This window comes from Taudactylus pleione, unplaced genomic scaffold, assembly GCF_031769625.1.
Source record: "Taudactylus pleione unplaced genomic scaffold, aTauple2 ptg000331l, whole genome shotgun sequence".
In the NCBI taxonomy this organism is placed as follows: domain Eukaryota; kingdom Metazoa; phylum Chordata; class Amphibia; order Anura; family Myobatrachidae; genus Taudactylus; species Taudactylus pleione.
Genome location: NW_028284732.1, coordinates 2,951,576 through 3,023,664, shown reverse-complemented (window position 1 = coordinate 3,023,664; position 72,089 = coordinate 2,951,576). Strand labels below are relative to the sequence as shown.

Below are 72,089 nucleotides of genomic sequence, written 5' to 3'. Positions count from 1 at the left end.
CCCTGTGTCTACAAGAAAAGGATATTCAGTACCAGCTACATCAACCATCAAGACCGGTTCTTCCCTAGTACTTCCCGTTAACCTGACTATCTGTAGACTACAGGTATGACCTGACCCCTAGCATTGGCTACCATTCTCCAATAAAGCATTTACGGCTACAATTGGAGCTGGTGCTTGCTGATCTCTGTGCATATCCCTTATGGGGATATCCAGGTTTCCCTTGGTGTGGGGTCCATACTCTTTTTACTGTGCAGTTTCTACTTAAGTGTCCTGTTTGTTTGCAATTAAAACATGTCCGTGATTCAGGTGAAAGCATGTGAAGTTTGAGCAGAGGGCAAAGGTGGTGAATATGGGTAAGGATAGGGAGGGTAAGGGTATTGTGGGGGAAAAGTGGGTGGATATCCTGGGACCTGTGGTTGCATTGGGTTAGTGGGATAGAGTTGTGTTTGTTGTTGAGTGGGGTTAGTGAGAGCAACTTGTTCTGGCATGAGTGTGTGTGCAAGTGCAAGCGTGTCTGTTGGCTGTGATGTTAACGTCATTCTCTCCAGAGCTTGTATACTGACAGCCATTAATTTTTTGCTCTGGGCCTCCCTCTTTTTTGAGATGTTTTTGTCATGTTCTATGGCAGACTCTATGAGGTTATCTATTGTAAGTCCCCGCCAGCCAGGCTGTGAGGTCTGAACCCGAGTTTTTAAATTCTCTTTTAACCCATCCATTAATATCGTGACTATCATTCCCCTGTGGTGAATGCTATCTTTAATCTCTTCTATCCCAGTGTACTGGGTGATAGCCTGCAGAGCCCGGTCGCAATATTCTTCTGCAGTTTCACTCTCTTTTTGTTTGATTGTGAAGATTTTGTTCCAGTTAACTACTACTGGAAAATATACACCCAATTGAGTCACAATGCGGGAAATGTTACCTTGGTTTACTTGGTCTGTTAAGGGAACGTCGCCATCCAATACACAGTCTGTGATAAATTTTGTCACGTCGGTATTGTGTGGCAGGCAGGCCCTTAACACCACACGCCAATCTTTATTAGTGGGCTCATGAGAACTACCCAAATTTCTCAAAAATCTTTGACATTTGGCTAGTTCCTTTTTGGGATTGGGGAAATCATTTATGATGGAATTCAGTTCTGCTCTTGTCCATGGACAATGCATTACTACTTCCCTCGTGGGCACTACACCGTTCGCATCTGCATATCCATTCGGAACAGTTATTGTCCGAATGGGATGCAGACCGGCAGCGTTGCTACCTCTGACCTGGTTACCTGGCTGGGGGTTTAATCTGCTGCTGCTACGTATGGTATTAACAACTTCCTCAATGGGTGCCGAGTTCCCTTGCTGTTACCGATGGAGATGGCGGCACCACCCGTGATTGTGGTGATGCAGCATCTATCATTTGCACAGCATGGGAAATAGCAGACATTACAATAGCCTCATCTTCTACATCATAAACATTTTCTTTATGGTTACTTAAGAGGGGGTACAAATTACTTGTTACATTTTTATTGGTATTTTTGGTAACCGTACTTGCACCTCCATCCACATAAGGTGGGGGAGGTGAGCGTGAACTGCTGGCAATACTCTCCACGACGCTACTTTGCCGCCCGTGCGCGCCAATTTGCGGCTCGCCCGTATTGCAACTCAGCGTCGCGGATGTATTTTCTGGCAATGCGTTCGCAACGCTAGTTTGCGTCGTTTGCACATTTTTAAGCCAAGCATCCCCTTCATGCTGCCATATTTTTACACATTCAAAATACTTAATCTTTTTCTCTCGGGGATCGCACCATACTGATGTGATCCTGGACATTATCTAACACATTTTTGTCAAAACTACCAATTCTGGGAAACGGTCTAACACTCTTTCTCGTCATATTAAACCATATATCACAATACCTTATTGCATAAGTACCGTACTTAGTATGCATAATACAACGGGCTGATCCAATCGGAGCCTCCATTAGCAGCACATCATTGCTTAACATTTCTACCGTTTGCGTGGCTCCCATTTTGAGACAACTCCTACGCTTTTCAATAAAAATTTAAACTGGTGAAAGACAATCAAGATACTTTCACTTACCTGTGAACGATTTAAGTCGGCGGCGCCCACACACCTGGATAAGATTTCGTAAGGCCACTTCCACACCTAGATACGTTTTGAAACAGGCAACTTCCAGACCCGGATAAGCTTTAGTAAGATAACTTCCAAACCTATGAGAGTTTATATGTCGGCCACTCTCATGCACCTCTATACAACAAAAACAACATGTACACCTGCTACTGTGTTTAGAACGGTAAAGCTGCTTACCGAGCGACTAGGCTAACCCTTGCACCTAGCCCTTAAGGATCATATGGTACCCTTAACTTTAGGGAATAAATTACCCCTACCAACAATACACACACTGTTACACACTTTTTCTCTGCGCAGAAAATAAACGTTTAACCCAGATATTGGTAGATAGAAAAAAATGTAAACCTCAATGGCTTTGTTCAAACACGTGGCAGCAGAACCGGAAGTGCGTATACGCTATTGTGCGATCGTCCGCATACACAATTATGCGACTACCACACAAGCGTATAATTACTTTTTTTTTTTTTAACTGCGTATGCAAAAATGCGTTTTAGCTGCGTACGCAAATACTGCAGCACCCCTCTAAACACAAGGTTCTATCAACAGAGGAAAAACAAACTTTTTTTCCTCTATTGTCCCTGGATTTTAATCAGCGCTTCCTCTACACAATAACCGGCAGTACGCTCTCAGCAACACTGTGGTAATGAAAGACTAATGCGTCTCCCAAAAGGCGCCTCCACCCTTTTGCTGAGAGGACTGACCGAGTGTTATCGTGTATCAGATAGTGTGATATCCCGGACGAGCCCCCACTGTTGAATTCGTCAATAAACCTTTTAATATATTCCTTCCTATAAACCTCTAAGATTCACCTGCCTAGAACCTCTAAGACAAAACCCTGCCTAAAACCTCTAAACAGAACGCTAATTGCGTACGCAGTTTAACCGCAAATAAAGACAGGAGTGGAATCTGTGTTTCCAACGCACAAGTATTATTCAGGTAAAAGTACAGTCAGTTACACGCAATCTGTACATACACAAGTTAGGCGTAAAAGGAAATAATACAGACCCAAGTAGAGGTTTAACATACGCTGCGCCTCTGGACCCAGAGATAGACTTCTGACTAGATATCCTCAGTTCACCCAAAATTCAGCATGAACTGGCAAACCAGTGTTCGGACACATGTATTTATTCCCCCCCAGACTGAAACAGGACAAAGGGGGAACTTCCTGCTGATCTCATTGGTTCCCAGAGGAGAAGCATATGTAACGACACATTTAACAGGTTGTTTCAAATAGACTTTCCCTGCCTCTAACAGCCGGAGTCTTTCTGGTAACGCCTCCTGTAACATTCCATCAACTAAACATTTTGTTGCTTGTAAGTTCTGCGATCCGTAACTTGAGTTTGCATGATGCAATCTCGCCACCGATAACACCGGGATTCTGTAAAAAGCGTACGCATCAGAACGAAACCAAACACACCTTGCTTATCATGTATAATACCTTAGATATCAAAAACCTCTATTTCTTAGCATTTAAACTAACTTAACCAACTTGAATCATACAATTTGATGCTAATGGAACCTTGTGTGCGAATATGTAGTGTGTGAGTATTCGGAGTTTGACATAAGGACGCTAGTTATTAATGGGTGAGATTTAAGTGCATAATTTCTCATACACGAAGTGAACATCCAGCAGTGTGGATGGCTGAGGGTTGTAGTTCTACATGCCCTCTGTCAGCAGGCCCCCAACTGTTGTGTGTTCAAAGGAATACAAAACCTCTTTTGTTCTCACAGACTCTTGTTCTCACAGACTCTTGTGTGAAATGCAAATGTATTACCACCTCAAGCTGTGGAGTTTGGGGCCATCCTGTCTAGGATTCAGACAAATCCAATTGTGTAGATATTATATTACAATTGCCACAACTATACTTTATCTGCATCCAGGGATTCCCAATTTGTATGTAAAAATACCCATTGTCTCTTCTTATTTACTTTTACTCAGAAAGCTTGTTTTTCCAGTTGCCCTTGGTAGGTTAACAAAAACATTGCCATCTGTTCTTAGCTCCTGAGTTATAACTTGAATTGACGCTGACCACAAAAATGGTGTCTTGCGATCTCATTTCCAAAATGGAGTCTTGCGGCCATTCGCAAGATGGCGTCGCCGCGATTAAATTTTAAACTGAACTTGTCTCAGCCAATTATTCAGCTTCGACAATAGATTTCCAATTGGATTCAAGTCAGGTGATTGGCTGGGCCATTCTAGCAGCTTTATTTTCTCTCTCTGAAACCAATTGAGTGTGTCCTTGGCTGTGTGTTTTGGATCATTGTCTTGCTGAAATGTCCACTCTCGTTTCACCTTCAGCATCCTGGTAGATGGCAGCAGATTTTTAGCAAGAATGTCTTGGTACATTTTTCCATTCATCCTTCCTTCAATCATATGAAGTATGCCAGTACCATATGCTGAAAAACAACCCCACACCATGATGTTCCCACCTCCAAACTTCACTGTAGGTATGGTGTTTTTGGGGTGATATGCAGTGCCATTTCTCCTCCAAAAATGGTATGTATTATGGTATCCAAAGAGTTAAATTTTGGTCTCATCTGACCAGACTATGGGCCTGATTCAGAGCCGGACGCTATTTGCGGTCGTTCGTCCAGAAAATAGGGGTGGCTATTCAAATGAACTGTTCGCTCTTTGCGGTCTGTTCACGCCTCTATGTCTGAACGAGCGAATAAAACTTGCAGTCGTTTTTTGAAAAAATAGGCCCCTGGCCGCTCGCATCCTACGTCATGTCCGCTATTTATTAGATTAATCGAGTACATCGACCAGGATATGAACTGCTCGCTATTCTTGGGGTTGGTTTTTGCTACCACAATTTTGCGAGCAGTTCTGGCTATAAAATAACCCAGTGACGTGGTCAATGACGCTGCTGTTTTAATTATGCACACCCATAAAACGCCCGTTTTGACCTTTAAGCACGCCTGCGTTCGGATCTCCACTCCTTATTTTCAAGCACCTTCCCCCGTTACCACCCACATACGCCTACTCCTGTCACTCAAATTATCAGGCATTCGCTATTTTGCGAGCACATGAATTTCGACCGCACTGACTGGTTCGCGCATGCGTATAACGATTCGTACGCATGTGCAGTTGGGCAAACATCGCACGGAGCGAACGAGCGGCCGCTTACGAGCGGCTCTGAATCAGGCCCTATATTCTCCCAGTATTTCACAGGCTTGTCCAAATGTTGTGCAGCAAACATTAAGTGAGCTTCAACATGCCTTTTCTTCAGCAATGGAGTCTTGCATGGTTACACTTCCAGATTATGGCCCCAACAGTGCTCACTGGAACATTCAGAAGTTTAGAAATCCTTCTGAAAACCACTGCCATCAGTATGTTTTGCAACAATAAGGTTGCAAAGGTCTTGAGAGAGCTCTTTGCTGTTACCCATCATGAGATGTTTCTTGTGTGACACCTTGGTAATGAGACACCTTTTACAGGCCATCAGTTGGGACTGAACCAGCTTATATTAATTTGCACTGACAAGGGGCAGGATTGTTTTCTAACTACTGATAGATTTCAGCTGGTGTCTTGGCTTTCCATGTCTTTTTCCCACCTCCCTTTCTTCATGTGTTCAATACTTTTTTCCTGTGTCATTTCACATTATTACACATAACTTAATTTATGGACATCTATGGTTTGATATCTTTGCATGTGTGGATTGCATGGATTGTTACTGATATTTGGTGAAAATTTCATCACAATAGCCCCATTACAAATATATTTACTGAGAAAAATGTTGATGTGTTCAATACTTATTTTACCCGCTGTATATATACACACGCTTCATGTAACAAACTATATTAATAAATTGACTCAATTTACTTTTTTTATTGACTTATGTGCACCAGCACATAAGAAATGCAGCCATATTTTGCATTGATTATATTTCTACCCATATATCTCTGACAGTACAGAAAATGTACACTAAGCACCTGTGGTACACAAAGACTGGTGGATATAGCTTAATAAACGGTTTTCTCAATGTATTGTGGACACCTGAAAAAGGTAAAGAAAGGATTTTGGTACTTATCAATAATTCCCTTTCTCCGATTCCATAGAGGACACTGGAGGCTAAAGACAGTGGAGTATAGACGTTTCTAAGTGGGAGCTAACACTTTAAATTTCAAGAAGTGTGACTAGCTCCTCCCCCTCTATACTCCCCTACGAGCCCCAGCCTTAGATATCTGTGCCCGAGGGGAGCTGAGAAAAAAGAAACGGAAGAGGAGGAGGCAAAGCAAGAACATAGAACATATGAAAAGGTTGAAATAACAGTAACACAACCAGAGACAAACCGTTCTCGAAGTCATAACATAAAATGACACCAACCCTGGCAGGAATGAACAGCGCAGGGTGGGTGTCCAGTGTCCCCTATGGAATCGGAGAAAGGGATTTATCGGTAAGTACCAAAATCCTGTTTTCTCCTTCATCCACTAGGGGATACTGGACAGTGGGGACGTCCCAGAGCTCCCTTTACAGACAGGAAAGTGCTGAGAACCCTGCAAAACAGACAGGCCATACTGAGCTGCAGAGGCCGAAAGCATGTCAAATCTATAAAAAAAAATAATAACGGTATGCCGGCCAGTCCAAGTAGCCGCTCGGCAAAGAAACTCCATGGAAACCCCGCGAGCAGCTGCCCACGAGGAACCGACTGTGCGAGAGGAATGCTCTGTAATAAAAAGGTGGAGGTTCCCTAGATGATGCTATATCCGCCTGTCTGAAGTACAGACAAATCCAACAGGCCAGCGCCTGTTTGGAGGCTGGCTAGCCAGGACGAACAGCATCCTACAAAACAAATAGTGTATAATAAAAGGTAATAATGAATGAACACCGGCGCACACTAAATGAACAGAAAAAACAGCTGCCAAAGTGTAAAACCTAAAGTTCCCACCCTGAACAATAAATACGTCAATATATAAAAGCAGGTAATACACAAAGGAGCCTTCCTTGAGGAACAGTGTTGTTCACTCCTAACGCGTTGGCAGCTGGGATTTACCTGCTCTAAGCCCTTGGGGACCTGAAACTGTGTACGGCTGTCCAAACCAGATGCTTGCAGGGAGAAGGACGTTTATCCGGAAATCTCCCATACACACTCTCTGGAAGCACCAAATCTGGTGCTAAACACGGTACGGTTCCAACTGTTATGTATTGGATGTTATTTCACTGTTATTTCACAAAAAGTGCTACATGTGATATATCTATTGAGGAATTTTATATGAAGACTTTTGGATAACATATTTTTATTTGGATATGTTATATTGTCTTTATATTAAATAACGTACTACACTATATTGCGTTTTTTTCTTTCCTTCCCCTTTTCTTATATATATCCTGGAGAATTATGGGGTTGTGAATTATTCAAAGGATCTATGGAGAAATGATTAACGGAACAGAAGACAACAAAGATCTGACTCATATCCCTGATATTAATTGACTTTTTAGCGTCTTTGTGTATTACCTGCTTCTATATAAAAACAAATAGAGTGTCTGTTTTACTTATGGCTGCAGTCCTGTCTACAGAAATACGAAGAGCCCTAACCACATCTAAGGGTCCAGAACAAAGGTGAATCTTGTGGAAGAACCGGTACCACAATCGGTTGCTGATGTGGAAAGCCGAAACTACCTTTAGAAGAAAGTCCATTGTTGTACGGAGTTCCGCTCTATCCTCGTGAAAAGCCAAGTCTGGAGGACGACAGGATAGAGCTCCTAGTTTTCCGACACCCTGCTGACTGAGGCCAATGCGAGAAGAAGTGTTACCTTCCACGAAAGGTATTTTAACTACACCGACTCCAGAGGTTCGAACAGAGGAGACTGTAAGAAGGAAAAGTACGAGATTCAAATCCCATGGAGCCGTAGGAGGAACAAAGGGTGGTTGAAACCAAATCACACCTTATAGATAATGCCTGTACCTTCGAGCTTCTTCTGGAAGAAAACAGTCAGAGCTGAAATCTGAACTTTCAGAGAACCCAATAGCAGACTGTTGAGAAACTTTCTTGCATAAAAAGCAGAAATATGGCTAGATTGAATTCAGTTGGAGGAACCCCTCTACGTTCACACCATGAAACATAAACTTCCAAAAATGGTGGTAGTGTTTAGAAGTAACTTCCTTCCGAGCTCTAAGCATAGTAGGGATCACCGTGGATGGGATCCCTTTACTTCCTAAGATGGCCCTTTCAACAGCCACGCCGTCAAACATAGCCGTTTTAAGTCTGGATAGACTGTAAGAGATCTTCTGTCAGAGGCAGTGGCCACGGGTCATTGATCAGCAGAGTTGAAGGTTGGAATACCAAGCTCCGTGAGGCCAATATGGAGCTACCAATAGAACCATGGCCATCTCCCTTTTGACGCGTTGTAGAATCCGAGGGAGAAGAGGAAGCGGAGGGAACAGGTAGACAATATTGGAATTGCCACGGCGTTGACAGTGCATACACTGCCAAAGCCTCCGAGTCTCTCGTCCGAGAGCAGTAGAGAGGCAGTTGATGATTTTGTCTTGATGCTATGATGTCAATCTGTGGAAGACCGCACCGTTGGACCAGCTGTTGAAAAACCTGCGGATGTAGTGCCTATTCCCCTCGATGCATCCTGCCAGCTGAGGTAGTCTGCTTACCAATTTTCTACTTCTGGAATGTAGATTGCCATTGCAAACTTATCCGCCCAGGTTAGAATCCGGCTTATTCTTTCATAGCTGCTCAACTTCTGGTGCCACCGTTCATGTACGCCATTGTTGTGGCGATGTCCGACTAAACCCTGACTGCTCGGCCCCACAGCAGGTGATCTGCTGTCTGAATAGCATAGAGCACTGCCCGCAATTCCAATATGTTTATGGGCAGCCTCGCTTCCTGTGATGTCCAGCGGCCTTGGAAGTGATCTTTAATGACAGCCCCCCATACTCTAAGACTCACTTCTGTGGTGAGAAGAGTCCAATCCCAAACTCCAAATCTCTTCTCTCCAGTAGGTGTACTGAATTCAACCACCAGAGAAGAGATATCCGAGTTCTGGAATTTAACCTTACCCATAGCTGAAGGAAAAGATGGGATTCCATCCACTAAGAGAGAGGAGGTAAAGCTGATACGTCCTGGAGTGAAATCGTCTGTAAGGAAAAGCCTCGAATGCCGTAACTATCTTCCTTAGGAAGCAAATGCAAACATGCACTGAGACTAGACGACGTTGAAAGACCGTCCTCGCCATCTCCTGAATGGAAGTAACTTTTTTGAGGGAGGAACACTCACTGACATAAGGTGTCCCTGATCATACCCAGAAATTGTAGCATCTGTGACGGTTGTAAATGAGACTTGGGAGAAATTCAGAATCCACCCATGACGAATGAGACTGATGTGAGTCACTGTGATGTTTTGCAGTAATTGGTCCCTGGAATGGGCCTTCAGCAGAAGATCGTCCAGGTTAGGGATGATAGTGATCCCCTGTATCTGAAGGAGAGTCCTCATCACAGCCATGACCTTTGTGAATACCCTGGGGACTGAATGATAAGCCGAAGGGTAAGGCCTGACTCTGGAAATGAGAGTTCCAAAATACGAAACTCAAAAGCCTAGAAAGGCAACTAGATAGGGATTCTTGAGATCCAGAGATATTGTGAGATTGCCGTCCTCTAATCCTGCACTCCCCGAGGGAAGGGACTCTATCTTGAACTTGAAAATCCTTAGGAATAGATTGAGATTCGTCAAATTCGGAGTAGGTCTGACCGGACCGGCTTCGGACCAACAAAGAGACTAGAGTAAAACTTTTTCCGGGCTGATGTGTGGGAAGCTGGACACCACTCTCGTGGATAGAAGCTAGTGTATAGTTTGTTGTAAAAACAATACTCTTGTCGTGGCAAACCTGTGCTAAAAAAACCAAGGTAGAGGAGGAGACTAAAAAGTCAAGCTTGTATCTTGAGTGATGAGAACCCTGACCCAAGCGTCCATACTACTCTGAAGTTCAGAAAACGCGCTCCCACTCTGGGGACCCTCAGGTGAGAGGAAAGCCCATCATGCACTAGGCTTAGTAGTATACTTAACCTCATGATGAGTAGATGTTTTTGCGACTCTGCCCCGACCTCTGGAACCATGGGAAGTTGATGGTCCCATGAACAACCCGGAGCACTAAAGGAAAGAAACGAGGGTCCTGAGAAAGAACTTCTAGGGGGAGGAGCCACAGACGGAATTTAAAAGGAGTTACCCACAGTAGCTTGAGAAATCCATTTATCTAGATCCACTGCGAGTAATACACTATCTGCGAATGGAAGTGATTTCACGGCTTTCTTCAATTCCGCATCCGCCTTCAGCAGATTACAATGACAGGCCACAGTATCGCACCTCCAGCAGTATAAATGGACTTGAGAGTATACTTCAAACTCCTGGCCAATGTCTTTAAAAGGCATGGTCCCAGGATCCAGAAACGTCGACAACCGTGAAACCGACGGACCTACTGTAGTGGACTAGATTTACTGCTATATGCATGAAAAAGATAACCGCTGGGACATCTGAAATTTGTTTATCCAGATGTTCCCAAGCTGACATCAGAACATAATCCAGTTTTACTGAAACTGGAAACGCAATAGCTTATCTTTTATTTCTTTAAAAATAAATATGGTGGAGCAGGACTAGTGCCGTATTGCAGAAAATAAAGCCTCTATCGCATCTGACACGGTTTAGTGTTACGGGAAAGAGCCATAGTTTTAAGCCAAGGACATGCCTCTAGAGTCCCTGACCTGGAAGCCCTTCTATTTTTCCGAGAAGCCTTCAGCTCAACAAAGAGAAGCCACTACATAAGCCACAGCGCTCTACGTGCCGAAATCACCTCCTGGAAGCGATAAGGCAAACGTCATTAGACGCCGCTTCTCCTATATGTTATGCTAATGGAATAAGGCCCTCATTCAGACCCACTCGCAAGTGGGCGTACGCACGTTCGCCGTAAGTAAAAAAATATTTAAATTCAAGCACTCGCTCGTTTTTTCCTACGCAGCTAAAAATCCGCCCCAAACTCAGGCGACCCCTCCTCTGACTAACGAGCGTGCCAAATAGCGAGCGTACATCCCCGAAATGGCTTGAAGGGAACGCACGCACAAGTACAAACCGGAAGTGGGACTGTCAGATTCTGATTACCTGCTCGTTTTTTCGGCCTACCTCCCTCAATCGTATCATGCCAATCAATGTATCAATTAGCTTAATTGTTTTTTTTTTTCCAACACAATGCATTAAACTTTAATCTTGTCCGTGTTTGTATTTGCTCGCAGAATACGTACGGCTGAAACCTTCGCTTTTATTGTTCCAAAGACATGTTAGCCCCAATTAAACAATTGTTCTATTTGTTTGTCTCCCCACAATTTTTCTGTGGTTCATTTTTCTGCGTACGGTTTTGTGCTATCCCAAAAAACTGATTTCAAAACACATACCAAGCCAGTTTTCAATCCAACACTAATTGCTTTTCAGCCCTCCCGCGATTAATCGCAACAACATCGTGGAGTCCCGGGACGGAGGAGAAGGCCATCGCCAATGTGGTCGAGTAATCCAGACCCTAAGCTGTGCGAGCATTTTGAAGGGAAAGAGGATCATCCAGTGACGTATGAGTCGGTCCGAACACATTTTACGCTCGCATTTGCTAATGTATGTACGCCCCAAAAACGCCTCGCCACGCCTGCGTTTTTCCATCTCCACCCCCGTCAACACCCAAAAACGCCCTGTTCTGTCAATCACATTTGACATGTCACTTCCTGTACGCTATTTTACGAACGAGACCAAAAAAACTCGCAATCTGCCGTACGCACATGCGCACTGTTACACCGACGCATGAGCGGTTATTCAACATCGGAACGCAACGAGCATACTGCTGTTTGCGAGTGGCTCTGAATGAGGGCCCAAGCTCCTTAACGGCAGTCAGTCAATTGTCCAAAGCTCATTTGCTTTGTTAGTGTAATCTGCGCCATCCAAGTCGGTGAATCTGCCATCTCTGAAGATTATTGTTCAGGATGCATAAGCCTACAACACCTGGTAATCTCAGGTGGTTGCTTAGCTTCAGAGATCAGGTGTATTCAGGGTGGTGTGGCCGTAGGCTATTTTACAGGGAGAACACACAGACTCCACAGAGCCAGAGCCGCAGTAGTTACCGAACTCCCAGAGCTGCGACGCAGCAATGCCAAATACCACCCTATCCATGCTACACAATAGTTAGATGACTGCCCCTGTGTAAACTATCCTGCACAATATGTGCAGGTAAATAATCGTAGAGACGTCTTAAGAGTCTCATGATAGATACAGACCCCCCACAAACAACAGTAAAGTGTATTGCAAAAGGTAAAAATAAGAAACTGGGATATAGGGAGGCAGGAGAGAGCCACATTTGACCAAATAGTGCTCCTAGCAGTGCCACAAAACACTAGGCATAGAAGGAAGTATTCACAGATACTTAAATGCTCTCCTGACTTGCCTAAGGCCGGCCATACACGGTAAGATTTTTTAGACGATGTGCACGACTTCGATCGATTGTAACGATTAATCGTGCACATCGTGTGTGGTTTGGCATGCTGTACGACGGCGATGCGCGTCCTCGCCGTCATACATCGGCATCGTAGATCTTATACAAAAACCATAAGATCTGCGATCCGTCATGCTGTTAAATAGGTAACCGAAGCATCTTGTAAGATGCATCGTTTACCATTCACAGCAGCATGCGACGCATCAGGCTGAATTTGAAAACGTACCGAGATGTTGTACATTTTCAAATCGCCCCGTGTATGGCCCGCATAAAACCCATTGTGTACTTACAGTCCAGGATTAGGCTACCAGTTCTATGCAGCAGCGATTTATTCATGCAGCAAACAGGGTCCCTCCGTGTAATGGCCGCCAGCACTTCCAGAGAAGCGTTGGGAGGAAGCAGCAGGACTCCGGAGACAAGCTCCGCTCCCCGCTATGGGGCTTAATTTTAGTTATAAGCACGCTATGTGTACATAAATCTGTGCGCTTCAACCTGTGGAGCCACAGTGATACACTTATACTGTCTGCAATTTTGCTGCTCAGCTAGTCAGAGCAGCCTGCTGCTAATTATACCGTCTTTTAAGATAATAACCTGGCTACCCCGCTACTCGGGGAGCCAGGGAATACTCACAGAGCTGCTCATGCTGCTGGCGGCGGTATGATTGATGGGAGACCTTATGCGCACTGCAAGCAGCGGTATGCAGAACCCCCTATTTGTAGACAGTGGTCTAAGCAGTCGGGGACCCCAGGCGAAGTGCGAGCGGGTCCCCCCGGCAGCTCCATCGTTGCAGACAGGCAGTGTAGCTGCTGCCTGTCTGTCTTCAATGTTTCTTCTAACTTCAGTGCAGCAGCGCTTTTTCAATTAAAAAACCCTGAGAAGTGTGTATACACATCCAGCTCCACTTGGGCACAAACTAAGACTGGGGCTCGTAGGGGGGTATAGAGGGGGAGGAGCTAGTCACACTTCTTGAAATTTAAAGTGCCAGCTCCCAGTTAGCACCGTCTATACCCCACTGTCTTTAGCCTACAGTGTCCCCTAGTGGATGAAGGAGAAATACACTTTAACCTTATTCCTTGAGATATAACCTAGGACCTGATTCAGAGGTACACGGTATTTGGATACCGCATGCAAACGGCCAATGTTTTCAGTCTGCACATGCGTCCAAGTCGCACTCTGCATGTGTCCTGATGGTTGCCACTCTAAGACACAGATCGAAATTGCATGCAGAGATGCAGTTTTGGAAGGCCTCGTCAGGGAGGTAACAGGGTGGTGGCCAGCCAGACGCAAGCATGTCACTGTCCAAAAATGCAGTTGAACAGACACCAGCTGCCATGTTCAGAGATTCTGCGCCTTCATAGGGCTCGTGAAATTACTGATGGTGCGTCGCAATACACACAGCGACGGATCAGTGCTGCAATCGGCGGTCTTCTCAGTGGACTGTGGCATTAGCATAAAGACCCAGTTGTGGCTGTGTAAAAAGATGCAACTGCATCCACCTCTAAATCAGGCCCCTAGTGTGCTCCAATATGGTGAATTTGTAGCACCTAGTCACTGGCAACTGCATTAACAGACATGTATAAGGATCAACATATCCAGGCAGGATGACACAATAAGATCAGGTGCTGACATGTGGATGAAATAGTCATCTATCCAAGCACCACTGTGAATTTCCTATCAATATATAACAGTCTGATGCCTTTTATAGTTACCTATGTTTTAGTTTCCAGCTGTATATTTGGCTGAAAGACACTGTGCCATACATATGCTTTCTGCAGGTCCACTTTTACACATAGAAACAGAATTTGACGGCAGATAAGAACCACTTGGCCCATCTAGTCTGCCCTTTTGCCCATAATGTTGCACTCATGCTATTGCTCACAAAGTACAGGCTAATATGGGAATATAAGATGCGGTGTCTCAATGAAGATTACTATAAAGAAGGGTATTGCGTAAAGCCCTAATTGGCATGCACTCATATATATTGAACTTAAAATCATGTATCTCTTTAAAGGCAATTTGAAGTGATCTTAACCTGGGAAGTGAAAACAAATTAGAGGAGAGTGCATAGGGTTATAGGGTGCAGAATAATTCACTTTATCACCAGTGTCCTGTCCCTGGAGTGTAACACTTATAACCTAACACTTGTGTTCCTATGTCCATTTTGTGCAAGAGAGGAGGGAAGTATAATTCAGACTATTTTGGATAATGCACCTACTGTATTTCATATAGGCGGGTGGGTAAATAAGACTCGGCAAGCACAGATTACTAATTTTTACGAAGACACGGTGGATTCATTGTATCTTTTTTAAAAAGATCATTCATCAGGGCCACATGGAAGGCAGACATTTCTCATACAAGGAGCTTAAGCAGTGCAAGCTAAACATAAATGAAAAAAAACAAACAAAAACAGGATGTAGTTACTATTCCAGTGGTCAAGATCCTGGCACTCAGAATACCGGCACCAGGGTTAGGACACTTACCTAATTAGTTTGGGATGGCGCTGTCGGTATTCTGACCATCGGAATCCCGTACCCATCCCAAAACAATTAAGGAACTATAAGTACTGTATAAAACACAAATTGTTGCCAAAATAAAAAGAAATTTTAGAAAGATCCCTGTGCCCACTTCCTGAACAAGGTGGTATTACATAAAAAAGAGGAAAAGGAGCAGGGAACAGGTGATAAGATTTTAATTTTGAAGCAGATTTATTTTCTTTCCTGTTTCGTAGTGAGCAAAATATAAACTACTGTCTATGCTCCCTATTAATCCCATGAAGATTTTCTTTTACTTTACATAAATATAGCTTAAATACTTTATGACCAGTATATTATGTAGTTAGATATATTTTAAGATTTGTAGATGTGTTCGCAAAATAACTATAACTTTTACAAATTAGGGTATCAGAGCGATTTATATTCTTATAAGGCACTCTTTCAATAGCATTTTAGAATAGTATTTTAGCATAATAAACAAACAGCAGGAAAAAAAATGTTTTTCCATGATTAAATGCATAACAATACTCAATCAATTAATATGACCCTAGAAATATGTTCGTCCGTTGTTTTTTTTTTTCTAAAGATGGTGGCAGGCAGTGATCAGCATATATACAAGACACACTACTCAGCTCTCTATTAAATACTGTGAAATGACCGTTCATAACTACCACTGCCCATCACTCTGGAGTTCCACCTCATCATTTTTATGCATTGTGAAAACATAACATATATAACAAAACACAATACTTGTGTACTTTACAGACTCTTGCAGAGATAACCCAATGAATGTTTTCAATGGTACTTGTGTACTTCACGTACACAAACAACAAAAGTTGTCTGCATCTAAAGAAGTGCTACGCTCGCCACAAGGTCATATTCCCCCACTATGCCCACTTGGAGGTAGGGAATGACACTGGACACTGACTGATGACGTCAGGGTCCTCTTCATGAAGGGGATTTAGTCATTACCATGATTGATGATAATAATAATTGTAGAACACTTGGGTTCTCTCTGCAATGAGTCTGTAAAGTACAAGTACCCAAAACACATACTTAAAGCCTTAAAGTAGACGAGCCACCAGCCAGGATGCAATGCAAACAAATAAATAACATTTAATAGGGATAACAAAGCATACATCACAAACCCTACAAAACAGCATCACACACCAACAAGGGTGGATTATAATTGTCGGCGAAGGGTGCGAATTGCCATTCCAACGCCGGCAACGGCAGCCTGTCCCGCACCCTTCGCCCAGCCGGCTAATTCATTTGTACAAAAGGGCGACGGCGGCTGCTGTGCAGATGAGTAGGAAGGCATGGCTGGGAGGCGAGGGAGGCATGGCAGGCAGGCAGTCACACAGAGCAGGAAATAAAGCACTTCAAGTTCTGGGCTGCTGCAGCGCTTCTTCTTCTAACTCTCACTCTCTGAGTTACTGTAGCGCCTCCCCTCTGGTCATGTGACCGGACGTCTGTGAGGGCTAGCGTGGCCATCTCTGATCATACACAGCACAGCAAGCAGCAGCCGGATAGAGCAGCTACCGTGGGCCGCAGTGAATGGATGACAGTGACTCCTCCCAGCCATGAATCCGGGGTCCTGTAGCCCAGGCTGACTTGGCAGCCACCTGTGCCTATTAGCCAATCTGTCTTGTTGTTTGCTCTATCCTGGCAGTGCAGCGGGCAGCCCGGATCAGGGTCCTTCTTGGGCCTCGTCACGCCTGCTGTGTATGAGGTCCCCGGCAGCAGAACGAGAGATACGGCTGGATGTGCCGGTGACAGCAGGAGGGGAGATGGCCACTGGAGGAGTGCTGGGTCCCGGGGGGCTGCGGCTCCTGGTCTGCTTCCTGGGGGTCTTTGTATGTTACTTCTACTATGGGATCTTACAGGAGACTATGTGAGTATCATCTCTGCAGCTGCTCAGTGTATTGTTTTACACACTGCTGTATGTGGGAACATATGTCTGCACAGCACCCATACAGCTGCTGTACATTATTATACAGCTACACTCACATCGTATTATACAGCTACCCTGTCACACCGCTATATTATTATACTGCTATATTATTATACTGCTATCCTGTAACACTACTATATTATACTGCTATCCTGTCACACTGCTATATTATTATACAGCTATCCTGTCACACTGCTATATTATATTATACAGCTATCCTGTCACACTGCTATATTATTATACAGCTACCTTGTCACACTGCTATATTATTATACAGCTACCTTGTCACACTGCTATATTATTATACAGCTACCTTGTCACACTGCTATTTTATTATACTGCTACCCTGTCACACTGCTGTATAATTATACTGCTACACTCACATCGTACCCTGTCACACTTATATTATTATACAGCTACCCTGTCACACTCCTATAATATTATACAACTACCCTGTCACACTGCTATATTATTATACTGCTACCCTGTCACACTGCTATATTGTTATACTGCTACACTCATATCTTATTATACAGCTACCCTGTCACATTGTTATATTATTATACTGCTACACTCACATCGTACTATACAGCTACCCTGTTACACTGCTATATTATTATACAGCTACTTTGTCACACTACTATATTATTACACTGCTACCCTGTCACACTGCTATATTATTACACAGCTATATTATTACACTGCTACCCTGTCACACTGCTATATTATTACACTGCTACCCTGTCACACTGCTATATTATTACACTGCTATATTATTATACTGCTACCCTGTCACACTGCTATATTATTATACTGCTACCCTGTCACACTGCTGTATAATTATACTGCTACACTCACATCGTACCCTGTCACACTTATATTATTATACAGCTACCCTGTCACACTCCTATAATATTATACAACTACCCTGTCACACTGCTATATTATTATACTGCTACCCTGTCACACTGCTATATTGTTATACTGCTACACTCATATCTTATTATACAGCTACCCTGTCACATTGTTATATTATTATACTGCTACACTCACATCGTACTATACAGCTACCCTGTTACACTGCTATATTATTATACAGCTACTTTGTCACACTACTATATTATTACACTGCTACCCTGTCACACTGCTATATTATTACACAGCTATATTATTACACTGCTACCCTGTCACACTGCTATATTATTACACTGCTACCCTGTCACACTGCTATATTATTACACTGCTATATTATTATACTGCTACCCTGTCACACTGCTATATTATTATACTGCTACCCTGTCACACTGCTATATTATTACACTGCTACCCTGTCACACTGCTATATTATTGCACTGCTACACTCACATCGTATTATACAGCTATCCTGTCACACTGCTATATTATTATACTGCTATCCTGTCAAACTGCTATATTATTATACAGCTACCTTGTCACACTGCTATATTATTATACAGCTACCTTGTCACACTGCTATATTATTATACTGCTACCCTGTCACACTGCAGTATAATTATACTGCTACACTCACATCGTACCCTGTCACACTTATATTATTATACAGCTACCCTGTCACACTGCTATATTATTATACAACTACCCTGTCACATTGTTATACTGCTACACTCACATCGTACTATACAGCTACCCTGTCACACCGCTATATTATTATACTGCTATATTATTATACTGCTATCCTGTAACACTACTATATTATACTGCTATCCTGTCACACTGCTATATTATTATACAGCTATCCTGTCACACTGCTATATTATATTATACAGCTATCCTGTCACACTGCTATATTATTATACAGCTACCTTGTCACACTGCTATATTATTATACAGCTACCTTGTCACACTGCTATATTATTATACAGCTACCTTGTCACACTGCTATTTTATTATACTGCTACCCTGTCACACTGCTGTATAATTATACTGCTACACTCACATCGTACCCTGTCACACTTATATTATTATACAGCTACCCTGTCACACTCCTATAATATTATACAACTACCCTGTCACACTGCTATATTATTATACTGCTACCCTGTCACACTGCTATATTGTTATACTGCTACACTCATATCTTATTATACAGCTACCCTGTCACATTGTTATATTATTATACTGCTACACTCACATCGTACTATACAGCTACCCTGTTACACTGCTATATTATTATACAGCTACTTTGTCACACTACTATATTATTACACTGCTACCCTGTCACACTGCTATATTATTACACAGCTATATTATTACACTGCTACCCTGTCACACTGCTATATTATTACACTGCTACCCTGTCACACTGCTATATTATTACACTGCTATATTATTATACTGCTACCCTGTCACACTGCTATATTATTATACTGCTACCCTGTCACACTGCTGTATAATTATACTGCTACACTCACATCGTACCCTGTCACACTTATATTATTATACAGCTACCCTGTCACACTCCTATAATATTATACAACTACCCTGTCACACTGCTATATTATTATACTGCTACCCTGTCACACTGCTATATTGTTATACTGCTACACTCATATCTTATTATACAGCTACCCTGTCACATTGTTATATTATTATACTGCTACACTCACATCGTACTATACAGCTACCCTGTTACACTGCTATATTATTATACAGCTACTTTGTCACACTACTATATTATTACACTGCTACCCTGTCACACTGCTATATTATTACACAGCTATATTATTACACTGCTACCCTGTCACACTGCTATATTATTACACTGCTACCCTGTCACACTGCTATATTATTACACTGCTATATTATTATACTGCTACCCTGTCACACTGCTATATTATTATACTGCTACCCTGTCACACTGCTATATTATTACACTGCTACCCTGTCACACTGCTATATTATTGCACTGCTACACTCACATCGTATTATACAGCTATCCTGTCACACTGCTATATTATTATACTGCTATCCTGTCAAACTGCTATATTATTATACAGCTACCTTGTCACACTGCTATATTATTATACAGCTACCTTGTCACACTGCTATATTATTATACTGCTACCCTGTCACACTGCAGTATAATTATACTGCTACACTCACATCGTACCCTGTCACACTTATATTATTATACAGCTACCCTGTCACACTGCTATATTATTATACAACTACCCTGTCACATTGTTATACTGCTACACTCACATCGTACTATACAGCTACCCTGTCACACTTATATTATTATATAGCTACCCTGTCACACTGCTATATTATTATACAGCTACTTTGTCACACTGCTATATTGTTATACTGCTACCCTGTCACACTGCTATATTGTTATACTGCTACCCTGTCACACTGCTATATTATTATACTGCTACCCTGTCACACTGCTATATTATTATACTGCTACCCTGTCACACTGCTATATTATTATACAGCTACCCTGTCACACTGCTATATTATTATACTACTACACTCCCATCGTATTATACTGCTACCCTGTCACACTGCTATATTATTATACTGCTACCCTGTCACACCGCTATATTATTATACAGTTATACCCTCACACAGCTATATTTTTATACTGTTACTGTCACACAGCTATATTATCATGCAGCCTCACTGTCACACTGCTATATTATTATACAGTTATACCCTCACACAGCTATATTTTTATACTGTTACTGTCACACAGCTATATTATCATGCAGCCTCACTGTCACACAGCTATATTATCAGTTGGTCTTCCAGTAAGAAAGTCTGCACCTGTTGCTTTGTATACACTTTCAACTATATATGCAGAACACATACTGTGCATGGTATCACAGGTGCACTGATATATTTAGCTACATATGAACTCAATAGGAATGCAACACAGATTATTTAAGAAATGACCATAGAAACCTGTATTTATCACATATCTGAACCATTTAAGAATGTTATTTATGTTTTATTGTATCAGTTATAGGCAATCTGTGGTGGCTTTGTAATGGTTGTGGAATTACATGCTTCAGCATGCTATGGTAGCTTTTTCTACAACAATTGGCTACCATAGCAATTGAAAAAATTGCATAACTTGTATGTCATAATTATGGAATGTGCATTCTAGTAAGACTTTGGTTCTGTTTTGTAGAACACGAGGGACATATGGCGAGGGGGAAAACAAGGAGACGTTTCGATTTGCACTGTCACTGGTATTTGTTCAGTGTATCGTTAATGCTGTATTTGCCAAGTTTTGTAAGTATCATTTGGCTGAAAGATAATTATATCTGTAAGCTAAGATACAGTGTATATTACTGATCACCCCTCACGGTTCATAGAGATAGGCTCAAGATCGACTTTTGACAAGCGCAAAAATTGTGATGGCTTAACGACTGGGTCAGAGCATCCGGCAGGTCTTGTGGGGGTGTTCCCAGAATGCAGTGGTTAGTACCTACCTAAAATTGCCCAAGAAGGGACTACCGGTGAACCGGAGACAGGGTCCTGGGTGCCCAAGGCTTATTGATGCGCACTGGGAGCAAAGGCTAGTCTTTCTGGTCCTATCCCACAGAAGAGCTACTGTAGCAAAATTTGGTAATGATAGAAAGGTGTCAGACCACACAGTGCTTGCTGGATGTGGGGCTGTGTAGCTGCAGACTGGTCAGATTGCCCATGCTGACCCCTGTCCACCGCCAAAGCACCTACAATGAGCACATGAGTGTCAGAACTGGACCGGAGAGCTAATGAAGGAGATGGCTTGGTCTGATTAATCACTTATTTTACTTCATGTGGATGGCTGGGGGCATGTTTTTATTTACCTGGGAAAGAGATGGCACCAGGATGCACTATGGGAAGAAAGCAAGCTGGCAGAAAACCTGTGGGCAGTTTTCTGCTGGGAAACCTTGGGTCCTGGCATTCATGTGGATGTTAGTTTGACACATACCACCTACCTAAACATTGTTGTAGACCAAGTGCACCCCTTCATGGCAACGGTATTTCCTGATGGCAGTGGCCTTTTTCAGCAGGATAATGCATCCTGCAACACTACAAAAAATGTTCAAGGATGGTTGGAGGAACATGACAAAGAGTTCAAGGTGTTCATTTGGCCTCCAAATTCCCCAGATCTCGATCTGATCGAGCATCAGTGGGATGTGCGGGAAACATAAGTCAGTGCCATGGAGGTCCCACTTCGCAACTTAGGGGATTTAAAGGATCTGCTGCCAACGTCTTGGTGCCAGATACCACATGACACTGCATGTGACACAGACTTCAGTGGGCTTGTGAAATCCATGCCTGTTCAGATCTGTTTTGGTGGCACGAGGGGGACCTACACAATATTAGGCAGGCGGTTTTAATGTTATGGCTGATGGGTGTACATTTAGCCATTCAGCATTGTTGTCTGTTTCTTGCTCTGCTTAGTGAGTTATTCTTGTTTATTAGAGGGAGGGGGCGATAGAAGTTTGTAGCAACATGCCCACTACCCTTCTGGGTCAGTTAAATGTAAAGCATATTATTAATGACTAGCAGCATTGCCCTAAAACAAACCATTGTATCTTTACAGTGATCAGTGTCTTCGATACAAAGGGAAAGGCAGACCGCACACAGAGCTGGCTCTATGCGGCCTGTTCACTATCCTACGTAGGAGCCATGGTGTCCAGTAACTCAGCACTCCAGTATGTCAACTACCCCACACAGGTGAGACCAAGCTTATTCCCCCATTTATTTATTTTTCCCATGTAATTGAATGCCCATGCAAATTCATGTATACTGCTTACTTATTTCAACGATAAACGCTCAAACGGAACTATTGGTGGTAACATTGTTTTCCTTTATTGATATATGGTTGTTGAAGTGCTATCACCCTGGATGTGTCTATTAATAATTGCAGTTAAAGTATAGTGCATGGGGATTTTGTACATGTAAGTTGCTGTATATTGTTAATGATGATGGAGAAGAAGTAATGTATATAGAGCATATTTTATTTAAATGAGTTACAGTGCTATCTATTAATCTGTGTATCTTGTTGGTGTCAGGTGATCTCCTGTAAGGAAGATCACCTGACACCAACTTTCAAAACATAGACACCATAATGTTGACAGGTGCAATATTTAATTAACCAGAATGTTGACATGGACTATATGCGGTATGTAGACAGTCAAAATGTCAACAGGGTTCCCAGATAAAATGTACATACAGTTAAAATGTTGACATTCAAATTATAGACAAACTCAAAAGGTCGACAACCAAAATGTAGACACAGTATATTCCAATAGTAGCATCAGCCTGATTGCAATTAGCATGCCAACAGTAGTATCAGCCTGATGCTTTAAATAATGTTGGAAGGTTGCATGAACATTAAATCCATGTTCAATTTATTTTATTAAGATAAGATAAAAATCTGACCATAGCCGTTTACATTTCGGACAAAGCCTACACTATTTGCCGCCTATTATATTTTGGTTGTGGCAAAAAAATAAATCTTTCAGCAGGGCATGCTGGCCTATGTGGTTGCTCAGCTGCTCTCAGTGGGACACTGTGGCAGTCCAGATCCTATGGAACTACACATGCAAGACTGCCCTCTGTGGCAAGGCATGCTGGCCTTTATGGTTCCACAGTAGTTCATAACATACAGACAGTGGATATTCTAATTACAATTAGCATCTCTTATTATACAACTGTCATTTGCTAATTGCATTCATACTGTATGCTATTATTCCAACAGTTTCATTGCAATTAGCATATGGAGGGAAGTATCATCAGAGTTGCTACAGGCCAACTGTGTCTAATTTTGGTTTTCGACCTTTTGATTTGTCTATATTTGACTGTGGCATTTATTTTTTCATTGAGTGTTGACCTTATGTCCATATCAACATTTTGGTTTTTGACATTTTGACCATGTCAACATTATGACAGACATTTTGGTGTCAAACTTTTGATTGTCTATGTTTTGACCATCTAAATTTTGACTACATCCTGTAGAGAGTACCCTTTAGCTCTGTAATGGGGGGAGTAGGGTGGAATTCCTCAATCAAGCAGTCTACCGGTAGTGCGTGTTTGGATGCGTCAATTTGCGGGGTGCCGGTGCAGTCTGTGTGTCTGTTGCCCCAAAGTGAAGTTCTCTATGTTTTAGGAAATGAGCGCTAGTGTTCCTTGATCCTGGTCCGATCTGTGTGTCCTACATTTTTCCTCTTGGCACAGGATGCCTTATCTCCACTTTCTTAGGAGTTCTAGTGAGCCTGATTAATGTGGTGTAACTTGGTCAGACATGGCTACCCTCCATTCTAGGGCACGAGCTTACACCTGATGACGCTGTGCGGCAATGCAGTTTGTGCCGGGTGATGTTGCCCTTAGTTGAAACACTTGGATACCTTGTACCGTCTCACCGGCTCCTGCCTCTGTCTTTGTGCTGTTGGTTTTCGAGGTTGCCTTCTGTGGTGCTGTGAGCAGCCTGTCCAGTCAATATCATTCGTTTTCTGTCTTGTGAGTCTCTCCTGTCTTGTCTTTCCAGCTTCTGCCAGCAGCTGCAGACTGGATGTTTGATTTAAAGGTGGTTTCGGGTAGTGCTGCCACGTAGTGCTTGGCCACTGGCCAGTATGATGCTGTTTTTTGGTTTTTTTTTTTGAGTCTAACAATTTGTTTCGGTTTTGAGCCTTTTTCACTTCCTAAACACCTTCCCTTATTAATGGGTGGTAACTGATCTTCATAGAAACCAGTTGTATGTCTGATGGTGTTGGGTACAGGATCCTGGAGGTCAGAATACCGACGGCGGCATCCCGGTGGTCAGAGTACCGACAGTAGAAATCCCAACAGGATTTGGCAAATATCTTAAGCGTAAGCCACCTTTCCTGCAGCCTCAACCTAACCCTCCCCGCAGCCTAACCCTCTTCCCCACCCCCAACAGCCTAACCGTCCCCCTAGTTCCTAACCCTTACCATTGGGATGTCAGTGGTCAGGCTTCTGAAGCCAGCTACATCCCATCTGTTCAGTCATTTCTCTTGAAGAACGTAGATGAAAAAGTGTATTTTAGGTGTAATATTTTTATTTAATGGGTAAAAATGGTGCACGCATTTATAAGCAGGTTTGTACCAAGAAGGAAAAATGCATGCATTTCTAAGAAATAAAAAAAAAAAAAACTGCACATCTGGTTAAATTAAAGGATCAATTCCAAACTAACACACACACACACACTCGTATAATTAGAATTGCTTTTGTACATAATTTAAAAATGGATATCAAACTGTTTGTGTGGATATTGATGCTTCAAATACAGTAGATTGTAAGCTCCTAGGAGCAGGGTCCTCCTCCCTAGTGTCCCACAGCCCTGTTCTCAAGCACTTCTATGACAGCCTTCACCTTTCCAGCTGTATTGTGTATGGAGAATTGTGTTGCTATTTGTTACTTGTGCTCTGTTTATATTTTGGTTACTGTATTGTAATGTTCTGTGCACCCTGTACTGTATGTACAGCGCTGCGGACCACTTGTGGTGCGCTATAAATAAAATGTAATAATAATAATGCAGAATGGTTTTTCATAGCCATGGGCAAGCAAAGTCCACTTTGAAATGTTTATTTTAATTGTGTGCTTTATTTTGTAGGTGTTGGGGAAATCCTGTAAACCCATCCCAGGTGAGGTGATCAGCCATATATGCCCCGTACATCAGCATTTAATTGGGGCAATTCTGCATTTTATAGATCTTGTTTTAAAAAAATCTGCAATGTATGGGGTTCACAGATTCAAACCAAAAAGTGATTGGAATTGGTGAATCAGGTTGTTCAACATGTTGGATTTCACATACCAATTGTGGCTATAGATTGCTACTGTATGGTAACAATCAGCTGATTTGCAAGGCCGCTGGAATCCCGACAAGTGACTTAAGATAGGTGTCGAAGTTCCGACACCTATCTTAATCCTGACGCTGGAATTTAGGAGGACGCATGCTTTAGGCCGGGGCGCCCTTAGTGATAGCCACGGGGCGGGATGGTTAGGTTTAGGCAAGTTAGCATTTGGGGGAGGGGTAGGGTCAGTCATCACTGGGGGGGGGGGGGGGTTAGGGTTAGACACTAAGGGGGGAGGGTTAGGTTTAAGCACAAAGGGGGGAACTGTAGGTTTAGACACTAACAGGGAGGGTTAGGGTGCATGATGGGGAGGGTTAGGGTTAGGCTACAAGAAGGGGAGAAAGAGGGAAGGTAGGTATCCTTACCCAACCCCTGTCCGGATACCAACCACCGGGATGCCGCTGTCGGTATTGTGACAGGAGGCATCCCAACAGCCATCATAACATACCCATTCCTATTTGCAGCCCGTTAATAAAAAAGTGAAATGATGACCTTTTCAAGATAGGCAGATCTGTCGTTCCTGAAAATTATCTGCGAATCGCTGAAAAATATTTATAATGTAGGCGCAGATCGGAGGATTGGGAAATCTTTAAATTGGGGAAAAATCGCAGAAATGTGTAAATCGTTTGTTCTTGTGATTGCTGATGTATGGGCCCCTTATCTTGCTTGCTGCAGTGCTAATTGTCCATTAGATGGCTATTAACAATTAGCTTATTATTATGTAGTCAAACAAGCAATATTAGTTGTTATGAAGGGAAAAAAAACATTAGTTTTAGTGAGGCTATTTAGCATTTGTTTTTTTAATGGAAATTAACATCCAGACATTGCAGCTTCTAATGCTTGCTTAAATTCACTTTTTAAATAAGTACAACCCCTCAGGACATATAGTATGATTATAATTAAGAATTTTTTTTCTGAGCATGTTCAGACCTCCAGTGTCATATTGTTCTGCATGAATGTATAATATTACAATAACAGGTCATTACTACATGCACAATTATTATTAGTAGAGTTGAAATGGGAACTCCTTAGCTTTGAGTCGATTTTAGTGTTTTAAGATAATATAGAATACTTACTGTAGTCATGCCGTCTTTGCACTGTGGTTTCCTGATGTGTCTGATTCAAAGTTTATCTTATTGCTTGTCAATATCAGATAGTGCTGTAGTCATTACCTTCCTCTTTTATGCAAATGAAAGGTATACCTGTAAAAATGTATATGGAATAGTTTTTTTTTTTTCTTATGCGAGATATTGATTACTTCACCTTTTTGTGTTCCCTCAGTTATGCTCCTAGGAGTTACCATTCTCCGGAAGAAATACCCATTGACCAAGTATCTGTGTGTACTGCTCATAGTGCTGGGAGTAGCCCTGTTTATGTACAAACCCAAGAACTCCAGTTCCACCGCAGATGATCACATATTTGGCTATGGAGAGCTATTGCTGGTACTGGTTTAATACACATTTTATAGCTTTTGAGTTAAGTATAGTGGTTGCTTTGAGAATTTCCTTTCCACCTAAGGCTTGATGTAATATGTACAAGACAGGAAGGATCATAGTTTTTCTGTTACTCCCACTCCGAGCTGCATATGTGAGGCGTGCTAACATAGAGGATGGGGGACTATGGACAGGACTGCTGAAGTATTTATTCAATGTGCTGGTTGCTGGTCTCTCTCCCAAGCAATAGTGTGTGCAGAGTGGGTTTTTTCTTTTTTTTTTGGCACTAGCCTATATTTATAAATTAATGTCTCCCTGGTTAGATATCCTGCCTTAGTTTGGAATGTGATCATATTGCTGCCTAAAAGTCCACTAGACATGGCATCATAAGGAACACAGCTGTAAATTATGGAATCGGTATGAAATACCGCCGGCCGGCAGCGGCAGCCCGACAGATGAACAGACCCCGGCAGCGGCAGCCCGACAGCGCTGGAAATCCCGATCATCCTCAGGTAAGTAATAACTAACCTAACCCTCCTTAGGGGTGCCTAACCCTAACCTCCCCCCCAAGTGCCTAACCCTAATCCCCCCTGTAAGTGCTTAACCCTAACCCCCCCTTCCCTGCTGCCTAACCCTAAGTCCCCCGGGGGGGTGCCAAACCTTATATCCCCCCCGGGGGTACCTAACCCTCCCTGGATGGTGCCTAACCCTAAGTCCCCCCCCCGGGTGCGCTAAACCTAACCCTCCCGCCCCGCAGCTGTCCTCTTGCGGCGCCCGGCATTCCTTCGATCGGGATGCTGGGCGCCTGTCTCCCGGCGTCAGGAAAATGACAGGCGTCTAGATATAGACGCCGGTCATTTATCCCATGGCGGGATAAAGCAGTCGGGAAGCCGGCTGTCGGGTTCACGTCAGCCGGTTTCCCGATTGCATCCCGTAAATGACAGCAAGGGGGTCAGGCACTGTTATTTTTTGTTCCTGGCCAATAGATCTTTGTATACAGTGCTTAACATTGAGTGTAATGTATGGCTATGTGAGATATATTGTGATGTTTCAATAGTGAGACCATCAGGGATTTCCCTAGTGTAGGGAAGCCCATGGAGCTTCTAGTGAGAGCTGTCTCTGTTCTGCCTGTCTGTAAGTGCTGGTGGAGCCATTGTATACTCAGTATAGACAGTGGTGTTTGAAAGTTTGTGAACCCTTCAGAATTTTCTATATTTCTGCTGAAATTTGGCCTAAAACTACCTCCAGATTTTCCACAAATCCTGAACCAAATCAAACAAATGAGACAAAAAAATTACTGTTATGTTGGATTAAGGTTAGGACTTTGACTTGGCCATTCCAAAATGTAAAATGTATTCTTCTTTTAACCATTCTTTGGTCGAATGACTTGTGTGCTTTGGGTCATTGTCTTGCTGCATGACCAACGTTCTCTTCAGATGCAGCTCATGGACAGATGTCCTGACATTTTCCTTTAGAATATTCTGGTATAATTCAGAATTCATTGTCCCATCAATGATGGCAAGTATTCCTGGGACAGATGCAGCAAAATAGGCCCAAACCATCATACTACCACTCTGTGCTTAAAGTGGTCCTAGAGAAGTGATGTTACTCTCTCTCCCCCATTCCGCCGCAAAAAAGTATGTGGACTCAAAAAGGGGTGTGGTCACACAATAGTGCCCCCAATTCAAATTACGCAACAGAGTAGCACAATCTTATTTACATTACACCGCACATAGTGCCCCTGATTCACATTTCACCACATAGTAGTGTCCCTTATTCATGTTATAACACACGGTAATGCCCCTTTTACACAATGCCCCTAATACACATAATGCCCACAGTAGTAGTGCCCCTTATACAATGCCCACTGTAGTGGTATTGCCTCTTATGCAGTGCCCCCCAGTAGAAATGTCCCCATTGGTCGTGCCCTCTGTAGTAGTGCCACCAGTGGTAATGCCCCCATTAGTAGTGCCCCTTACACAAAAAATCCCACAATATTTGCCTTACATCATGACGTCTCTCCCATAGTGCACACTGTGGGAGCTGGAAGCTGGAGCTCTGGAGTGAACTCCAGCCTCCGGCTGCCGCTGTGGGGAAGGAGCCAGGCGCCCGCTGGTAACAAAATCTCAGCGGGTGCTCGTCATCTCCTTGCAGTACTGGGCTGACATCCTAGGTAAGGTGGGCCAGAGAAGGTGGAACTGGTTCCGTCTCCAAACGGAACTGACGGAATGCAGCTTCGCCACGTTCCGGCCTACTTTAACCCCTGCCACCACCACCCTGTTTCACAGATGGTATGAGGTTTTTATGCTGGAATGCAGTGTTCTCTGCATTCCGGTCCTCTTCTCCATGTAGGCATTCACCGTCTTTTGAAAATAAAAAAACGAAAAGTTCCAACCCACGAACTCAAGTACCATCCTGTAAGGACGTCCTGAGCGTTAATTGGCTGAGAGTGGTGAGCCTCCGCCTCTCTCAGCCAATGAACGGCTCCCACCATTGAAGTCAATGGTGGGAGCCGCAGGTTTTTCAGAAAACCGTGGATGCCTACATTGAGAAGAGGACCGGTCCAGGTTTTGTAGGTGCTTATGTGTGTGTAATAAACTTATACTGACACGGTGTGTGTTCCTTGTCTTTATTTTAACATTTCTTTACAGGTGAATTAGAGGTGCTAGCCGGCCCTTAATGCCCCGCATGCTGGTACTTGTGGTTGTCAAAGTACCAGCATGTGGGAGAAGCATGCTGGAACCCGCAGTTTTACTGTTAAAGACAATGTTTACACTTATATTTTTCCACACATTTTCAACCCGGAAACCCATCGCCCAGGGGTACCGGGGATACCCCCTGGCTATCAGCCTAGGCCCAGAGTGCCCTGGAGAGGGGAACCCCGTTATTCGGGGGGTCCCCAACTCCCCAGGGATCCCCGACCTGGGCTGACTAGCGGTCAGGGGTAATGCTTTGGCTGGGTGACCCGGTGATAGAGTTCCCTGGCTGTGGCATTACCCTCCCCCCCCCCCCTGGCTAGAAATAGCCAGGTGCTGGTTAAGGAAATTACAAGGGAACCCTACGCATTTTTTCCCCTGTATTTCCAGAACCAGGACTGGCTATGAAAAGTCTGCGGCTGGTTGTGCTTTTAGGGTGGGACCCCACGTCAATTTAAAAAAAAATAAAATAAACACTTAACAAGCTTTTTACACTGAGATACATACATGCATGCATACATCGGTGAAATGTATCTGTGTCAAATAGAACTACTCATGCTAAAATCGAAAAGTATGAAGCACTTCAATTCATTTCATTTGGGGATTTAAAGTTGTTTTACTTTCGTTTTGCCAATCGAATGTTAGTAAATGAAGGCATCCTATATTCTTCTATGGGAAAACATTGCTGTTTTGCAGAAATTCAGTTAGAAATTAAATTAATTTTTCTGTTCGATTTGACATTCAAATTGGGCTTTAGTAAATCTCCTCTAAGAACCAAAATCGAATGGAAAATCTAACAGAATCCAAAATCGAACTTTAGTAAATCAAACCCCTGGGGAGGGTAATAATGGTCTGGAATTTCCTCCATTTGTACACAATATGTCTGACTGTTTGGTGGAGTCCAAACTCTTTAGAGATGGTTTTGTAACCTTTTACAGTCTGATGAGCATGAACAACTCTTATTCTGAGGTCCTCCGTTATCTCCTTTGTTCGAGGCATGATACACTTCCACAAACTTGTTATGAACATCAGACTTAGATAGATCCCTGTTCATTTAAAAAGACAGATTGTCCACTCACACCTTATCGTCATCCCATAGATTGAAAATACCTGACTCAAATTTCACCTTCGAAATATCTACTAAACCTAAAGGTTCACATACGTTTGCCACTGACAGATATTCGACATTGGATCATTTTCCTCAAAAAAAAAAAATTAGCACATCTAATTTTTTTGTCTCATTTACTTGATTTGGTTCTCTTGATCTACTTTTGGGACCTGTGAGAAAATCTGAGGTAGTTTTAGGCCAAATTTCAGCAGAAATGTAGAAAATTCTTAAGGGTTAACAAACTTTCAAGCATCAATGTAGGTGCTGAGTGGGTACCTCAGATGGGATAACTTAGTTCAAGAAATTAATAAATCCCTTTATGATAGATATATATAAACCTGATTATTTTTTTTTATTTTTTTTTACTACTGATAAAAAAAAAGCAGGTTGTATGATAAAGAAGTGTGTAGTCTACATACATGGTGATTCACGGCAAACCATTATTTAAGAATCAGATGTATTAGCCCTAACGGTCATTAGTTATTAAAGAAAATGTATAAATCTTTCAAAGTATCGGTGGGCTCTACCTGCTGTTTAAGTTATTTTATAGTGAAGGGGTTGTAAAAGCCCACAATAACAGTATTTTCAATATTAAAGCTGCATACACACACAACCATTTTTTTGAACGATTATCATTAAACGATATCGTTTAACGATAATCGTTCGAAAAAATCGTTCACTTTCTGAGTCAAACGATGAACGATAATTGTTCATGCGCGTTCATGTTTGTAGTCTGCAGTTTGTAGTTCAGTCAGACTTGTCAACTCAACGATTTTCATTAAGGGAATATGCAAAAATCGTTTGTAGTTCAAAAATAATCGTTCATTACACTTAAAAAATCTGACAGATAATCTGACAGAAAATCGTTCATAAAATTGTTGGTAACAAAATCGTTGTGTGTGTATGCAGCTTTAGTAATATGTCCACAGGATTCTGTTTCCCCGGTAAGGGTATGTACTATATACACAAATCTTCAACAGTGCCACTAAGCAGATGCAGCCCATGTACGATCTGATGATCACTATTTAGTATACCTATTTAAATATAGGCACTTTCTGAACTTTATGCAATCAATCTAATCTAAATGTGTGTCATTTCTTAAATTGATGAAATAGTCATTACTTGTTTTTGAGATGGTTTCAGTGAAGCATAGTTTATGATGGCATACTGGGCTGTTGTTTACATAAATCAAACACAGTGCAATTTACACCTTAGGTCAGCTGGACATTTGTCTGCGATATAGCCTGTGGTAATAAGCCACAGTATATCTTAAGTCAATTCAAGAAGAGCTGTGCTCATATTGAGCTGTGTTTTCAATTAACAAAGTATACGAATAACAAAGTATCCAAACTGAACAGTTAAAAAAAAAAAAAAACAGTTGAACAACATCTGAGAACAGGTAATTTCTAAATCAAACTTTATTACTATTCTAAAAAGGTCTTCTTTTATTAAAATCGCCATGTACTATTTTTTTCTACTTTCACTCCATGGTATTTTCTCTAAGGCTGTTACATCCTTCATTCTCCCTGCAGCTCATCTCTCTGTACACATTGCAGCCTCAATAATCTACTCCCCTCTTGTGAACACACATGAGCTTTTTACTTCTCTGTATACATTCACAATGACACCCTCAACCTGTCGCCATAAAAACTTTCATATGTGCCTGCCACAACTATATTTATATCTCTATCCTTCTACTTCTATTAGCCGGTGACATTTAGCCAAATTCAGGCCCCACCCACGTGCACCACTCACAACGGAATATAAATCCAGCAAACCTCAGACACATCACATGCCTCCCATCACCCTCCAAGCCACTAAAATGTGCCTTATGGAGTGAACGCTCTGCCTGCAACAAACTAACATCCATCCCATCTTTATTTCACATAGCCTCGATCTTCTCACTATAACTGAAACATGGCTCATACAATCAGACACTTCCTCCTCTGCAGCACTCTCATATGGTGGCCTACACTTCTCACACACAAACACACACACACCACACACCACACCCCCCCCCCCCCCTACAGGCCTGGTACCAGTAAAGGAGGTGGAGTAGGACTATTACTGTCCCAATCTTTCACTTACACAGTTCTCCCACAGGTTACCATCACTCACATTTACATAATTTGAAGTACATTCTATCAGTACTTTCACCACTTTCTCTCTGCGCATTGATGCAATCTGTCGCCCACCTGGACCACCACAACAATTTCTGGAACATTTTTCTGCCTGGCTCCCTCACTTCCTATCCTCTAGCATCACCATCCTAATGGGTGATTTCAATATCCCTATTGACAGTTCACAATCTCCTTATGCCTCCAAACTTCCCCTCTCGGCCTCTCCCAATGGACTGACTCCTCTATTCATCAGAAGGGCCACTGCCTTGATGTTGTATTCACCCGACCTATGCTCAGTTTCTGAATTCACTAATGCTTCTTTTGCTCTCTCAGATCACAATCTTATCACCTGCACACACTCCTCCATTACGTCAACCACAATATCAATCAAAACAACCAAGCCTCCTCAAACCCGCAGAAATATTAATGCTATTCATTTTCAACAACTATCCACCTCTCTGCAACAGCTACACTTACCAGTTTTTACGTTCACTTCTCCTGAGACAGCTGTATCACACTTGAACTAGACACCAGAAATAGCCCTCGATGAAGTGCTTCCAGCTACCCATCACACTCCGTGTAGACTAAAGCTGGGTACACACTGACAGATATATTGGCTGATCAATTGATCAGCCAATATATCTGCTGCCCGTCGGCCAGTGTGTACCTGCGATATGTCTGTGAACGACATCGTTCAGACATATCGCATTGGCTGTCTTGCACAGCCGATGGACAGATCTCTTTGCAGACATATCTGTCCATCAGCAAGTGTGTTTGGGCGGTCTGCAGACCGCCCATACAAACACAGCGGCAGCCGTGGGGAGGGGGCAGGACATGCCCTCGCCCGCTGGAACTTGCGGGCAGAAGCAGATGATGGCCGTTCAGTCTGTATGAACGACCATCATCTGCAGATATATCTGTATAGTGTGTACCCAGCGTAAAGGGGCATACACACTAGACAATGTGCTGACAGATATTGGTGAAAGATATTGGATGTACACACTGAACGATATCGTTAAGTGACGTCATCCTGCCACATCCCTGAACAGGCACTTTCTGACAATATCGTCAGATTGGCCTGTATATTTGCACAACAGCAAACATCATTAACGTTGTCGTCCATATCGTTAAAAAATTGTCTAGTGTGTATGCGGCTTTAGACCTCAACTGTGGCATTCTAAATTAACTAGACACCTACAAAAACTCTCACGTAAAGTAGAACGTCAGTGGCGCAGATCTCGTGCTCCAAGTGACTTTCTCACATAAAAGACTATCTACCACTCTTATAGTACTGTTCTGGACACTGCCAAACAAACATATTTCCAATCTCTCATCTCTGCCCAAGCCTCTACCCCAAGGGACTTTTCAATACATTTAAATCCCTTCTTAACCCTCCCTCACCCAACCCACCTGCTACTATCAAGATCTTGCTTCCTATTTCAAGGACGACAAGATTGATAATATCTGAAATTAAATGGTGGTCTCTTCCTCAGGCAGTGACCTGCTCAATTCCATACCTGAACCTGCTGGCACATTCACTTCATTTGACCCCACAAATGAAGATGAAGTATCTATACTCTTCTCATTCTCCTATTCTACTACCTCTCGTCTTGATCCTATACCCTCACAAATCGGTAAAGATCTGTCTCCTGTGCTCATCCCACCCTTAACTAAAATCTGTAATTTCTCTTTCTCTACTGGTATCTTTCCATCACTGTTCAAGCATGTGGTGATTACTCCCGTTTTGATAAAACAAAATTCTGACCCTAACTCTCTCAAATTACTGTTCCAGCTCCCATGCCCCTCCAAGCTACTGGAGAAACTTGCCTACACTCTCCTCACACACTTTCTTAACTCGTACAACTTATTGGACCCAATTCAGTTAGGCTTTCATTCCCAACACTCCACAGAGACAACACTGACTAAGGTACGGTGTCATCCTTGACTCTGAAATGTCCTTTGTTCCCCACATTCTATCTTTCTCAAAATCATGTTACATACATCTAAAAAACATATCCAAAATTCTACCATATCTTACACTACAAAAACTCTAAAACTCTAATCCATGCACTCATTATTTCCCGCATTGACTACTGCAATAGTCTCCTTACTGGTCTTCCCAAAAACAGACTCTTGCCGCGACAATCCATTTTGAATGCAGCTGCGAGGCTGACCTTCTTCGCCAAACGTTCATTGTATTCTGATCTGCTCTGTCAGTCCATCCATTGGTTACCGGTCTTCTACCGTATTCAATATAAAACACTTTTGCTTACACATAAAGCTATTAACCAAATCACACCATCATACATCTCTTCACTCATCTCGAAATATCTTCCAACCCGACATCTCTGCTCTGCACATGACCTATGTCTCACATCCACACGCATTACTTGTTTCCATACACAGTTACAGGACTTTTTTTCGGGCTGCACCCACTCTGAGGAATGCCCTCCAACGCACAATAAGATTTTTCACTAGTCTCCAAACATTCAAACGCTCTCTGAAAACTCACCTCCTTCAGACAAGGTTATCAGATTCCAGAATCGCCCATATAACCTTCATAGCTTTACTATCTAATTACATCTCCTTTCACAGTCCACAAATGACATTACATATTTTATTTCTTCACTTTCACATCCTCCTAACCCTAGGCCAACATTCCTGTGTGACTGGATCATACAGCTCACCAATAACCTCTGCAGTCAGGATGGATCAATTTGCAATATGTAGCACCTATCCTTGTGTATCAACACTTTTTTCCCTACAGATTGTACGCTTGCGAGCAGGGCCCTCTTACCTTTATGTCTGTTACTACCCAGTCGTGTTCTAATAATGTTGTTTCCAATTGTAAAGTGCAATGGAATATGCTGCGCTATGTAAGAAACTGTTAATAAATAAAATAATAAATGTGTGGAAGTAGGACAATATATAGGCTGTTTTTATACATTTCATCTCATTAATTTCTTCATTGATATTTTGTCATTTGGTTCTGTTCTATAGTTCTTCAGCACTGCACAGTTAACATTTTAAGGCAGATCATTACTTATCTCAGCCAGCAGAACTTGCAGTCTAATTTTCCTAATAGAAACACGCCTACATCAGGTCCAGTTTTAGTCATATGTCAGGTGACCTAGCAGTTTGTATTTGTATTGTGATTCTTTAGCGATCCAAACTCCTCACAGAGAGCACCCTGGATCATAATCGATAAGTGGCAGCAGTGTAACCTCTGTGAGACCCTGAATACTCGCTAGCTTTATCACCACTAGCTTCATGATTTTTCACAGGGGTAGGGAGTCTATGGCACTCCAACTGCTGTAGAACTACACATACCAGCATGCCTTGCCATAGTTTTGCTTAGTTCAAAGGTTCTCAAACTCAGGGTCTGAACGAGCGCCCGCTCTGAATCAGCTGAGTCAGGGTGGTTTTTTTTTTTTTGGTGCTAATTAAGTCACCTGTGCCCAAGCAAGGTTATACTTAAAACCAGGACCATTAAGGTGCCTTGAGGACTGAGGCCCTCATTCAGAGCCGTACGCTCTGAGCAGAGCGCACGCTCTGCATGAGGGCCGGGCTCCTTTTTCATGGAGCGTCCTCCTGGACGCTCGTATAGCTGTGGGTCACCACCCACAGGCTATACGAGCGTGCATTTTGATGGCCGCGATGGTCACGACCATCGCGACCATCGAAATTGCGAGCCGGAGCCTGCGGTTGAGGTTTTCAACCGCAAGCTCCGGAGTGATTTTGGCTCTATCAGAGCCAAAATCACTCCCACTGACATCACTAGTGATGTCAGTGGGCCGGCTTCTGACGGGAGGCGTTCCCGTGGGAACGCCCCCGTCAGGGAGGCACGCCCCCGGCACGCCCACCAAAGGGGGCGTGCTGTCAATCAACATTGACAGCACGCCCCCTTTGATCGGACACAACGAGCGAAGGAAAGTCCTTCGCTCGTCGTGTCTGGCGCATGCGCACGACGGAGCTCCCTCCGTCGTGCGCATGCTCAGTGCAGACCATCGACCCACTTGCGAGCGTACAGCCGCTCGCGAGTGGGTCTGAATCAGGCCCTGAGTTTGGGAACCTCTGGCTAAAGGCCTCCCCATACATCGGCAATTGATTGCAGCAATTTGCAATCGATTGTGTATAAAAATCTTTCCCTTTTTCAATCGATTGCAGAATTGCCTCAATTGATTATATATATATATATATATATAATGTGTGCATTTTATACACAATCGATTGCAAATTGCACGATTGCTGCAATCAATTGCTGATGTATGGGGGCTTTTAGGGTATGTAAAAATCTGGCAGTCAAAAAAGTAAGTTAAGTTGAACTCCGGCGCACACAGTATCTGCCCAATCCCACTCACCAAAATCCTGCCCAATCAGGTAATATAGTAATATAGAATAAAAATAGGAAAGGGAGATCAAAGGAGATACATACAAATAATTCCAAATAGATGAATGCTCACAATCCAAAATTCAAAGGAAATGTCCAAATGATCAGTGTAGATGGTACCTTTGTCTCTTCTCAAAATTACTCCATAACAGGAGAGATGAATACGCGGGGAGAAAAGAAAAGAAAAAGGCACACAATGTGAAGTACTAATAAATCGATTAATATATCCCCTTTTTTGTGTTGATCGTGGAAATGGTGTTTGTATAGTTCCCCAAAGAGAAAGTGAAAGGGACTCGCCACCAATATCTTCCAAAGATTTTTAGCGTACCAATGACTCACACAAATGGTACGGCAACAGAACACATCAAGGTTTCTTTGGAAGGAAATCACCTTTAAATGATCACACAAAATAAATCATATGAGGCGTACCCCAAACTCACATCTCCAGTGATTGGGATCCACACATCAAGGTTTCTTTATACTTATGGAGAGTCTTATCACGCACGTGGATTTAAAAAAACAACAACATTTATTGCACAAAAATTAAAAATATAAGTTCAAAACGTCTTTAGGACAAAACTTTTGACACAGGTCGAGTAACAGGATCCAAAGCATTAGGTGATATACAAGTGATACCTTATAGGAGGTAAGGTCCGGACTTAAATCCAAATAAGAAAAAAACTTCATATATCTCCAAAGCTATTTCAGGGTCCTTGTAGTTAAACTTTAAATAGGCCCAGTAGTCACAGCACCAACGCCGTTTCGATCCTATATGGATCTTTATCAAGGTGTGATCTACTACTGGAATTCTGAGATTATTTATACCTTGTAACAGGAAGTGAGGTCATTAAATGATAACAGAATGTGTTCTAAAACATTGCATACCTTAATGCATATATTTTTAAGACAAATAAAATAAATACTATGTACCTTACAAATGTCTATCATGGTACATGTAATGAAAAGTTTAAAAACAAAATTTAGACATACAGTGTGAGCCAGTAGAATGCGAACCGGAAGTTCTGTGTTCCACCTGCGTTGCACCAGGAATCTCTATCAATCCCTGTATGCCCATGAAATTTATCTTGTGAGGTATCATTTCTATTCCTTCGAGATGTTGTTTAACAGCTTCTAAACCGTCATCATGTTTTATTATACTATAAAGTGAGGTCACATCAGCTGTAACTAGAAACATATCTTTCTTCCATTGTATGTTTTTTAATTTATTAATGGTATCTGTAGTATCTTTTAAATATGATTTCCCCTTAACTACTAATGGTTGGAGAAAGAAATCAATCATCTCCGAAAGATTTGTAGTCAATCCTCCTGAACCTGAAATAATGGGTCGTCCTGGAGGAGCCACAGGATTTTTATGAATCTTGGGCAGTGTATATATCGTAGGAGTTTTTGGACATTTAAGAAATCAAACTGTTTTATTGTGATAACTCCATTTTCTAAATGTTTGCTCAAGAATTTTAAATAGTTCCCTTTTATTCTTGCGGTGGGGTCAACCTTTAATTTTTGGTATGTTCCATCCTTCCAGAACGCAGAACTTCCGGTTTGTATCATTCCGGTGAAGTGAAACGCAGGTGGAACATAGTACTTCCGGTTTTGCGTCATCCTAACATCTGCGCTCCGTCTGGGTCCCGTTTTCAGCGCCCGACCACAGGTTCTCTGGTGGACGCTGATTAGGTACATTGAACCTGACTGCTATCCCAATAGAAAAACGGAACTTATGCAAGTTGAAATGGGCATACAGGGATTGATAGAGATTCCTGGTGCAACGCAGGTGGAACACAGAACTTCCGGTTCGCATTCTACTGGCTCACACTGTATGTCTAAATTTTGTTTTTAAACTTTTCATTACATGTACCATGATGGACATCTGTAAGGTACATAGTATTTATTTTATTTGTCTTAAAAATATATGCATTAAGGTATGCAATGTTTTAGAACACATTCTGTTATCATTTAATGACCTCACTTCCTGTTACAAGGTATAAATAATCTCAGAATTCCAGTAGTAGATCACACCTTGATAAAGATCCATATAGGATCGAAACGGCGTTGGTGCTGTGACTACTGGGCCTATTTAAAGTTTAACTACAAGGACCCTGAAATAGCTTTGGAGATATATGAAGTTTTTTTCTTATTTGGATTTAAGTCCGGACCTTACCTCCTGTAAGGTATCACTTGTATATCACCTAATGCTTTGGATCCTGTTACTCGACCTGTGTCAAAAGTTTTGTCCTAAAGACGTTTTGAACTTATATTTTTAATTTTTGTGCAATAAATGTTGTTGTTTTTTTAAATCCACGTGCGTGATAAGACTCTCCATAAGTATAAAGAAACCTTGATGTGTGGATCCCAATCACTGGAGATGTGAGTTTGGGGTACGCCTCATATGATTTATTTTGTGTGATCATTTAAAGGTGATTTCCTTCCAAAGAAACCTTGATGTGTTCTGTTGCCGTACCATTTGTGTGAGTCATTGGTACGCTAAAAATCTTTGGAAGATATTGGTGGCGAGTCCCTTTCACTTTCTCTTTGGGGAACTATACAAACACCATTTCCACGATCAACACAAAAAAGGGGATATATTAATCGATTTATCAGTACTTCACATTGTGTGCCTTTTTCTTTTCTTTTCTCCCCGCGTATTCATCTCTCCTGTTATGGAGTAATTTTGAGAAGAGACAAAGGTACCATCTACACTGATCATTTGGACATTTCCTTTGAATTTTGGATTGTGAGCATTCATCTATTTGGAATTATTTGTATGTATCGCCTTTGATCTCCCTTTCCTATTTTTATTCTATATTACCAAAAATCTGGCAGTGCATGCAGGGATGTGTAGTGCAACAAGTTGCCTACCAATGTTTTCTCATATCTCCAATTACTGCATATTTTAAAATTAGATTTTTGTGAGCCATAAATGTCCTAGTTGTTTCCTGGGTTTACTGTATAGTAAATGTTCTCTTCCCTAACCACCTACTCTCAGCTGCTGTCTCTGACCCTGGATGGGCTGACCGGAGTTTCTCAGGATCACATGCGAGTGCATTTCCAGACTGGTTCCAACCAAATGATGCTTCATATCAATCTGTGGTCCAGTTTATTCCTAGGAGCAGGTAACTGAGTTAATCACCAAATACACACACAGCTTTTCAGTTCATTGTGCTGCTGTGTGTCTAGATATGCTATAACCCATAGCCCTCATTCATATGTTTGCTTTCATGTTCTAAACCGTGCTAGAAAAATGTAACAGCATATGCTTGCTTTCTGATGGAACGGAGCCTATCGCACCGTGTCAGGGCTGTCTAATTAGCTGGCCGCCCATCATTAATGGTCTGCATCTTCCTGCACGTTAATAGTGAGAGAAATATATACATATATAATATGCATTTTTTTTTTTCTAGAATCATAGAGCAAACGTTTTTGTTTTTTTTTGCCTTTTGTTTTTGGAATAGATCTGTCTTTTGGTGCCACAGCCATGTAAATATCGTTATAAGAGAGATTGTCCGTAAAGTTACTTTACAAGGTTTATTGGGGTACCATATATGTGTACTTTTTTTAAAATGTACATTTTTGTTGTTGTTAGTTTGTTTATCCACTGATATGTTTACTCTGTTTTTTATATTTTCATTACAATGTTAACATGCTGTAGCATAGCCATAGGCGATTCAGGGGTAAAATAGAGCTCAGGAAATACTCAAGTTTATGCAAAAATTCAGGCGGTGACATCCATGCCATTTCCGTAAAATATCTGCTATCTATAGTATATAGCCATATTGCCATATTACACCATATAAAACCACATTTAAAGGACATGGTAAAATATGCAAATTTAATAGATTTAAAAGACAGGTAAATATATAACTTTTTAAAATGTTGTTGTACAACATCCGGGATAAAGTGCATTCAATCACTCTCAATAAAATAAACCAATAAATAAAAGTTGCCAGGTGGCTGCTTTACCAGATGCAGGAAGTAAACATGCGGGGTACAACAAAGGATGATATTTGGCAGGAGAGGAGGCGCTGGACCAGGCTATTCTACCAAGTGCAGAAGGGCATTGGGGACGGGGATGAGGATTCCGGATCAATCATCATCCTTTGTTGTACCCCGCACGTTTACTTCCTGCAATGTATTACACTCGCATATTTTACCATGACCTTTAAATGTGGTTTTATATGGTGTAATACGGCTATATACGCAGATATTTTACGGAAATTGCATGGATGTCACCGCCTGAATTTTTGTATAAACTTCAATATTTCCTGAGCTCTATTTTACCCCTGAAGGGTAGCGCCTAAGGCTAAGATTATACTTTTAAATTTGCATACACAGAGGTGTGGGTACACCTTGTTAGCCGCAGGCTGCTCTCCTGATCAGAATTTAAAGCAGCGCTTTTAGGTTTCCAACACATACATATTATTTATGCTGTAGCATAGACCTACGTACTATTGGGTATATTTATAAAGGTTGATTTTAATAAGCTTTGATCAATTGAAAATCAATCAACATCGATGTTGTGCTTCTGGGGCTAAATCACACATTTACTAATACTTAAAAAAAAAAAAAAAATCAATAATTGTCTGTTAATAAATGTGTGATTTAACCCCAGAAACACACAACATCGATGTTGATCATTTTTCATATCAATCAAAATAGGCCTTTAGTAAATATACCCCTAGGTGACCATTTCTGTAGCTGTTTCTCAACAGTGTTGTGTGTAAATAACATTACATTTCTTTTGGGCTTTTGCTCAGGCTGTACTCTAACTAGTTAGCCAAATAGCATTGCTGTCCTTGTTGTGCATTGACAAAATGTTATCAGAGGGGCTATAATGCTATAGTTGTATCTTTTTCATACTCATTTGAAGAGATTACTGTACTGTGTAATGACAATGCTAGTAAGTCTGCTTATAGAACTCCTGCAGTTCCATTATTTGCTATCTCTTCCTCATGATCATGTAATCCTTTACAGCTCTTCCCTGTCAATGTAAATGAGATATTTAGATACATATTATTTACTGATAATGAGGGATCCATTGCTTGTAGATCCAAAATAACTATTCCATGTCTCTGTACATTTTAGACTCATTGACCATATAATTCGTACTGGTAGTGACAGGGTTATGACAATCCTTAAAGTGAGAGAGGTATAGAGGTATTTTGGATCCATACTAACAGACCATTAGCACTGATGGTTTTGGAATTGAAGGCTTTACATATTATGGCCCTGAGCAATTAGTAGATCTATTTTAAATGTATTGCTGTTAATCTTTATAAAAAAAACTTTTCTAATTCCTCTGGGAATTTGGGAATTTTGGTGATCTTTATAATATATTCCGAGATTTATGTATTGTAGTATTCAATATTTTGTTTATTTTGATGCATATGGTTTATAGTATTCTTGATACTCACTGTATAGTGCCCTATAGATATCTATATCGTGAACACATGTAATTAAACCTTCATCCTTGAACATATAACACAATGCCTTCTCCAATGCATACATGTGTATCCAAATAATTATGTTAATTACATCAATTATAATTGATGTCATGCACAGAATCATTTGGATATTACTTGCATGATTTTATACTGCTGTGTTGTTTGACAAAAGGATGGGAGCTTCTGAAACAGTATAGCTATTGTAATAAATGACTGGTTATTAATATGTTTGTTCAGTTCCATCATTTCAGTTTGTAAATGTAAGTGTGGCGTGATAGTCATCATAGAATACAGTAGCCTGTAGGTGCAGTCTACCGTCTAATGTTAAGGAATTGGTGACATAACCTGGGGGATTAGCCAGGCCTGATAATATGACCAAATAGGCATTGAGTTGTGAGTCTATCCCTAGCATGGGCAGAGTTATTATCCATCTATCCCTCTCTCGTGCAGTACATTGCTGTTACTTCTATATATAATTATGAATGTCCTCTGTCTAATATTAGAGAAATCGGATGTGCACATTAAACTGTTAGAGGGTTCATACCTTCTATACAATTATAATTTTCTGTTGTCTAGGCCACAGCTATAGGCAGTTATAGATCTTTCCAGCCAGAAGGTGGCACTGCCATACTCTTTATACGTGATTTAAAAAAAAATATATAGATATTTATCTAATTTTTATGAATGCAATGACATTGTAATGAACAATTATCATTAGCACTCTTCCATATAAAACAACATGCATAAGTACTTTTATAGCTTTCACACTTTCAAATGCCTGTGTTTAAACAGGTGCTCTAGGTTCCATGCATTGCCATATTAGGCAAGCTATGATGCAGTGAACTTTTTTTCATCCAGTCCCTAAACTAAATGATGATCTCATCAATATTGGTTATACAGTACTGAGATTGGCAGATTTTATACCTCCACATTTCAAAATGTGGTTTAAAGCCACATGGCTATAATACAGCCTGTAAAGTGACAATTAGGACCTGTTTAGTTGGTACTTTATCTCTCTCCAAGGCTTACCCTTAGAGTACTATTGTCATGGTCTAAAGGCACAATCTGTAAGTTTTGTAGAGGTGGAAATGGTCAATATTTGAACAATTGAGCTGTTAGTCTGAATTATTCTCAGGTTTCCTCCCTTTTTGTAGCCTAGTCACCATTCTTCCCTGACTTTGATAGACCTCTGCTGTAGTGGCTTAGTGGCTTTTACTGGCTAATTTCACCTTTTTAATAGGTGTTTTTTTTTTTTGTTTTTTTTTTAATCTTTCATAATACTATATAGGGAAGTTCTTTCTTTCCTTATATTCCAAGTTTATTTATCAATACAGTTGCTGCCTTTTGGTTATATCGCAGCTCTGTACAATAAACAATTCTGCATTTTGATATAAAACATGGTCTATAAATACATAAGGAAGCCTGAATAGTAAAGATAGATATAGATATATATTGTAAAAGTTGCAAGATGGCTACTTGAGGCAGTATGTTATAGAGCGTACACACTGCAGGATTTGAACAAAATCGTTAACTAGATTATCAGATTGAGCTGCAGGTAGTGATGACCTGAAACTGCAGTGGATGACGCTGCGCGAGCATGTGTAGAGTGCACACACTTGATGATTTGAACGATTTGTTGTTCTGATCCGTCGGAGTTGGGCAAATCATTCAAAATATCGTTTGTGTGCCCAGTTTTAGTCTTCTAGATATGGAAAACCACTATAAGAAGACCTGGACCAGCACATTCTTCATTAGAACTCTTGATACATTAAATGATTCTAATTGAAATGTAAAGTTTTCCATATTTCTTTTAGACTAAAGACATTAAGGGCCGTATCTAAGCAGCAGCGATAATGTACAAAATTAATGTGTGCTAAGGTTTCGCAGCACTTCAGGGCTTTTGGTGCAATAATTTTGCGTCTTTTGCCTATGCGCACTCCCATTTTTTACACTATCCTATCCAAAAGATGCGATGCGCCTGAAACTGTCCGTGGTGTAACCTGCGAAAAGTACAGCAGAAATTGGGGATTCTGGGGAAATCTGTCTGTATCCCATAAAAAGACAAACTGACATAGGAAAACTATACAAGTATATTAGTGGCCCTGATTAAAAGTATTTTTGATTCTTAAATTGTGTCAAATGGCTGTTATATGTATAGAAAAATGGCCAAAATAAATGCTGTACTTGGGAGTATATCAAAATGGGTGTAAGTATATTTTTGTGTCATTTTAGAGCACTTTTACAAAATGTTAAAAATACACCTCGTGCAGGCTCCTGCAATGTTTAAAACACATGTCCCATCCATACAGCCCTCCAAAATACCGGAACAGCTACTTTTAAACCCATGTTCCAACACACTTACTTTTTTTCACCCCATAACTGACATGTCATTATTAGCCAACTTAAGGTAATGTAAACAACATTATTTTTGCCTATTTTATCCAAGGGGTTCTGAGCCAAGTCCTGACATTTTTAGCCAAAAATTGGGGTTTTGCACAGCTTTTCGCCTGCTCTCAGATGGTGAAAACTGTTGTTAGCCGGTTTTTGACTATGGAGAATTCGCACGTTCGAAAACCGCGGCAATAGGATTGCACGATACACATTTTGTGCGAAAAGTTAGCACTGGTGAATACTTTTCACACAAATGCAGCTTTTCGCGTCTAATTAGATACGGCCCTAATCATGTCTAACTGTATGTTTCTACTTCAGGGTCCATAGGGGGTCCACAGGGTTGACCTTGGGGTATAGCTGGATCTGGATCCACGGGCACCACACAGTTAAAGCTTGTGCTGCTCCCAAGATGCACTGGGTCCATCCTCCTCTATACCCCGCTCCAGCCACAGGCACCTCAGTTTTAGTTGGCGCCCGGCCGAAGTCGGGTCACCCTTACTGCAGGGGGGCTGCCGCTCCCACACCCCGCTGGCGCCGCTACGCCAGTACAGATCTTGGGATCGCGGCGGGACCCCAGAGTCTGTACCAGCACAGGCTCTGGGCACTCCCGCGACTGCTGCTGGAGCGCCGGGGATAAGGTAATACGCGGGTTACTGCTTGCGGTGACCCGCGTGTCTATGCAGTCGCATGCCTCCGGGCTCTGGGGACAGACCAGAGGCGCTAGCAGTGGCGGCGGGCTCCCCCTCTCCGGAGGAATTCCCAGTGGGACCTCTAGACCACCAGGGAATTTATTCGGCAGCGGGAGTCAGCGTCCCTGGGGTTAATTGCTAGCCAGCCTTCCCTGTCTAGCGGCTCCTCCCCTCAGCTCAGCGCGCCTTTCCGCTTAGGTCTGGCGACGCTGAGCTGCTTCCTCCTGCAGCCACTCCTCCTCTGAGGTCTCTGGCGGCCATTTTCCCTGGCAGCATCACAGATCTTCCAGGCAGCGCGTGGACCGGTCCCCCTGTGTACCTCTCCCCTGCTAAAGGACAGCGTACACAGCACTATAGCCCTCCCAGACACTGAATCTGGGCGGTTGATTGTAGTGACAAGGTGCAGTGAGTATTCACTTTCTGCATTTTATGTGACTTTTGCTAGTGCTGACTGTGCTTTATTTCTCCTTACTGTCAGTCTATTTATCCGGAACTAATTCCTTGTATATTTATGTATACTTAGCCAATAAAGTGAATTGAATAACTATCCCTTTCCTTCTCCTACAGCCCTACAGGTGTATGTGGGAAGGGCTTTTCTTGGATCTCCCTTATATAAATTCATGTATTTGTGAGGTTGGTCACATACAGTTGTGTGCTACACGGTGCCATATTTGTGGGCTTGTGTGCTGCATACTTGTGGGTCCGCCAAGAGTTAACACTGAGCTTCCCTGTTGTGTTGCTATATATATCTGTGTATATATATTTTATCATGTCTGATGAGGAAGTTGAGCGCTCTACGGCTCCCACTCTGCTCTCCTGCAGACGCTGCGCTGCAGGGGTGAATATGGAGGATTTATCACAGGATGGGCTGTGTCTGAGGTGCCGTCAGTTACCTGGTCCCTCTAACCCCCCAACTTCGGGACAGGTTCCCCCCTTGGGCGGTGTTTTCTCAGGTGCTGGCTTCCATCGCGGACCTTCTGACGGTCCCGACTGCTCTTCCCCCATAGGGGGTTACCCCAAACAGCCACCCCTCCCACTCCGGTTATACCTCAATTATTGCAGTGACCCCCTGGGCCTCAGACTGTTAATCCATGTACGGGGTTCCCTATGTATATTCAGTCTCCTCCGGTGACGCAGCAGTCCGTCATTCCCTTCCAGGGTCTCCCGCAGGCGGGTCAACCACCATGGGTGGATGTGTTCTCCAGTTCAGTATTGGCGGCCTCATCTTCAGCCTTTCAAACTATGTTGCATAGTGACAAGCTTCAGAAGGCGTCAAAACGCACTGTTATGTCATCCCAGTCTGCGCAGCTATCACACTCAGATGTGTCCTCGGACGAGGGGGAATTCCCTGAGGACTCTGATTCGGATTCCCCTGCCCGGGAAGTGTAGACAAAATCTTCCATTAATGGGCCGCCATTGGTGCAGGTGGTGCTGTCCATTCTTGATATAGAGGATGACACCCCGGCCCCTAAGTCCAAGTATCCAAATTTTAAGCAGACAAGGTGACTTCGGCTGTTTTTCCTCTGTCTGACCAGCTGACTGATAATATGGCGGAGGCCTGGCAGTCGCCTAGTAAGAGGTTCCAGCCGCAAAAAGCTTAGCATCTATTTATCTGTTTCCTGCAAGTCATTGCAAAAAGTAGGAAACCCCGCCTGCAGTGGATTCTCATGTTACTCGCTTAATCAAGAGTGCTACCTTGCCTATGCCATCCATTTTATCCCTAAAGGATCCCACAGACAGGAAAGTGGAGACTTGTTTAAAATCCATTTATTCTCCCTCTGGGGCGGTGGCCCATCTGTCCATGGCCATCTCTTGGGTGGCTAAAGCCATTGAGAGTTGGGCCAATGTACTGGAAGATACTTTTCCTGAGGAAGCTCCGAGGTCCAGAGAGCTTTAGTTGGACAGGTGAGGGATGCCGCTTCCTATATTGGAGAAGCGTCTTTGGATGCCATTCTTCTGACTTCTAGAGTTTCGGCAGCAGCAGTCTCTGCTCGCTGGTCTTTGTGGCTTCGTTCTGGGAGAGCGGATGCGGATTCCAAGAAGGGCCTGGAGGCCTTACCCTTTAATGGGGAGATTTTGTTCGGTCCTGACCTGGACAAAATTGTTGATACCCTGGCAAAGTCTAAGTCGGCGTTTCTGCCATCAGCAGCTGTCCCTTCTAAGGCTAGGACCTCAGCCTTTTCGGTCCTTTCGTACTCAGGGTAAGTCCAAGGGTCAGTCCTTCCCGAGGCAGTTGTCAACCAAGGCTGCCCCTAAACCAAAGAAGCAGGCCTGGAGCACAAGACGCCCTGCTTCCAAGCCAGAGGATAAGCCTTCAGCTTGATGGGACGGGTCTCTCTCTGGGGGATCCCAGAGTGGGAGGCCGACTTCTTCAATACGCCCAGTGCTGGTGCTATACCACCACGGATGCTTGGGTATGAGAAGTGGTCTCTCAGGGGTACGCCCCTTTCCTTCAGTCACAGACCCTCTCCCCCCCCCCCCCCCCCAATAGTTCTTCTGCACTAGTCTTCCTCAACCTGAAATCATTGAACAAGTTCCTCAGAGTGCCCGTATTCAGGATGGAAACTTTGCGTTTCATCATTCTGGCTATGGAACCGGGGGATTATATCATCCCCCTGGACATCCAGGACGCCTACCTCCATATACATATAGCACCTTCACACCAGTGGTATCTGAGGTTTGCTATACGTCAGCTTCACTTCCAATTTCAGGCTTTGCCCCTTTGGCCTTTCAACAGCTCCAAGAGTGTTCACCAAAATGATGGCTGTCATGGCTGCCCGTCTGCGCATCCAGGGTATACTGCTTCTGCCGTATCTGGACGACCTCCTATTGCTGGCAGGCTCTCCGGAGGTACTTTTGCAATATCTGCACCTGACGATCGCTTGTCTGCAAGCGCACGGGTGGCTGATAAACTGGAAGAAGTCCGCCCTCATTCTGTCACAGAGGATGGTTCATTTGGGAGCCATTCTGGACTCTCGTCAGAAAAGGATCTTTCTGACTCCAGAAAAGGTTCCTCCCTACAACTACGAGTGAGTAGTTGTCTGAAGAGTTCCCAGGTGTCTGTTCACTCGGCAATGAGAGTTCTGGGGTCCATGGTGTCAACATTCGACATGGGGGAGTATGCCCAGTTTCATTCCCGACCCCTGCAGGGGCTGATTCTATCCAAATGGAATGGGTTACCACACCGGATCAGGACTCGGATGCTGGTGTTGTCTTCGGAGGTGCGCCTGTCGCTGACTTGGTGGCTTCAGATATCTCATCTCACCAAGGGTCGCCCCTTTTGATCCCGGACTGGGTTCTGCTCACGACACATGCCAGTCTCCGGGGTTGGGGAGCAATGACAGGTCCACTTTCACTTCAGGGCCGTTGGATGGCGGAAGAAGCGGTTCTTCCCATCAACATTCTGGAACTTCGGGCCGTGTACAGGGCCTTCCAGTTGTCAAGTCACGCTCTTCAAGGAAGGGCAGTGGAAGTTCAGTCCGACAACGCCACCATGGTGGCGTACATCAACCGTCAAGGGGGGACTCGCAATCGAGCAGCAATGTCGGAGGTGTCACGCATCCTGTCTTGGGCGGAGTGCCACCTTCTGGCCATCTCGGCAGTCTTCATTCCAGAAGTTCTCAATTGGAAAGCGGACATCCTCAGCCGTCACGACGTGCATCCCGGGGAATGGTCCCTTCACCCAGAGGTATTTCAACTACTCGTGGACAGGTGGGGACTGTCGGAGGTGGACCTCATGGCCTCCCGTCACAATCGCAAGCTGCCTGTGTACAGGTCCAGGACAAGAGACGCTGGCGCAAGCCTGGTGGACTTGCTGTCAGTGAAATGGACATTTCAGCTGGCGTATCTATTCCCTTCCATATCCCTGCTGCCTCTGGTCCTTCGGAAATTCAAACAGGACGGCGGGATGCTTTTGCTGATGGCTCTGGCTTGGCCCAGACGTCCTTGGTACTCCGATCTTCGGGGCCTATCCATTGAATTTCCGTTTCTTCTGCCTCAACGTCGGGACATATTGTCTCAGGGGCCCTGCCTTTACCCGGATCTGGGTCGTCTGTCTTTGACGGCGTGGCTCTTCAGACATCCGTCTTAAGGTCCTGGGGTTTTTCCAGCTCAGTCATCAGCACAATGCTACAGGCGCGCAAGCCTGCTTCCGCCAGGATTTACCACAGAGTGTGGCATACTTATTTTCAATGATGTGAGTCCAAAAACTACGATCTTCAGGCTTTTCGTGTTTCTAGAGTTTTGGCATTCCTTCAGTCTGGTTTGGATCTAGGCTTACGCCTAGCTTCTTTGAAAGTTCATGTGTCTGCACTATTGGTTTCAGCGTAGGATAGCTACTCAGATGTCCGCACCTTTTACCAGGCTGTTCTCAGGATTCAGCCTCCCTTTGTTCCCCTAGAGGCTCCTTAGGATTTGGCGGTGGTGCTTCGTGCCTTACAGGGTTCTCGATTTCAACCTCTTGAGTCGGTGGAACTCAAATGGTTGACGATTAAGACTGCTTTTCTACTGGCGGTTGCTTCAGGCAGAAGGTTATCAAAATTGGGGGCGCTCTCCTGTCGTCCTCCTTTTCTGATTTTTCACCAGGACAGGGTAGTGCTTCGCACTCATCCGGGTTTCTACCTAAAGTGGTTTCTAAGTTACACATTAATCAGGAAATTGTTGTGCCGGCATTTCAGTCACCTGATCTCTCAGCTAATAGAAGCCGAAGGAGACAGAGAGAAAAAAGATTATTGTATGATGTGTGAGATTTTTTCTTTGTGGTGACAGGTTGAGGATGTTAAAGTTAATGTATGCAGATGGAAACAGTTCATGAGTGTTAATGAGAGTGGAGGGGGTGGAGTATTGAGGAGGCAATATGGACAGAAGGGGTGTGATTCTAGGAGAGTGAATGATGTTATAGCCTTAGTGATAATGTCATGGAAAGCTATGAATAAAAGTGATTTCTTATACATTGTTGGTTTAGAATACCAGGCATGATACTATGTCAAAGAGACCAAGTAAAGGCAATAAGGAAAATATAAAGTTATGAGTAGTGCAGTGTCACTCTGTAGCAAGTGTAGATTATTTTTGGCTACATTCAGATGTTGCTTATAGGTTAACTGTTCTATAATACACTTTGTGCATGAAACACTATGGGACTGATTCAGAGCCACTCGTAAGCGGCCGCTCGTTCGCTCCGAGCGATGTTCGCACATCTGCGTATGGGTCGTAATGCGCATGCGCCAACCAGTCATTGCGGTCGGAAATCAAGCGCTCGCCAAATAGCGAGTGTCTGCTAATTTGAGTGACAGGATGAGGAATTTGTGGGTGGTAACAGGGGAAGGTGCTTGAAAACGGTGAGTGGAAATCCGAACGCAGGCGTGCCAAACGGTCAAAACGGGCGTTTTAAGGGTGTGCATAATTAACAAAGCAGCGTCATCGGCCACGTCACTTGCTTGTCTCTTAGCCTGAACTGTTCGCATGATTGCGGTAGGATAAACCTACCACAAGCACTGCGAGCAGTTCAGACGCCTTTCGATGTACTCGATTAATCAAATAAATAGCGGAGATGACGTATGATGCAAGCGGCCAGGGGGCGTCTTTACAAAATAGCGAGCGCATGTTTCGTTCGCTCGCTCAGACATAGATGCGTCAACAGACCGCAAAGAGCGAGCGCTCAATTTAAATATCCGGCCCCTTTTTCTGAACGAGCGAGCGCAAATAGCGTCCGGCTCTGAATCAGGCCCTGATTCAGCCACACTTTCCATTCCCTGTTGTCATGGGTTTACATTACGCGCGTTTTGTGAGATGTTTTCATGAAGCGCACTCCCGATTCTCTTGCAAATCATTTATAAATGGCAAATAGTGGATGTCACACATTAATTCCGCAGTGTGCGACCTATGTGACGTACATGAGAGTGAGGAAATCATCTCACACCTCAAAAAAGTGTCAAATAGGACAGTATAGAGGCTGTTATTGGCCATAAGCATAGTATTGGAGGCAGTTACATGGTGTCAAATGATTGATTTTTGGAAAATTCTAAAAATGATGGAAAAATAATAGCAAGTATGTTTCAGCAAATAAGTGTGTAGAGTATTTTGGGGGTACATTAAAGTGTCTCTAATGATATTTAAGTCTATATACAAGTTTTAAAAGTTGAGAAAAAAAAACACACTTGCAATTACCATTCATAGGTTCAAAAACTCCTTTATCCTCAATACAGCAACAAACATACATGTTCTACATCATTTAACCCATTTTTCTTCTTTTTAGAAACAATAACCTGAAAATTACATGTCTTCATTGGCTATATTTTCCTATTTAAAAACCTCTAAATACTTTATTTGTTATTGCGAGGCATGTCCCAGGGGTACTACACTGTGTCCCAACATTTTTCTTATTAAAATAAGGATCTTTCTGTACTTTCCACGTTGTCTGGAGCGGCAAACTAAAATTCACCTTAAGGTAACAAAGGTCTCAATGGAAGTTAACGCAGATTTTTAATTGAATAGCATAAAGTTGTGTTAAGCAAATGTCCAACTCTAATTGAATTGGCCCCTTCGTACAGAGCAACACATTTTAGTGTTCCTTGTGTATGTACAGTAAATCCGGAAAGTATTCACAGCTTTTCACTTTTTCCACATTTTGATATGTTACAGCTTTATTCAAAAATGGAATAAATTCATTTTTGTCCTCAAAATTCTACACACAATACCCCATAATGACAACGTGTAAAAAGTTTTTTTGAGATTTTTGCAAATTTAATAAAAAGAAAAAACAGGCTGTAATATAACAAAATGTGGAAAAAGTGAAGCGCTGTGAATACTTTCCGGATGCACTGTAGACGGAATAGTGAGCTATTCTCATTTCAGAGAGATCACTTGCACCAATGATAGGACTGGTACAAATGCACACTGATCGTTGTGGCTGCATACAGTAGGTATTTGCAGCCAAGCCGGGCTGCCATCAGAAATCGTGGGGCCCGGTACTGACAAAGACGGCAGGGCCCCCCCCGGGGGATGGCGCAGAGGTGGGAGGAGCTGTGTATAATGTGGGTGGAGCTACACAGGGGGGGGGGCGTCAATTAGTGCATCACCCAGTTTAAAAATTCTCAAAGTTTGGGGTGGGGAAGACAGGATGGGAGTGGGTGGCACAGGGCTGGGAAGGGTGGACCTTAATTGGGGGGCACAGGGCAGAGAAAGCTGGCTGGACTAGGGGCGCATGGGGCAGGGAAGGCTGGCTGGACTAGTGGAGCATGGGGCAGGGAAGGCTGGCTGGACTAGTGGAGCATGGGGCAGGGAAGGCTGGCTGGACTAGGGGAGCATGGGGCAGGGAAGGCTGGCTGGACTAGGGGAGCATGGGGCAGGGAAGGCTGGCTGGACTAGGGGAGCATGGGGCAGGGAAGGCTGGCTGGACTAGGGGAGCATGGGGCAGGGAAGGCTGGCTGGACTAGGGGAGCATGGGGCAGGGAAGGCTGGCTGGACTAGGGGAGCATGGGGCAGGGAAGGCTGGCTGGACTAGGGGAGCATGGGGCAGGGAAGGCTGGCTGGACTAGGGGAGCATGGGGCAGGGAAGGCTGGCTGGACTAGGGGAGCATGGGGCAGGGAAGGCTGGCTGGACTGGGGGAGCATGGGGCAGGGAAGGCTGGCTGGAGTAGAGCGTTAGGGGAGGGAAGGCTTGCTGGTTTCTTGCAGTAGGTGGAGCGGAGGGGCACAGGGCAGGGACTCTTCCTACCTTGTTTTTTCAGAGGGCCCGGGCCGGGAGACAGCAGTGCAGAATATATGAATCGGCAGCCGGGTAGACACATGGCAGCCAGCGGTAATTGAAATACGACGCTGCCCGCGAGCCAATCACAGCTCGCGGACCGGCAGCCAATCAGGAGCGGCCGCAATGGCTGCTCCTGATTGGCTGCCGGTCCGCGAGTTGTAAGTCTTGCGGCCGGCACCATATATCAAATACCGCCGGCGGCGCTGTGTTTCCCCGGCTGCTGATTCCTATACTCTGCACTGCTGTCTCCCGGGCCCCCGCTCTCTCCGGGCCCGGGACTCCGGGCCCGGCAGTCCCCCCCTGACGGCGGCCCTGCAGCCAAGTATGAATACAGGCAAAGATCCTTATTTATCTCCGAGCCCACAGTGTGGCCGCATCTGTGGCCAGTTTGTGTCTGAATCAGTTGACGCAATGTAATTGAATTGCTTTGGTATTACTTGTGCAGCGTTCGTGGTGGTTTGTGTTGCTGAGACAGGTGGGTGAAATTGTGAACAGTCTTTGTTGTAGTGGTGGTGTTGGTAGAGCAGTGGTGGGGCAGTTGGTAGGATGGAATAAATTGTATCGGTTACCCTAGCAGTGCAGTCTTTCTCCTTTTTTTTATTTTATTTTATTTTTTTTTTATTTCGGGGTGGCATTTAGGCAAGCGCTTTTTCTGTATATTTTTTATGCACGTTATTGGTTTTATGCTCTTACGTAGATATTTATATCTCGATAATTGTTTTTTGGGTTTTTTTTTTCGTTCTTTCGATTATATTTTGCATTGATTATAGTTTCTTTCTGATGTGTCCTTTACTGTGAGGTTAATGCATGCTTTGTGTATAGCTCTGATGCTAAATGGAATTCTAAGGTGTATGTATGTGTGTGTATTTATATATACAGCATTATGCATGTCCAAGTGGAGGGAGAGTGCACACATGAGGTAATAAGAAAGCAACTTTACTGATATAAATGCTCACGTGTAACGTGTTTCATCATTGGTTAATAGTGTACCCGCTGGGCTGTTTTAGTAGCGCGCCATGCCCTGCACAATTTTAAAAGGGTAAAATGCGCCCTGCCCTTTTAGCGGCGCTTCACTAAAACAACCTGCCCTGAACCTTCCCCGTCTGCGGGTGGGAAAAGTTGCGGTGAACGGTCACCATCAGGTGAATAGACTACGTGCACATGCGCACGACATCTATTCACCGTGAAGGGAGAGTTTGAGGGAAGTGTAACAAATTGGAGGTTTCGCAAGGACACAACCCCTTTCTGCTGGCACCCTCAGTACCCTGTCCTACCCACAGTCTAGTGGGAACACGAGTTTAAGACTTCATATATTTGTGTGTGTGTTTTCATTAGTTAAGCTCTTTTGTGGTTAGTTTAGCACTGATAAAGTTGTGTGTAATATTTGTAACAAACATGTTGATCAGTTCTGGCCACTTTAATGACCATCTACCTCCTAGTTGCCATTTTTAGGCCTTTGCTTTGACTCTGTCAGAGCAAGCTATCGTACTACCTGTCAAATTTGTTGCTTTGTGTTTATCCAATGGGAAAAAAATGTCCTAAATGGACCTCCTTTGCACTATTGTTTATGTTTAGTGGTCTGGGCCTTAATGCTCTTGAGAACTTTTAATGTCTTACCATGAATCCCATGTGCATTTTGGTGCCTGAGGTTGATTTTCAATGTACCTATCCATGGATAACAGTCATGGACAAACACGGTCTGCCACCATAGTAGAGGTCATGGGGTTTTGTTTTTAGAGTTTTTTTGTTTGTTTGTTTTTCTCTTTCTTTTGGGGTATCATTTTCCAAACTATTTTAAAATAAATGTCTTTTTAATAATATGCAAATAAAAGGGAAAGTATAATCTATATTTAATTCCATAGGCATTTTGTTCACTGGAGAACTATGGGAGTTCTTGAGTTTCACTGAACGTTACCAAAGTGTCATCTACAACATCCTGCTCTTTAGTCTGACTAGTGCCCTGGGGCAGGTAAATATATCTTAAATTCTTTCTACTTTTCAAGTCTGTGCATGTATAATTTTTTTTAATATTCTTTTTGAATTCTGAAATATGTTACTAATGATTTATCTTCCTTATCAGACCTTCATTTTCATGACGGTGGTATATTTTGGTCCTTTGACCTGTTCCATCATCACAACCACCAGGAAGTTCTTTACTATCTTGGCCTCGGTTTTGCTGTTCTCCAATCCGATTAGTAACTTGCAATGGGTTGGGACCTTGCTGGTGTTTCTAGGTAAGTTCAACAGGCTGGACAGATGGACTTGCAGTTTAATTTATTTTCTGTTACAGATTAAACTTTGTTGACTGCCAAAGTATCTACGGTAGTTCTCTCTTTTGTCTTCCTTTGATACATTATAGCCATGTATTTTTATCATTGGGTGGCAGTTTATCATGGGTAAGACACAGCTGTCTTTCTACAAAAAGATGATGGTATAAAGATTTGGTAGAGGAGCAGAGTGAGAAACTAGAAATAAAAAAGACCATTCATTTAGTAAACCTTTACAGGAACAGAGACTAAATTGATTTTTTAGATCTTTTTTTATTAAAACTTTATTAAAAAAAATATCTCTTCATATATCTTTTTATTTAATGTGACAACATGTAGGGGAGATTTATCAATCCTTGGAGAGAGGGAAAGTGGAGGGAAATAAATTACCAGCCAATCAGCTCCTTACTATCATTTCTTCGGGGTCCATAGGGCTCCACAGGGAGACATTAGGGGTGTAGGTGGGACCTGGAGGACCGGACACCAACAGCAAAGCTTTTCAATCCCTGGATGCTTCGGTCCTTCCCCCTATACCCCGCCCACAGCCTGAGGGCACTTCAGTTTTGTTGGTGTCCGGCAGGAGCTGGACCAGCATTATAACAGTGGGCTGTATTAAGCAGCCCAAGCTTTTACTTTTATGCTTTTATTTACTTTTTTTTTTTTTTTTGCTTACAAACGGGCGAGCAGCACCAGGCTGTCCTCTGGACGTCTGTTCTTCTGCCCCATCACCCCTCCGCGGCGCCATGACACCAAGCCTATGCTAGGTACTCCTGGCGAGGCTCTGAGGGGAACTAGCTAGCAGGCTCCCCAGACCTCAGACTGCAGCCCGGAATCCAGGGAACAGGTAAGGCGGAACCCCGTTTGCGGAGACCCGCGTCTTAGTGCAGTCTTGCCTCCAGTCTCAGGAAACAGAATGGAGGCGCTGATGTGGACACTGGCTTTGCCCACTACTCCACTACACCACCGGGGTATAACGTTACTGATGCAGAGGCATTTTGTTAAGGTCAGGGGACCCGGTGGTTAACGTCAGCCAGGGGGTAAGGCACTTTCCCTGCAGCCCCTCCTCTAGCTAAGGGTGCCTTTCCACTGCTGTCTTGGTATTCCCTGAGTTTCTCCTCCCTCACCCTTCGCCCCCTCAGAGACACGCGGCAGCCATTTTAGGCAAACAGGTCTTTGGGAAACACTGGGTCCAGTCTAACTTCATACCACTCCCACGGGCCAGGTTATACAGCGCTATATCCTAAGAGCCACTGTGGTGGTAGATGAAATTGTGACTACTTTGGTGGCTAATAAGACGGCGTTCCTGCCCTCTGCATAGAATACAAAGCCACGGACGCCATCCTTTTGGTCTTTTCGCCCTCAAGGCAAAGTCAAAGGTCAGTCCTTTCAACGGCAACAGTCCTCAACCAAGGCCTCCAAGCCTAGGGCCAAACAAGCCTGAGCTACTAGACGTCCATCTGCCAAGTCTGAGGACAAGCCTGCAGCCTGATGGGGCGGGCCTCTCCCAGGGTGGGAGGCCGACTTCTACATTTCGCCCAAGTTTGGCATCAAACCATGTCAGATGCCATGTGATCTCCCATGGATACACCCTCTCCTTCCTGAGACGACCCCCCCAACAGTTCTTTTGCATGGGACCTCCATCGGACTCAACCAGGGCCCTGCTGCTCGAAAAACCATTCAGTCTTTACTGAATTCAGGAGTAATAATTCGGGTCCCCTCTTCACAACGGGGCAAGGGCTATTATTCTACCTTTTTCTTAGTTCAGAAATCCAATGGGTCTAGGCTGCCTATCCTCAATCTGAAGTCTCTGAACCTGTTTATTAGGGTGCCCAGGTTTCGTATGGAAACCCTACGTTATATAATCCTAGCTATGGAGCTTGGAGATTTTAAGGCATTCCTAGACATTCAGGACGCTTACCAACATGTACCTATAGCACCTCCTCATCAACAAAGCTCCGGTTTGCTACACTGCTGCAACTTTACCAATTTCAGCTTCTGCCGTTTGGCCTTTCAACGGCCCCTCGGGTCTTTACCAAGATCATGGCAGTTATGGCGGCCTCTCTTCGTCATCAAGGGATCAGACTGCCCCCATACCTGAACGCTCTCTTGCTGTTGGCCAGCTCCTCAGAGACTCTTCACCACCATCTGCAGGTAACCATTGCCTTTCTACAAATTCATGGTTGGCTGATCAACTGGAAAAAGTCTTCCCTGACACCCTCTCAAAGGATGATACATTTGGGAACCCTCCTGCACTCTCTAGTTCAGAGAACCTTTCTAACATCGGACAAGATTTCAGCACTGCAGCACAGGCTACACAGACTGCTCCACAATCGTAGAGTATCTATTCACTGCACTGCAGGCCTTGGGATCAATGGTGTCCACCTTTCGACATGGTGGAATTCGCCCAGTTTCTCTCCAGGCCACTACAACACCTGATCCTCTCCAGGTGGAACGGGCTACTCCATCTGCTCAGATCCCAGACGATCAGCCTCTCCCCGGAGGTTCGCCTGTCCCTAGCCTGGTGGCTACAGACATCCCATTTGAACAAGAGTCGTCCTTTTTGGATCCCGGACTGGGCTCTCCTCACCATGGACGCAAACCTCTGAGGGCAGTAACTGACCAGCACTCCTTCTAAGGCCGATGGCCCCCAGTCGAGGCCGTGCTCTACCAATCAATATCCTGGAACTTCGAGCCATCTACAAAGCTCTCACTCTGGCTCAGAACATTCTGAAAAACAGGCCAGTACAAGTACAGTCCGACAGTGTCACGGCTGTGGCCTACCTCAATCACCAAGGGGACACTCGAAGTCTGTCAGCAATGACAGACGTGTTCCGCATTCTCACATGGTCCGAACACAATCTCCCAACCATAAGTACAAAAAAGGGATTTGAACAGCGCTAATATCAGTATAACCAGATGTGGTACGCCTGAGTAAAACACTTTGAGGAGACAATAAAGTTAAATGGCTCTAGGCATATAGAAAAAAAACCCATCAGAATAAATTAAATAATTATATCAAACTGATAAGGATAAATATATTCTCATAGGCTTTCTTACTTAAAAGATCTCATACGGCTTGGTTCACAATATAAAGGTATTAATTACATTAAAACAATGCATATAGATAAAATAGATCAATGATGATCCAATTCTTAGAATAATAATAGGATAATCACAATTTGTATGAAGCCATTGTCCGTGGAGCCATCTCCGCAGTGTTCATCCCGGGGATTCTGAATTGGGAAGCGGATTTCCTCAGCCGTCACGACATGCAGTAGGAAAATGGTCTCTACATCCAGAAGTCTTTCAGCTTCTGGTGGATCTCATGGCCTGAAGACACAACTGCAAACTTCCAGTTTATGGAGCCAGAACAAAGGACCCCGTTGCGGCCTTCATAGACGCCTTGTCGGTTAAAATTTACTTCCAGTTGGCACATCTCTTACCTCCAATATCCCTGCTTCTTTTAGTGCTTCGGAAGTTCAGACAGGAGGGGGCACACTCCTGTTAATAGCTCCGGCTTGGCCCAGACGTCATTGGTACTCCGATCTTCACAGGCACTCCATAGACGTTCCTCTTCAACTTTCTCCTTCGAATAGTTGTTGTCTCAGGGTCCATGTCTATATCTGGACCTGGCCCGTCTTTAACGGCGTGGCTCTTGAGACATCCCTCCTAACGGCTACGGGTTTCTCCAGCTCTGTGGTCCAGACCATGCGCAGAGCACGTAAACCGTCCTCAGCCAGGATTTACCACAGAATATGGCATACATATTTCCAAAGGTGTGCTCCATGAAACTATGACCCTCAAGTCTTTAAAGTTTCTCGTATTCTTGCCTTTCTTCAGGCTGGACTAGACCTAGGCCTCCACCTAGCAGCTCTCAAAGTGCAGGTCTCTGCTTTGTCCATCTGGTTTCAGGGCAGAATTGCTCCTATACCGGATGTTCACACCTTCATACATGTTCTACATATGCAACCTCCCTTTGTCCCTCCTGTGGCTCCATTGGATTTGTCAGCGGTGCTCAAAGCACTTCAGGAACCTCCATTCGAACCCCTGGAATCAGTGGATGTCAAATGGTTCACTACGAAGACTGTTTTCTTCTGGCTATAGCGTCTGCCCGTAGGGTATCGGATTTAGGGGCGCTTTCCTGTCTCTCTCCCCTTTTTAATATTTCATCAGGACAGGGCTGTTCTAGTTTGAACACGCCCAGGCTTCCTTCCCAAGGTGGTTTCTTTGGATGTGGTCTGTGCTCTGAAGATCTATGTGGACCGTACTAATTCCATCAAGAAATCAAACTCCCTCTATCTTATATGGATTTTATAAGAAGGGATGGCCAGCTAACAAACAGGCTCTGGCAAGATGGATTCGCATGACTATCTCACAGACTTACACGCATACTGGCCTTCCTGTGCCGACTACAGTTTCTGCTCATTGTACTCGCTCTGTGGGTCCCTCGTGGGCAGCCCAGTGTGGCACCTCAGCTGAACAGCTATGCAAGGCAGCCACCTGGTCTTCTGTCCACACCTTTCTTAGGTTTTATGCCTTTGATACATTTGCCTCTCAGGATGCTTCCTTCAGGCGTAGGGTTCTCCTTTCGGCTCAGGAGCGTTCCCTCCCATGAACAACTGCTTTGGGACGTCCCCAATGTCTCCCTGTGGAGCCCTATGGGTCCTGCAGAAGAAAAGGAGAGTTATGGTAAAACCTACCTTCGTTAATTCTTTCTTTGAAGTCCATAGGGTCCACAGTGCACATGCCCTGGCGCACCTGGCTTTTATGGGCTTCTCCTCTTGGTCACTTGTTTCCTTCTCTGCATGAGTGTGATTCCTCTGTGTACCAGTCTTCCTTCTCTCTGTCCTGCTCCTACCTTGGGCTTGTTAACAAAACTGAAGTGCCCTCAGGCTGTGGGCAGGGTATAGGGGGAAGGACCGGAGCATCCTGGGATTGAAAAGCTTTGCTGTTGGTTTCCAGTCCTCCATGTCCCACCTACACCCCTAATTTCTCCCTGTGGACTCTATAGATTTCGAAGACAGTAAGTTTTACCAGAACACTCCTTTTTTCAAACTGAGGGAATCATTTATCAACGGGTTTTATCATTATCGGGGAGTGAGAAAAAACTTGTTGCGTATGATAAATGGTGCACAAGCCAATCATATCCTAACTGTCATTTTTCAAACAGATGACAGTTAGGAGCTGATTGGCTGGAGTGCCATTATCATTCGCAACAAGTTCTATCACTCGCTGTTCATTATAAAACTTGTTGATAAATGAGGCCCACAGCCTGTGAAGTGACAGGAGCTGATTGGTTGGTACTTTATCTCTCTCTACTTTTTCTCTCTCCAAGCTTTGATAAATCTCCCTCATAGTCTTGCATAATAGAGACAATTTATAAGTAGAGAATAGACCGTTACAGACTAGTGAATCGATCTACAGTATACAGTATCCACAAGGAGTTAATACCTGTCTAATTGGCATTCCATTTATTTAGGCGTCTCTTAATATTAATATAGACTGTCTTATTAGAAATACTTTGTACAAAGCAAATTTAATCTAACATGGTTTTGTTTTGCTGTTTTTAATAATAATGCAACTTCAGAAATTCATAAGTTTTAATTAAGATGTAAGAATCAATTTTGGTCATTAGTTCACCCTGATATATTGACCTGCTGTGTTTTTTTCTATTGTTTGTTTATACTTATCCACTTAGGTGAAGAGGTAGCGCCTTTTTTATAATTGTAAAATCATTATCAATAAGAATACTGAACAAGGAGTTGACCATCTATGAATAACCATTATTTGTTTAGTGTTGCTGGGATTCTTTTTGTTAATTTATTAAAAGTTGCAAGATGGTATCTGTAAGCTAGTCATTATAGTTGTCCGAAGATGTAAAACCCCTTTAAATGGGCCCAAGTTTTCTCCTGTCATTGGATCATTTTTTATTTACCTCTGGCCAGTAGAATAAGGCAACATTTTAAACTCTTGCTCAACTACATCTCTCAACATAATCTGTCTTTCAGAATATTGGAGGTTGTAGTTCAAAAGAGGTAGGTGAGCTACTACTTGCCAAGGCTGGAATCCATCTATATCAAGATTATGCCACCTAAGTCTCCCGTGAGACTGACCATGTGCCCACATCATTGACTTGTTGCTAAGTGATATGGGGAAGTGGGGTTAGCAATGTGTTGCCAGCTGGACTTGGCAGGCACCCTTGAAACATGAGCCATAAGCATATACTCATAGTATATGACAGTACAGCTCACGTGCTGTGCCCACTCTCTTCCTACCGCGCTGTGTTCTGTTTTCCACAGGTCTAGGACTGGATGCCAAATTTGGTAAAGGATCCAAAAAGCCGTCCCACTGATACCCTTTTCCAGGAGCCTTCAAATTACGTTTTCAGACCTCACTCACTCTTCAACTGCATAAATGTTTTGTTATTTTGTTTTATTTTTCTATTTTTTTTATTTTTTTTTTACAAATTAGCAATTTTGACTTATTTTATTGATGGGAAGGGATGCCATTTTTAAGTGGAGAATGTGGGAGTATTAAAAGAAAAATAAGATAGACTGTGTCTCTTTGCCTTTACTTCTGCAAGGTTTAACTATTTTGGATCGGAAATGAATGTTTAAACCTCCCTTGAAATAGTACATCGTATGTCTAAGATCAGCTCTATTTTTCTGAAATTCTTTATTCTGCCCTTCAATGAAATTTCTGATGAATATTACAATACAGAGAGCCTGAGCACACTGCTTGGCTCTGAATCGTACCATTTGCATAACTGCAGCTTCAAAGTTGGAGAATCAAGCCCTCAATAGACTTCTCCCACCACACATGAAAGCAGAGAGGAGCAGCTGCTTAGAGCTTCCCATCTGGTGCTAGCAGCTCGCCCCCCCCCTCCATCCCTAACAAGCCCCCGGATCTTATTAATACCCTGGACTGGCACAACCAGGCCATGAACCACTTTGGCTTTTGCCAATGGAAAAAGACCAAGTATAAGTAAGAGTTAGCAAAAACAAGAGCATTAGAGACTGATATATTTATTACAATTATCACGAGTTTCTACTAGAGCTATAGCCAATTTATTCAAGCAATAATATAAATAGGAATGCCAGGTTCTTTATTTTAACTATAAAGGCAATTCAACTTTTCACTTTGTATTTAGGTATGGTGGATCAGTGATATCTGTCCCTAGTAAATATTGTGCATTCTCGTTAATAAGCATTTAGTCCACAAAATGACTGCCTCCACTATTACATGACAGGTGCACTTTGAAGATATCCATAGGCTGCACCAGTGATGCTAACATGTTATAACTAGGTACTGCATTCCATCAAATGCATATTGTTTACAGATTTGTGACTATTTTGTCAAAGTACTGAGGATAACTGTTTTATTATAATAATATATAATGTTGTTCTTTTAAAAAATAAAAAAAAGAATGTGTATTTATTTTTTCTCAGTAATGCCGGGGGCTCTTTAGAGCTTTACATAGCTAACGAATGTACACTGCCAATGCATAATAATACAAGGAATTAATACAAGTGCTTTGAGAATTAAGAGCCAAAAGAACCCTAAAGCTGGGCATCCACTATACAATTTTCTGTCAGATATCTGTCCAATCTGGCTGGTTGGAATGAAAACCTGGTAATGTTTGGGAGCAAATGACAGTCGATCATATGGTTTTAAACACTGAAAAAAGGACAAAAAAAAATCTTCAAATTCATTAAATTTGTGTGTTTTAACCAATTTGTCTGAACAACTATTTTTAGCTATTTTCCAGTGTTTGCGAGCAAATGGACGACTGTCATTTGCTCCCAAACATTACCAGGTTTTCATTCCAACCAGCCAGATTGGACAGATATCTTACAGAAAATTGTATAGTGTATGCCCAGCTTTAGGAAGATGAACTGGGTATGTAAAGCTACATTTTATTTAAATGAAATATTTTTAACAGTCCTAGATAGAAATACACATATTAAACTATCCTGTGCTACTACTTAACGGTTTAATAAACAATGTTACTCTGTAAGTTTTCTGTTTAAATGTCTTAATTGTGTGTTTGTGTGCGTGTGTGTATATATGCAGTCAGGTCCATAAATATTGGGACATTGACAGAATTTTCATATTTTGGCCTCTATTCACCACCACAATGGCTTTGAAATGAAACAAACAAGATGTGATTTAACTGCAGACTTTCAGATTTAATTTGAGGGTAATTACATCCAAATCGGGTGAACAATGTAGGAATTACAACAGTTTCAATATGTGCCTCCCACTTTTTAAGGGGCCAAAAGTAATGGGACTATCAACTCAAAAGCTATTTCATGGAAAGGTGTGGGCTATTCCCTCGTTATTTCATTATCAATTAAGCAGGTAAAAGGTCTGGAGTTGATTCTAGGTGTGACATTTGCATTTGGAATCAGTTGCTGTCAACTCTCAATATGAGATCCAAAGAGCTGTCACTATCAGTGAAGCAAGCCATCATTAGGTTGAAAAATCAAAACAAACCCATCAGAGATAGCAAAAACATTAGGTGTGGCCAAATCAATTGTTTGGAACATTCTTAAAAAGAAAGAACACACCGGAGAGCTCAGCCACACCAAAAGACCCGGAAGACCACAGAAAACAACTGTGGTGGATGACACAAGAATTATTTCCCTGGTGAAGAAAAACCCCTTCACAACAGTTGGCCAAATCAAGAACACTCTCCAGGAGGTAGATGTATATGTGTCAAAGTCAACAATCAAGAGAAGACTTCACAAGAGTGAATATAGAGTGTTCACCACAAGATGCAAACCATTGGTGAGCCACAAAAACAGGAAGACCAGATTAGAGTTTGCCAAACAACATCTAAAAAAGCCATTACAGTTCTGGAACAACATCCTATGGACAGATGAGACAAAGATCAACTTGTACCAGAGTGATGAGAAGAGAAGGAAAGGAACTGCTCATGATCCAAAAATTTACCACCTTATCAGTGAAGTATGGTGGTGGTAGTGTCATGGTGTGGGCATGTATGGCTGCCAATGGAACTGGTTCCCTTGTATTCATTGATGATGTGATTTCTGACAAAAGCAGCAGAATGAATTCTGAAGTGTTTCGGGCAATATTATATGCTCATATTCAGTCAAATGCTTCAGAACTCATTGGACGGCGCTTCACAGTGCAGATGGACAATGACCTGAAGCATACTGCAAAAGCAACCAAAGAGTTTTTTAAGGCTAAAAAGTAGAATGTTATGCAATGGCCAAGTCAACCCCCTGACCTGAATCCAATTGAGCATGCATTTCACTTGATGAAGACAAAACTGAAGGGAAAATGCCCCAAGAAGAAGCAGGAACTGAAGACATTTGCAGTAGAGGCCTGGCAGAGCATCACCAGGGATGAAACCCAGCGTCTGGTGATGTCTATGCGTTCCAGACTTCAGGCTGTAATTGCCTGCAAAGGATTTGCAACAAAGTATTAAAGAGTGAAAGTTAGATTTAGGATTGTTTGTTTAGTTTGTCCCATTACTTTTGGCCCTTTAAAAAGTGGGAGGCCCATATAGAAACCGTTGTAATTCCTACACCGTTCACCTGATTTGGATGTAATTACCCTCAAATTAAATCTGAGAGTCTGCAGTTAAATCACATCTTGTTTGTTTCATTTCAAAGCCATTGTGGTGGTGAATAGAGGCCAAAATATGAAAACTCTGTCAATGTCCCAATATTTATGGACCTGGCTGTGTATATATATATATATATATATATGTATGTATATATGTATGTATATATGTATGTATGTGTATATATATGTATATGTATATATATGTATGTATATATATATATATATATATATATGTATGTATGTATATATAAACTTTTTTTTTTTATTAAAAATGCATTAATATTACTTTTAATAATTTTCCAGGTAGGAATGCGGTCTATTTTGAAATCACTCCACACTTTAGTGTGAGAAAACCATTCTCTTGGGATCACCAATGGGCGAAATGTTTGGAAGAATTCACTATGCTCACAAATTACAGGAAAAGGGGAACTTGAGGGGTTACTGAGATTAAACTATGGTCCATTTGGGTAGCACATTCCAGCTAACTGAATTCAGTATGCAACAAATACCTTACTTGCAATTGGCAATAAACAGCACAGGCTTTAAAGTAAAAGAGGAAGGACACCAAGCCAACTGGGGATAATGTACTAATGGCGGTGGGAATGTCTGATATTGGACAAACCCAGTATAGATGATCTATGAATCTTGCTCCCCTCATAATTGCATGTGAGAGACTCAAGTACTGTAGGTCACTAATTGTATATAATATATAATCTATCACGTGTTTATCTTGAACAGCATGCCACTCGCTGGATTATATAAGCGCTCTGACCATTAAGGTTTACCGCAGATGGCTGACCGGTAGCTTTTCTTTTTTTTTTTCTTTTTTTTTTCTTTAATTTGTAAATGTGCCAGTATTATTGAAATACAATTCCCCAGAATATTTCCCCATTGGAGACTGGATGATTATTCTTTTTTATGTATGAAATATCTGCGAGCTCCAATAATATTACAACTGTCAAGACACAGTCACTGCCACACTTTCTTTTACTGAGTAATATAAAGCAGATTGGATCTGTAAACCGTCATTGTAGACCTGCTAATGTGACTTATTTTAATGGATGATGGCATCCCACCCTCTGTTCAACCACATTGATTTCTCCATTTGCAGTAAGATTAAATAAATAAATAAATGACGAAGGTTTTGTTTTTTTAGCATCAATTTATTAACTCAGACAGTATTTAGAAAATTGTTAAATTATTTATTTTTTGCCATTACAATACTTGGCTGCATTTATATCATAGTGCTGTCCAATTAAGCTTTCCTCAGAGCCAAAGATGTATTAACCCCTAGATTATGATGGAGAGACCCAAAGCCTGTAGTGGGTTATTTCTAATATATATATTTTTTTAATTGTGTTTTTTTTTTTTTTTTATTTCCTTGTAGTGCTGCAGCAGGACACCTCTGTGTATGTGTGGGTGCCCTTAGGCAATAAGCACTAGGCAGTATTTTATTTAACTATTTTAGACACAGAATCCTTCCCCCTGCAGTACTCATGAAAAAGGCTCAGCTGCGAAGGGGTTAAATTTGTAAAATGCAATTATTAAAGGAGATCCTTATGAGAAACAATTTTGCACATTCACATCTTAATGTTTGTTAAACTTTTGTGCTCAGCACAAGCCAAATTGAAAAAAGACAGTTGTATTAAAGATTGATCGCTTCGGTTTACAAGAGCTATTAAGCGTCTTTGGAGCTCTGGATGCCTTGAGCAGTTATCAATGTATTGTAGATGTACCCTGTGATGGCAAACAAGTTCCCCTCTTAAGCTGGCCATCTACTAGACAATTTTCTGTCAGATAACTGTCTAATCTGGCTGGTTGGAATGAAAGCCTGGTAATGTATGGGAGCAAATGACAGTCGTCCATTTGCTCACAAACACTGGAAAATAGCCAAAAATGGTTGTTCAGACAAATTGGTTAAATCACACACATTTAACCAATTTTAACAATATTTGCTACCATACATTACCAGGTTTTCATTTCAACCAGCCAGATTGGACAGATATCTGACAGATAATTGTATAGTATATTCCCAGCTTTATGTCCCTTTCCCAGTGATTTCACAGGGCATTCTCTGTACAACTGGTGACCCCATAATTGGATGGTAAATCATCTTTTCCCCAGATTAGCTGTAAATGAAGTGCTTATTTTGTATGAACACATCATACCGCTTTCTGGGTCTGAGATGTACTAGGAACAGATGATCTTATACTTCTCCCAAAGATCAAGATGCACAACCCCCCCTCCTCTCCCCGAAGTAAAAAGTGCCACTTGCAAGGCCTCTAGGAAATTGGTGCACTCCTTTTTGGGTAGCCGATTTAAAGAAAACTCTCTCCACATTTAATGAAATTAAGAGGGGTAGCAGTCTCCTCACTAGTATGAGTGACATTCCTGGTCCTGATCCTATAAACCTGCCCTGTTTGTGGTGAAAGCTTAAAAATGTAGGGCTACCTGGAACCATACAGTCTCTGTAATCGGTTTAAGTTTTTGTCCACCCAAGCTGGCCTCACACAGATCCTCCTGTTCTGTCCAAACGCCAAGCCGATGTGACAACAATCAGTGGAGTTGCCCAATCCCTCCTGAAGCATGTTTCTGTCATCTACAGCAGGCATTTCCCAAACACATGTACCATCATACCCAAAAATGATGTGGTCTGATCATTGTCAGCCATTGCAGTCATTCATGGACAGGAGTCGGATCACCTCTTCGGAGGGGTGCTGTTGGACAGCCCCTGAAGTTTCTTCCAGCAGCTTTTGCTGCGATGATATGAGCGGGCAGCATGGACAGGCTAATTAGAGGTCCATGCTGCCGCTCCTTCACCCTGCCGGGCCAGAACACCGGTACTGATCTGGGGATGCTAGCGGGAAGCCCGGTATTCCAGACTGTGGCCGGATTCACGGGGATTCAGGTAAGCGTCAGGAACCCGGGATGGGTTACCGCCGTTTCACAGTCTTATTTTTCCCTGGGCAGGGGACTGGCTGCGCGTGGAGCAAGGTACTGATCCTCCGCTTCCACTAGACCACCAGGGACAGCGGGCTGCAGCAGTATGGAAAATGCTCCAGCGTACCAGGGGTTAATTGCATGCCAGGGGTGTGTGCTTTCCTTGTCTCACAGGCGGCGCCTCCTCCGCTGCACAGTGCCTTTTCACAGCGGGCTGTGGCAGCGTTCCTCCCCCGGACCTGTCTCCTATCAGCTCCTCGGTGGCCATTTTATACAAGTGGCAAACGCTGCTGGATTCTGATACAGGGGGCATCACGGTCCGGGTCCCCCGCATACCTCTCCTCTGCTGAGGTCAGTGTATGCAGCACTGTTTCCTACCAAGCTCTGTGTCTGCGTAGTTGATCATAGTGCTTGTGGTGCAGGTGATTTATTTCTGCATTGTATGTGACTATGCTAGCGCTATTTGATTGTACTTTCACTTCTGACTGTCAGCCATTTTACTATCCCTGTCTTTCTCTCCCGTGCGGTGCTGCAGGGTGCTTATTGACTCACAGTTAAAATGAAAAGTTTTTCTGTGTGGTGCGTCACATACACTTCGTTTACACTCATCATGTCTGTGAGTGAACGTGACTATTCTCCTCAGCTAACGCGTACCACATGCTCAGTACTGTTAGCGGAGGGTGATGCGAACACTGAGGGTTTCTCACATTTATATAGTATATGTATTTGTGGGAATTGGTATTGCACTCTGCCATATTTATGCAGTAAGTTCCTGCGGCTTGACAAGCATCTGACAGGACTAGTATTTTGCTTTACTACTATAATGTGTATATAAATATGTATATGCTATGTGGTTGCATTATACCCAGTGCATGCTGTGTACTATTACCATGCGGTTGTGCCTGCAGGTATGACGTACACCCTGCTGCTCCACTCTACCTGTTAGCTACAAGGCAGGTATGTGGGGAGAAACAGCTAATTCTCCCTCCATGGTAGTTCACACAGTGGTCACAGTAGTGTCTCTCTCCCTCTGCCTTTGTACAGAGACTGACTACTACCTCCAGTCCATGTTGCAGCGATCTCCCTTAAGCCAACATCGGGCACGCTTTAGGCGAAATCCACATCATGTGTAAAGGGTATTCTGCGGAATTCCCTTCGTCAGTGAGATCACAGGAATGTAGGCTGCAGGTTATCCATTTTCCGTAGTTCATTACATGCCTAGTGAGTACTGCAACCTTGACTATGTTCTCTCGAATGCTACGTATGCTTTGTTGGAAGTCCATATACTCCCTTACGGGGGGGGGGGGGGGGGCGGCTTCCAGATCAGCTATGACTAAGCTGGGTAGCCAGAGAATGGACATGGAGCAGATGCCTTGGATCCATATATGTCAATGAGGCAGCCTTGGTTATAGGTCTCCTCACTTCTAGAATTTCCTCAGCATCAGTGGCGGCATGCCGCTCCCTGTGGTGGCGCTCATGGAGAGCTGATGCAGACTCCAAGAAGGACCTCACCCTTTAATGGCGAGGTACTCTTTGGCCCTGATCTGGGAAAAAATTGTGAGCACTTTGGCAGCAACTAAATTCGCGTGTCTGCCATCGGCCCAAGTTCCTTCAGGGTCCTTTGTCCTTTTGGCCCTGTTGGGCCCAGGGTAAGTCCAGAGAACAGTCCTGACAGGATGGGCCTCCCACTGGGGACCCCAGGGTGGGAGGCCGGCTTCTTCAGTTCATCCAGTGCTGGTATCGGACTACTACAGACACTTGGGTAGGAGAAGTGGTCTCTCACAGGTACACCCTCTCCTTCCGCAGAAGGCCTACCAGCCGGTTTTTCACCACAGACCTTCAGTCAGTTCAAGACAAGGCCCTGGAATTCCAGAAAGTAGGGCACTCTATGCTCCAAGCGGGGGTTATAGTGCCTGTTTCGTTGCCTTTGAGAGGAACAGGGTTTTACACCCAAACCTTTTCTGGTTCTGACACCCAATGGGTCATACCGGCCTATTCTTAACCGCAAGTCCCTCAACAAGTCTTTGAGGGTCTCTTGGTTCAGGGTGGAGACCCTGCGAACCATCATATTGGCTATGGAGCCTGGGGATTTTATGGTGTTCTTGGACATTCAGGATGCCTACCTGAAGGTCCCAGTTGCTTTAGCTCACCAGCGGTCCCTCAGGTTCGCAGTGGTCAATCAACATTTCCAGTTTTAGGTACTGTCCTTTGGCCTTTCCACAGCACCTAGGGTGTTTACCAAGGTTATGGCAGCTCACCGGCGGATGCAGGGAGTCCGCCTGTTACCCTATCTGGATGACCTTCTGCACTTAGCAGGGTCTATGGGGGTACTTCAGGGCCATCTGCACCGGACAATATCTGTGTTGCAGACTCTCAGCTGGCTGATAAACTGGAAGTGTTTCCTCACAGACAACGAAGGATCTTTGTGACAGAGGAAAAGATCTCTGCTTTACAGGCAAAGATTCATATTTGTCTTCAGAGTCGCCGAGTGTCCCTTCACTAGGCAATCAGGTTACTAGGGTCCATGGTGTCGAAGTTCACCATGGTAGAGTATGCCCAGTTTTCACTCCAGACCCCTGCAGAAGTTGATCTTTTCCAGATCGAATGGGTTGCCCCATTGGATAAAGACACTGACCTTGGTGCTTTCTCCAGAGGTACGGCTGTCTCTGGCCTGGTGGCTACAGACGTCCCACCTCAACAAGGGAAGCCCCTTTTGGATCTCAGACTGGGTCCTCCTGACAGTGGATGCCAGTCTCCAAGGTTGGGGGGCTGTGACAGGTCCACACTTCTTTAGGGAATGTGGCAGTCAGCAGAATCTGCTCTTCCAATCAACATATTGGTACTTCGAATGGTATTCATAGCTCTTCAGCAAGATAGACTAGTTCTTCACGGAAAACCTGTGCAGGACCAGTCAGAATACGCCACCGCAGTGGCTTACGTAAACCGCCAAGGAGGAACCAGAAGTCAGGCGGCCCTAACACAGGTATCCCACATTCTGGCTTGGGCGGAGGGCAATCTCCCAGCTGTCTCGGCAGTGTTCATGCCAGGAGTAGTCAACTGGGAAGCAGACTTCCTCAGCCATCAGGACGTGCATCCAGGGGAATGGTTGCTTCACCAGGAGGTGTTTTAATCCCTAGTGAATAAGTGGGGCCTTCCAGAGATAAACCTCATGGCATCCTGACAAAACAACAAGCTGACTATGTACGGGTCAAGAACAAGAGATGAGGAGGCTCTTCCGGTAGACGCTTTGTCGGTCCAGTGGACCTTCCAGTTTGTGTACCTCTTCCCTCCGATCTCCCTTCTTCCTCAAGTACTTCAGAAGTTCAAGCAAGAAAGAGGCACGCTCCTATTGATAG

At 43.2% G+C, this 72,089-nt stretch overlaps 1 protein-coding gene across 1 annotated transcript; it reads left to right on the top strand.

The window, feature by feature from the left end:
* The first annotated feature begins 16,542 nt into the window (after positions 1-16,542).
* SLC35B1 (solute carrier family 35 member B1) lies at positions 16,543-62,753 on the top strand. The gene is made up of 9 exons (XM_088443585.1): positions 16,543-16,987; positions 21,222-21,325; positions 22,629-22,762; positions 25,662-25,692; positions 27,184-27,344; positions 40,651-40,777; positions 55,795-55,901; positions 56,013-56,166; positions 62,499-62,753. Exons 1-9 carry the CDS (start codon positions 16,821-16,823, stop codon positions 62,549-62,551), a joined length of 1,038 nt encoding a protein of 345 aa, XP_088299711.1. The 5' UTR covers positions 16,543-16,820; the 3' UTR covers positions 62,552-62,753.
* Positions 62,754-72,089: the final 9,336 nt, after the last annotated feature.

Bases quoted from the DNA above. Each gene is read 5' to 3' on its own strand.
- SLC35B1 (XM_088443585.1), top strand. From the start codon at position 16,821: ATGAGGTCCCCGGCAGCAGAACGAGAGATACGGCTGGATGTGCCGGTG. The intron at 16,988-21,221 runs GTGAGTATCATC...TCTGTTTTGTAG, and splicing joins GGGATCTTACAGGAGACTAT to AACACGAGGGACATATGGCG. The intron at 40,778-55,794 runs GTAACTGAGTTA...TTAATTCCATAG, and splicing joins CAGTTTATTCCTAGGAGCAG to GCATTTTGTTCACTGGAGAA.